Raw genomic sequence first — 57,057 nt, 5'->3', positions numbered from 1 at the left:
ACTACATAGAAAAGTTTACTAAAATAAATTAAAAATACAAATTTTCGCAAACCATTCTAAATGTTTAGTAGCTACGTAATTGTTAATTACCATGGAGCTAGTATTTGAGAATTGGAAGATTTTACGAAGTACTCACTCCAATTAAGCATTGCCTCTTTGGGACGTTTTGTAAGCGTAGCCTGTGCTCAGTTTCAAGGCCACTCCTCAGCAACAACAAACGTTGTCTTTAGTTATACTATACACGATCACAATTGCATTGAATCATCAAGTGCATCACGTTGTGTTGATCTCTTTTTTCTGTGCCTAAATTGAAATTGTACTGTTGATATGCCTCCAGCACCAACTAAATTCCAATAATTGATTCGTAATGTGATAGCTCCTCAACCTCAAGGGCTTCAGGAAACCTAATGTTTTGCTCATTAGATCCCAAGTTGGATTGAGATCAAAGATATTTCACCAAACTTTTAATGTGAGATGTTTTTGGCAGATGCAATTTCAAAAATCACATTAGTAAATATGAAATCAATAATATCTGATTATTTAAATGAGAGTAAAGGTACAACAGAGTTATGAATGGTAATTGCATGAGTTTTTAAATTCTCTTACAAAGACATCATTTGAAACTCCTTTCATTTGATATAAAATTTGTTAGTTAAAATTTTTGAGTATTCTAAAAACCATTTTTTTATTATCTAAATATATATAATATAGTAATATAGAATTATTTTATCCAAACATAAAATCAAAGTTCAGACTTGCTTATGCATCCCCTCCTTCATCTACAAATTTGCTTCAACACTGTACGGGTATGATTAAATTAAATTAAAATATTAAATAAATAATTTTAATGTATTATATAATATTTTTAATTTTAATAAATTTAAAATAAATTAAATATTATAATCCTTAATAATAAATAATAAAATGTATTAAATAAAATTATAAAATATATATATATATATATAACTTAAAAGAATATAAAGTTTAAAATAAATATAAAATACAGAAAAGTACTTAACTAATAAAATAATTAAATAATCTATAAATTATCCAACTCATATGCACACTAAATCTTTAGTCTTTAGGTATATAAAAAGCTAACACTAAATCTTAAAAAAAACTATTCAATAAATAGGTGAATTGAAATTTTCATATTTTGATGTTTGAAAACACACCCATTTAAAATGAAATCATTTTTCAATGGAAAATTATTTTGTATTTTTTAAATAAACTAATAATTTATTAAAAAGAAAAAAAATATGTTTATGAACAATTATATTAAGTGTGTTTAGATATCAGTTAATATTACATGTACTAGCATTTTGTATTCATTAACTTCTTAGCTGCTTAAAAAAAATATGCATGCCCACAACAAATAGAGAAAGAAAGAAAAGGAAAGAAGATTTAAATCTCTTCCTTATTTAAATTTAAATGTTTAATCTGAAAGGTGAAAGTGCTGAGATTTAATTATATAAATAATATTATTTATTATATTTTATATTTTAAAAAAATATCTCTAAAAATTAATTATTTTAAAATTAATATTTTTTTATAATTTTTTAAAAATTTCTTATTTTAAAATTAACATATTTAAGAAAATAAAATAAAATTCTAATGGTAAAAGAATACGAAAGAGTACAATTTTTTTTTTCAAAACAAAAAAACTCAAAAAATTAACATAAAATTTTGAAAAGTTTTGAAAAATTCTTTAACCTTTTCTCTTTTAATTAAGTAATTTTTAAATAAAGATTAAATTACATTAATCTCTTCCTTTTTCTCTTAAATATGACATCAAAACATAACCTAAAAGAATTCACCAAAAAAAAGTAAATAAAAATAATATAATTTTAGTATCTTAGAAAGATGATCTTTTGTTACTTTTTTTTTACTAGGGCATCAACACTCTCCATGATTGTTATAATGAATCAATTTGTAAATTAAGTTGATGAATTTCAGCATAACAAGTTGAATGTATAATCCCCTGATTCTAAGCTAGTTGAAAGCCAAAGTACAAACCAACTAGTTTTAAACTATGCCAAAAATGTAAGTCAATGAAGATGCCTCCCATTATCAAAAATAAAATTGGTTTTGTTAATGCAAGAATTCTTAATTTGGTTTCTAAAGAAATCATTGGAAGTATCATATATTATGATTCAGCTCAATTCATTTGGAACGACCTCAAGAATCAATATCAACAACAAAACAGTTCAAGAATCAATCACCAATATTTTTCAAAAAATAAAAATAACATATGCCCTTATTTTTTGAGAAAATCTTCTATTTAAATTTTTTAAAATTTTGATAAATTATATTTATTTATTTATTATAAAAATTTATTTGCAAGCTTATCCAAACACTGAAAAGGTTAATCAATTAATTTTTAACTTTCAAGTAATTTTTGTATTAAATTTATGAGACACCCTTAAATTGGATATTTAGGAAGAAAAATGTTGTCTAAAAGGTGGAGAGATTGAAAGTGGGATGATAGTTGACTGGTGTCTAACAAATTAATAATTGGCGTTAGATTGTGACTCCCATTATTCGCGTATCTATCTATCCTTAGCTGCACCCTCCCCTCTTCACGCAATGCCACCTTTTTGTTTTATTCAATACAGACACCACACTTTTAACTTTTTTCTTACAATTTCTATGAATTTTTGTTATTATATGTCTAGTACATGTTTGGCTCAATTTATTTTACAAATAAATTATATTTTTATTATTTTTTAAAAGAAAACAATTTTTTCAAACTTATTTTGATTTGTGTAATCTTGATACAATTTATTTATTTTTAACAATATATTAACATGCGAAATGCGGTGGACACTGAAATGCATTATTATTCTCTTATGCTATAAATCTAAATGTTTAATAATTATTCCCTAATCATTATTTGTTTAAAAATTTAATGTTTGATAATTACTCAACAATTTTTGCTTAAAAATAAAATAAATAAATTTTAAAAACTTAATTGCACTATTAATCTCTCTTATTTTAATTCTTCATGTTTAGTTTCTATAATCTTCTCAGTCATTAATATTAGATTTCTCATATCAAATTTAGTCTAATAATTTCACACATTCTTAAAAGAATAAATATATAAAATACTTAAATAAAAAATAATTTTCAAAGTACTGATCTTTTGTTTTAATTTTTTTACTTATGTATTTATATATTTTTATTTATTAAATTAAACAAATATATTATGTTTGACAAAATTTGAAGGATATTTGTAAAATTCCTGTAAATTATAATTAATATAAAATTAACTAAAAATGAAAAAAAAACTTATCATTTTAAAGATGATGCATCATAAATATTTGCTAGTATTTTTTCGTTTTATTTATTAAAGAATTTTAAAAGAACTTTAAAGAAAAAAAAATATCCATGAGTATATGCATATAAATATTTAAATTATTTAATTAATAATTATAATTTTTTTTATAAAGAGCCTGTAACCTAACACATCAGACTTACATAATCTAAGTATTTTTTAAAAATATTCAATTAAAAAGTCAAATTTTAAGTCATTCTGAAAAAATCTAAACATACCTATCAATCTGGAAATATATTTATAACATTAATTAATAGATTTTATTATAAAAAAATTTTAAATTTACTATCAAACACTATTTCATACTTTGAAAAAGTTAAATAAACTGATATTAAATAAATAAAAATAAAAGATTTAATTTAAAAAGTACGTCACACTGAACCTCATTACATCTAATCTAATGTAACCGATTTGTGAACCCTAATTGCAATCACTAATTGAGAAATGCTTTTCCCGAAAAGAACAACTCTCCCAACCTGGGTGGAGGAAATAATATTAAAAAATAAAAAATAAAAAGGAATGGAATAAGAACGAGCAGAAAGACATAGCAACAACATAAAAACCTAGGTGAAGCCGTGAAGGAAAGCTTTGTACCGCAACTGAGGTTGTTCCTCTGACATATCTGTATCAGTGTCATCGCCTTAAGAAACAGGACAATGGCAACAAAAGCTTTGGCCTTCACCGTCACTCTCAACGACCTTACCAACAATCGCTTCGCCTCTAAGTCGCCCCACACTGCCCCAAAACTCTCCGTTTTTACTGTCAGATGCTCTGCGGGTAATTTTTCTATGCGCTTTGCCAATACCTTTCAAAATGCTTTCTTTTCTTATGGACCAATCTTCTACTGCATTTTCTGAAATGAAACCTATAATTGTTTTATCTCTTTTCTGTAAATGGGCTTTAGTATTGGGTATTATTATCCCTAGTTCAAACAAATTGACGCAGTTTTATTGCATGTAACATAGGTAATGGACAAAGGCCTTGGAAAAATTCAGATGCCAGACTTGTGCTAGAAGATGGTTCTATTTGGAAAGCAAAATCGTTTGGTGCTACGGGAACACAAGTTGGTGAAGTTGTGTTTAATACATCATTAACTGGGTAAGCCAAATTATGAAACTTGGGATGTGTTTATTTTTTATGGCTTGCTTTGAAACCTAATTTAGTGGCTGTTTACTTTGTTTTGTGTGTGGTCTCAGGTATCAAGAAATTTTGACAGATCCTAGCTATGCTGGCCAGTTTGTGCTGATGACAAATCCGCATATTGGGAACACTGGCATAAATTTTGGTTAGTCTTTGTATATTAATTCCTGCGAGTGTTGAATTCTTGTTAAAAACTACGTTTTTGTTCACTGCCTGCCAGATGATGAGGAATCAAGAGAATGTTTCCTTGCTGGTTTAGTAATTAGAAGTTTGAGTATCAGGTTCTGTTCTTATGCTCTGAAAATTTTCCATTAATTGAGCTTTTCTTTGTCTACTTGCTCTTTATGACTCTTTGCAATGAATATTTTTCAGTACCTCTAATTGGAGATGTGCAAAAGCTCTGGGTGATTACTTAGCTGAGAGGAATATTATGGGAATTTGTGAGTAATTTATGTAGAAAGTTTCTTTCTTTTGGACAAGAATGTTATTCACTGCATCTGCATAACTTCAGTTGGTGCTTTTGGTTTTGATGGTACTTTGTGATGCAACAGATGATGTTGACACCCGTGCCATCACACGCAGATTGCGGCAGGATGGCAGCCTTATTGGTGTCTTGAGCTCTGACAATTCCAAAACAGATGAGGAACTAGTTCAGATGTCTAAGTCGTGGGACATTGTTGGTAAGGATATGAGCCTTTGAGGTTATGTATATGTGAATGCTTTATAAATGGAATTACATGGTTGCTGTTTCATTTTGCAGGTGTTGATCTAATAAGTGGGGTATCATGCAAATCCCCACATGAATGGGTTGATAAATCAAAGCAAGAATGGGAGTTTAGTTCCTATAAAGTTCCTGGAGAGACTTTCCATGTAAGTTATGCAGTATGCTGTTTGTAGCAACTCTTCGTTTTTTTTTACTACTGTACTGCTTCTTAAGTTATGCTACATGCTGATGAATGAAATTGCAGGTAGTCGCCTATGATTTTGGAATCAAGCATAATATACTGAAGCGCCTAGCATCATACGGCTGCAAAATCACTGTTGTGCCATCTACGTGGCCAGCATTAGAAACTTTAAAGATGAAACCAGATGGAGTCCTTTTCAGCAATGGCCCTGGAGATCCATCTGCTGTTCCTTATGCTGTTGAAACAGTAAAGAATATTATTGGAAAGGTGCCTGTTTTTGGAATTTGTATGGGCCATCAATTGCTAGGCCAGGCTTTAGGAGGTAAAACCTTCAAGATGAAATTTGGTCACCATGGAGGAAATCATCCTGTTCGTAACCTTCGTACTGGACATGTTGAAATTAGTGCTCAGGTTTGTGAACAAAAGGATTATTTTCTGTAACTTTTTATTTATTAGTGTTCCACCATAATTTCACTTAAATCCACTTGAATGTAATGAGTGTGCCGGGAGAGACAAACAGAATATTTGTTTTAGACCTATAATTTTTTGCCTTCTGGGAAGGTTTGAAACTTGGCCCCATGACTTAAGAAAATTAAGCCACAACTGCTTATAATAGTGGCTGATGTTGGGGGTTAAAAAAAACTATGCAAATGGTAGAAGTTTGGTTTGATGTCTCTGTAATATCAACCCATGGGCATTATTAGTCTTGTAAGGCTGTACAAATCAGCATGACAAACTCCACATATAGCAGCAAACATGTTGAACTGAAAAATATTATATGCAAGTCCTATTCCTGTTTTGTTGAGTCAATCATGTCTTTGAAACAAATTAAAGAAATCACTTGAGATGGCTTCCATGTTCTGTATTTTTTTAAAAAGTTTTCATGTATTTTATCTTATCAAGAAAAATGTTTGTGTTATGTAAGTCTTTAGTTGTTTTATTCTTGGCCTTGTGTCATCATAAATTAATATATAAATTGGCAGAATCACAACTATGCTGTTGACCCTGCCACACTGCCGAAAGGAGTGGAGGTTACTCATATCAATCTTAATGATCGAAGTTGTGCTGGTCTTTCTTTCCCTGCTCAAAATCTTATGTCTCTTCAATACCACCCTGAAGCATCCCCTGGGCCTCATGATTCTGACTATGGTGAGAGACTTGAAACTTGCACAGTTTAGCATGAGAAGTGGTTAGATTGAGGTGCAGAACTGAGTTATCCAGGATGTGTTTATTGCAATTAACTTGCCTATTTTCATTTATTGACATGGCTTAAATTTGGATATGATCAACAAATATCTAAAATGATTGTTGATAATGCAGCTTTTAGGGAGTTTATAGAGCTAATGAAGCAAGGAAAAAGCAGAGCAGCGAGGGAGAGTCTACACCAACTATCAGCGGCACATGCTTTGGAAGCGTAGTGGTTGGAGCAAGCTGCTTCCCCCGGGCAAAAAGAATAAAGCATTTGCTAAAATATTAAGTTGTTATTAGTCTCTTTCTATGATTTTGTAGGTGAATTTACTAAGTTTTCCTGGGGATCATTAAGATGATCTCATTTCCATTTTCTTTACAAGGCCAAGCATGGCCATGAGATTGTCATAAAACCTCAGTGAGGATTAGTGTACTCATCGAAGTCAGCACCAAATTTTGCTTACTGGCTCACTAATTTTATGGGTAATAATAAAATAGCTAACAATTGCCTTTACAATACCAAGTCAAGAAATTGAAAAAAAGTATTAACAACATAATTTTATCATAATTTCTGTTATAACTCATGATAGTCAACAGAAATTTTATTTATCCATTGTTTGATAGCAAGACTGAAAAAGACTAGTCTAAACACGTCTATAAAAAAAAAGTATTGCGCCCAATTCGTTAATGATTTTGTAAAAAAAAAATTGGCTTCCAAGAAATTAACGGCAGCAAAGGAAATAATTCTCATATAATCTTAAATACGGTAAAAAATTCCACCTACTGCTTTATGTATCGATTCGTCGGGAGAGTTAAGTGTGCGAACGGAAAACTGAATCTGGATCAATGTGATTCTACAAACTCAATTATCTGTAAAAGTGTTTGAATTAATGCAAATTATTTAAATGACAACTCCTAAAAAGTAATTTTGTTTTTTGGATTTACATCTCAGGCAGCTATTTTATTTCTCTTCAAAATTATTCTCGACTTTCCTCCGTGGTTCACTCTGCTGCTAAGCAGTTTATTATACAATTAATTAGTCAATTTCAGTTTTATAAGGGATTAAGTAAAACATGAACAAAATATAAGAGGAATGATATATCATCTAAGCATTGAAAACTAGCATTGATTGAATGGATAGATAGATAGTTACAGATAATGGAAAGAGGAGCAATTAGCAATTGGAACAAAAAGAACTAAGCCCTTTCCCCTCTAATACGCCTAGCGAGCTGAATGTCTTTTGGCATAATGGTGACCCTCTTCGCATGAATGGCGCACAAGTTTGTATCCTCAAACAACCCTACCAAGTACGCTTCCGCAGCCTCCTGAAGAGCCGAAACGGCGCTGCTCTGGAACCTCAGATCGGTCTTGAAGTCTTGAGCGATCTCACGAACCAGACGCTGAAATGGAAGCTTCCGAATCAGAAGCTCCGTGCTCTTCTGGTACTTCCTAATCTCTCTCAGAGCCACCGTCCCTGGCCTGAACCTATGAGGCTTCTTCACCCCGCCGGTGGCCGGAGCCGACTTACGCGCCGCCTTGGTAGCCAGCTGCTTCCTTGGGGCTTTGCCGCCGGTTGACTTGCGAGCTGTTTGCTTTGTACGAGCCATTGATAAGATCTTTCAACTCTGTGTATCGGTAATGATAATTGCGAATGAGAGTGTAGTAAAGATGCAGTGAAATGGGGGATTTATAGTATCGAGGGATTTGGGTTTGGGTGGAAATTGAAATTTGGAAGAGATTAGTTTCGTTGCTGTGGCGCGGGAGGGATTTGCGCTTTGAGTTTTTGATTCAAGCGATCCGTGTGCGCTCAATCTGACGGTCACGATTGCGTTCTAAATACACCACACGGATTGGTCCCTTCTTTCACTTTTTCCACAGTACACGCCACCCCACATCTAATCTTGTTTGAAAATAATTTATTGCTACAGTCTTGTATTAAGGTATTAAATCATTAATGTTGATATATTTTTTATATTTTTAGTATTAATTAAATAATAATATCAATATGTTTAAACTTAAAAGTGTTTAGTAAATAAATTACAGCTTTTTAAAGGTATTTTCGTTGTATATTTCAATTTTAAACTGAACCTAAAGAATGAGACTTATTATCATGAATCGGGAACTAAGATTACAAGTAAATCAATCTAAGTATACGTAATTTGCATCGTGGAAACAATAAGTGTGCATGTAGTTTATTTTTTTAAAATAATTAATTTTCAATATACTTCTAAATTTATAAAACAATAAGTAATTATTTCTATAAACTAATTAATTACAAAATAGGTAGATAAATTAGGATACAAGAATTAAATGAAGATAAAATACGATATATTATTGTTTTATTTTATATTTGATGTATAAAATAATAAATAAATAAAATTTAACTAAAAAAAAGATGGAATAAATTTTTTATATTTTGGTAATTAAACAAATATTTAAAAATATGATAAAATAAAATGTTATTATCCTCTAAGGGATAAATAAATTTTTAGTCCTTATACAATACTATTTTTTTAATTTAATTTCTATATAAAAAATATTTTTAATTTTACCTATATCATTATAGTATGTTATAATAATATTAACTCTTTTAAACACAACTTAGGGAACATAATCAGAATTTTATATATTTAGAATAATAATGATATGATAAGAAATATTACTTCCGATCATTTTTATAAGAAACAAAACAATAAATTTTCAAGATCAAAGAAAGTAATTAAGTCATATATGTTTTTCATAAATATAAATTTTATTCTAAAAATATCCATGATATTAAATATTATAGTTAGTAATTTGTATAATTAATGATACTAATAAAAGAAGAGTATAAAAATTTTTAACAATTAATGTTTATTAAATTTATTATTTGTTTCTTATAATAAATACTAAAATATATTTTATTTTGTTTCTTATAAAAAGAATTTCTTTAGTGAGTAGTGATTTTGCTGTTTTGATAAAACTCCATCCTCCCTTTTGTCTTTCTTAAGAATTAATATTTTAGGCTCTTTGGCATCATAGGTTTGTAATATAGTAGTTGGTTGCTTTTTGAGCTCTTAAACCTTGTTTACTAAAAAAATTTAAAAATTTTTGTATAGAAATTATGATACAAAATTATTTTATATATAAGGACTAATAATTTAAAAAAAAATTATATAAGGATTAAATAACAATTTAAACTAGATATCTTATATAATTGCTTGTTAAGTAGAGGAAAAAATTAATATTATTACTATGTATTGTAATATTAAGTATAAAAATTAAAAATAAAATTTATATAAATATTGATATATATATATATATATATCATTTTTTTATTCATATAGACTAAACTAGAAAAGAGTATTGTATTTCATTTATTCTCGTTTTTTATAAAATCGATTAATATGCCCTAAGATTTGAATATCCCAAAGAAGGACACAGCAACCCTACAGCCCGAGAAAAGCGACATACGGATCACTTTGAATGTGGTGCCATACCATCTACATCTATCAATTTATACTGATTTAAGAATGAATCAGAACAAAATAAAAGTAGTGAGAAGTTAACATTTTCATTTTGCAGTACGAACAGAAAGTATGAGGATTATTTGAGTTTTTACTAATTCAAGTGTTAAAAAGACCATTGTCCTCAACACTGATTCAATTGAAATAAAAATAAACCGCAATCTAGTTTTTTTGTTTTTTTTTACACATTTTTACATATTAAATAAAAGATTTTAAATGCAATAAAGTGTCAATTTATATGATAATTTTATAAAATAAACGTAAATTTTGTTCATATAAATAAGTATTTATAAAATTATTCTAATATTTTGTTTATTTTATTTATTTAATTATCATTTATCTTATTTGTACATAAATAAAATTTTGTAAAATTGTTTTATTAATTTCATATAAATTTACTTTCTATTTACATTTCTAAATTATATTTTATTTTTATTTACTATATACTGTTAAAATTAATAAATTTATAATCATTAGACACAAATCAACTGATAAAATGTTATTTTAACTTAATTTATAGTTTTAAATTTTAATTTTAATAAATACAATTATGTTAAATACTAAAAAAAATAGCTATTACCTAAAACAAAAAATATATATTCATATTTATTATTTAATCTCTAAACTTACATAATTGATTTTTGTTACAATATTATTATAACTATTAACTATTATAAAACATATGAATTTTTAATTTGACACACTTCCAAAATTTATTCCTTCCAATTTCAGTCTCCATCCAGTTTGTCATCAATAATAATCAATACATTCTATTTCATTTTCCAATTCGCACACACGCACCTACCAACGTAAGAAATTATTCTTTTGTATTATGAAATAAATTTTGTTAACTTTAACCCTTAAAATTAAGTTTAAACATTCATAAATAAAATTATTTTATAAAAAATATATATAATTATTATATTAAAATTATAAAAGTATAATAAAAATTTATCTTTTTAATAAAATTTTATTATTATTAATTATTTATTCTCAACCTTAACGGCCGAGGTTAATAAAACTTTTATGAAATTACCAAACCAAAAAACATAACCCGTAACTCTGCAAAATCATACACATTAACAAATCATGATTAAACTTAAGCGTTGTAGAATGAAGATTAGTCCTTACAACTTGTGAGCGTCACCATGCCAATAGCACACAGTTTATCGGGCTGGTGAATCGTTGATAAACTCAATTTGATAATTTATGAGCGCTACTGACAATATTATAAAAATTATCGATACATATAGCTATAGACATTCTCATCAATGTTCCAAAGGCAAAAACAAAAAAAAAATGTAAACTCTGAAAAGGGGGTAAAAAGGAAATAAAATAAGCATCACAATCACTCCTTTGCTACAAACAGCCTACTTACTAAGACATGGATGAATTACAAGGCAAAAAAGGCCTCTTAACAACTCTGTGCCCGCCACATCCAGAGGGCCGCATGATTCAAGAAGCTCGGAACATACCCTCCCACGTCTTATCCATGGCAACATAGTTCCCATGACATGACACAGACACCAAAAAGCAACCACAGAAAAAAATATAACTCACCATTAAAGTTTTTATTTTTTAGGACTTAGAAGCACTTCCTGTGGACAATGGATGGACCAGACTCATCATATTCACCCTTGGATATCCACATCTGCAAAACCAAAACATGTTTTAGAGTTCAATTTAATTGGCATAATTGGGGAACGGCCTATTTGAAATAAAACAATCACCTGTTGGAAGGTGCTGAGGGATGCAAGGATTGATCCTCCAATCCAGACACTGTACTTTCTCTCCGGTGGAGCCACAACCTTAATCTTCATACTACTAGGAGCAAGTGCAGTAATCTCCTTGCTCATACGGTCAGCAATACCAGGGAACATAGTTGAGCCACCACTAAGAACAATGTTACCGTACAGATCCTTTCTAATATCCACATCACACTTCATGATAGAGTTGTAGGTGGTCTCATGAATTCCAGCAGCTTCCATTCCAATCATAGAAGGCTGGAAAAGAACTTCAGGGCAACGGAATCTCTCAGCTCCAATTGTGATAACTTGTCCATCTGGAAGCTCATAGTTTTTCTCAACTGAAGAACTGCTTTTTGCAGTCTCAAGTTCTTGCTCATAATCCAAGGCAACATATGCAAGCTTTTCCTTCATGTCACGAACGATTTCCCGCTCAGCTGAGGTGGTGAACATGTACCCTCTCTCTGTGAGGATCTTCATCAAAGAGTCAGTTAGATCACGGCCAGCAAGATCCAAACGAAGGATAGCATGAGGAAGTGCATAGCCCTCATAGATTGGCACAGTGTGACTCACACCATCACCAGAGTCCAAAACAATACCTGTTTCAGAAAGAATTTGACTCACGGATAGAACATTGTGAATATAAAAGTATGAATTAAGACAGACAGACAGAAATACAAACCAGTTGTACGACCACTTGCATACAGGGAAAGGACAGCCTGGATGGCCACATACATAGCAGGCACATTGAAGGTCTCAAACATGATTTGGGTCATTTTTTCTCTGTTGGCCTTTGGGTTGAGTGGAGCCTCAGTTAGAAGCACTGGGTGCTCCTCAGGAGCAACACGCAATTCATTGTAAAATGTGTGATGCCAGATCTTTTCCATGTCATCCCAGTTACTGACTATACCATGCTCAATTGGGTACTTCAGAGTAAGAATACCTCTTTTTGATTGAGCTTCATCGCCTACATAGGCATCCTTTTGACCCATCCCAACCATAACGCCAGTATGACGAGGTCGGCCAACAATGCTGGGAAACACAGCCCTGGGAGCATCGTCACCAGCAAATCCTGCCTGTACACAGATTACATAAATAAATCTTGAAGTAATGAAACCAATGCTAATAGATGCACATAGACATGACAATACAAAGAAAGTGGAAAGTACTAACCTTCACCATTCCAGTTCCATTGTCACAAACAAGAGGCTGAATATCCTCAGCATCGGCCATCTTTTACCGAACTACAGTATGTACAAAACGGATTGTCAGAACCAACAATTTTGATTTGGCAACTTACAGAACCCAACCACTCATAGCTATACACTTTGAAGATTAGATTTACTTCAAACTCGATCATTTTCTATAAGAGATAGAGAAAGTTCATTGTACACAACACGCATGAAATTGATGGGAAGAAAGCAGCGAAATGCTCAATTGAGTACTTCAGAGCAACAAATATACAAAGCATTTGAGTAACTTGTAATATCAAGCTTCTCAATTAGTCTCAGAGTAAAACCTTAAATTTTATCGGACTCAGTATATCCTATGCTGCCAAATACCAAATGATGTTCTATACAGAAAGATCGATGATTAAAAAAACAAAAAAAGAAGGAAAAGCTAAAGATTCCCACATAAAAACCAGATCAGACCATAAAGGCGGCCAACAAATCAACAAAACCACGATCATCTTTAATGCAAACACCAGAATATGGAACCGATCGCCATCCGCATTAAAATAAATAAATAAAAATATTGTTAAAAAAGATGCAAGATCTCGGGTCAAAAAGATCAAAACCAACCAGATAGAGTGTTATGCTATACGCATCACGAAAACCACAGATCGCCATAATCTACTTCATTTCACTAATATAGATCGAGTAAGATTAATATAAATTATGAATATAAAACATTTAGATATGATTTTGGCGAGGTAGGTAGCAGTCCCACACATATTTAAATAATAAAAAAAGGATTATTGCTGTACAAATCTAAGGATAAAAATTGGAGTGTGTAAAAAGCAGTGAAACAAACGGCAAAAGGAAACATACTTTGCGGCAAAGGTATAATGCGAGGGAAATGAACTTAATGAAGAAAGGGAAATGAATACCTTGAATTAGAGATGGAGGACAAAAAAAGCCAAGGTCCGAGAAGAAGACGATGGCTTTGCAATCTCACACACACACACTCTCTCTCTCCACTGATGGAGGTTATGCAAACACGTTGTGACGATAAAGAAAGAGGAGAAGGGAAGGAGAGGGGTATATATATGCGGAGAGAGAGTGAGTGTAATGCATTTGAAATTGGAATGGGGTTGGGACCAAAATTGAAATTGAAATTGAATTGAAGGAGGGGAGAGAGAGCGAGAGAGGGAGAGAGAGAGAGTGAGGGAATCATTTCGTCCACGAGAAAAGATGGATAGGGTGACCTGTCTGACAGCCTTGCTTTCTTTTCTTTTTCAATTCCCACTTCTCCCATTATTCAAGGCCACTCGCTTTCTTATAAATTCTATCAATATTATTCATTTTTTATTTTAAAATAATTAAATTATTAAAATAAAATATTTTATCATATAAAAATTATATTAAATATTATAATTATTAAAATGAAATTCAAAAATTAAATATTTAATATAAAAATTACATAATATAATAAAAATAAATAATTTTATGACTATTTATATTTAAGATAGTTCGTAAAAGTAATGTTACTTTAGAATTATAACTATTTCTTTTTTATCTATAAAGATTGATTTTTATTTTTTTATTGAGTTTTTATCCTTTAATTACATTTAAATTTTACCGTTTCATTTTATTTTTTTATTTAATAGTATTTTAAGTTTTTTTAAGTCAACTTTTTAATATATTTGTTCTATCTTTTTTTTAATAGACCAACAAAAATACAAGAAAAAATTACATCCGAAGGATTGCAATACCAACTACATCAACTAACAAACAAATGAGACTTCACTTTTATTTTCTAACTTAATGAAACAGTTTTTCAGATAAAATTTTATATTTGTATGTATTTTATTATTAAAATATTTTTTATAAATTATCAATACCTAATAAATATTGTTAAGCCATTACTATTGATTGGAGCTCATTCATGTATCATTTTTCTTGTAAATTATTTTTATTATAAATTTATATTTACATTAAATATTAAAATATTTTTAAATTAGTCAAAATTTAAATATGGGATAAAATAAAAAATATATTTAAATGAATAAAATTAATGCATATATATATTTATACACACACAGACACTTGTTTTTATTAAATTTATAATAAAAATAAAATCACATTTTTATTTATGAAACAAAAATATTCTACAATAGTATTTTTATTGAATAAGTATATAATTAATAGCATATATAGAAATAATTGAATATTAAAAATAAGATAATTTTTTCTTAAATTGTCTCACAAAATCAATAAAGAAAGGTAATTATTTATTTAAAATAAGCTGAATCAAATATGTAATTTACTTAAATATGTAGCTTTGGAATTTTTTTATACTATTAAATGATAGAACATAAGTTTAATTTGTGTAGATTTCTAAAGAAAAACTTCTTTCATAAAGTTAAAAATAATTTATTCTTTTTTTAAATTTTTTATTTAACATCTCTAACATTTAAGAAAATAAACTATTTTTAACTTATAAATTAAATTATTTAATTTTTTTATTAATTTTTCTCTTACAAATACTTTTTGAATTTTGTTTTACCAAAAGTAAATTATAGTGTAAAAAAACACAATTAAGGAGTAATGTATATTTTCTTTTCTTCAATAAAATCATAACCTATACAATAAAGTTTTAGCTAAAAATAATTGAAGATGAAGCGAAGAAGTTAGCAGTAAAAGAGATAAAATTTAATTTTGTAATTGAGCTTCATTCAAAATTTTTTAATTGTGCTTAACCTAATTATGTCCATTGTGTAAAATATTAATAAGGTTTAAAATTTAAACTTTAAATCGTATATATTATAAAATTGGTTAAGAAGACCTAATTAATTTAAACAGAACTAAATAACTTATTTTATCACTACTAATCAAGCATTGTCATTCAAGGCAAAAAAAAAAAAAAAAAAAAAAAAAACTCACCCAAATCTATTCGTAAGAGTCATAGAGTCGAGGCGAATTGTTCCAGACGTCTCTTTACTTAATTTAGCGCCTAAACCATTCAAAATATTTGAGCAATTCATATTTATTTTATTTGCTTTTTCAATATAATTCTGTTTTCACTCACGAATAAGATCATGTTTGTTTTAGTTTAAATGCTAGGAGTAAATGCATGCCTTTCCAAGGTCTCTCATAAAGTTTATAAAAATAATAATAATTTTTCAAACAAAAATTACACTCGTTTGTGTTAGCTGTGGGAAACTATTATTTGACTAATTAATTATTGTTACAATTATATAAATAATTTTTTTTGTTATTTTAAGATATTAAGTGGAAAATATTTAAGATGATACATTTTGTTTGAATTATATGAATTTTTATTCTAAAATTACAAGAAAAGTTATAATGTTGTTCGTAATAATTAGTTTTATATTTATAATACTTAATTGCTCGGGTTAAGATATAGAATAAAATTAACTAAAAATAATCAAATAACTTTTACTTATGAGTTTTAAAATTTTATTTATAATAAAACAAATTTTGTTTGACATTGATAATTTTGTAAGACATACTTTTTGTTAGATAAAAATAATTTACTTAAAAATCTTTTTATCACAAAATTCAATTTCATCTAAACTTACACCATGTTTTTCAAGAAAAATCCTTTTCTAAAAAATATAAAAAAACCTTTTTTGTTCACTACTTTTATATATTGTTTCTGAGTAAGCTATTTGTTTTACTTGAGAAACGGTAAAGCTCTCAGGGTAGATTTAATAAATACTTACGCGAATGTTAACTAGTTAAGTATTACAAATAACAAAAATTAATAAAAAATATATGAAGAGAATAAAAACATGTGCAAATTATTGTTGCACAGAAGATTTTTTAAAAAAATTGAAATAATTTTCTATCCTTTTTTTCATATGCTTTTATTGTTCACAACTCAATGAGTAAACATAAACATGCAAGCACTGATGAGATAAATTAAATTTAAAGGGCCTTCTTAGTGAACTCGTCAATGACAAAACAAGGTTACAAAAGTAAAGTTTAGATATTATTTGATGTCGCATGCAATATCTGTTTTATCCAACTAGTCCACATCTAAAGTTGATTTGGGTATATCACAGTGAAAATTCTTAAGTTGGAAAAAAAAAACTTCAAAACCTACATTTCTCCTCAATTTTTTTTATATCAAATATCTCATTGCTAACACAGAGCTTTCTAAGAACTACAAAGAGAGTGATTTCCTAAATCAAAAACATGTTTTTCATGAAGCCTATTCTTTCTCTCTCTATTTATTATTATTATTATTATTGTTGGAAAAATTATTATGAAAGGGTAAGGAGTACTTTAATAATTGAGATCATCACTTGTCAAAAACAAGTTGAATCTAGCAGATTTTTACACATTGAGCTGGAACATAATAATCAATCGGAGTAAGAGACAAACTTTACCACAATGGAATTGATCTAAGACTAAGAAGGAAATTTGATGAGATCCAATACCCAAAGAAAACAAGCCTTTCTTTGTTTGAAATGATTTCCTTATTTGGAGTGAAGAAGATATAGACCATATTATGGCCAACAATGGTTCCCTCCACATTTTTTTAAACCTTGTTTCTTATAAATAAATCATAGTGCTTAAGAAAAGATCTTTACAATCCCACTTGCAAATGTACAATATTTTATTTCGATCAAGTATATTAAGGAAACTAAACTAAAGAAGCATATATTTTGTACCGAGACAATAATTCAGTAAACATTTTATGAAATTTGAAGGATTTTGTATTATGTCCAATTTAGAGATTAGAAAAAAGGAAAATTTATATATATTTTTATTTTAGGTGAAAATAATGATATTTTGACCTATAAGTTTTAGATAAAAGAAATAAAAAATCTTATAATTAATTTAAGTGTGAAAGTTGAGTATAAAATGAAACTTCAAAAATCTGAGTAAAGAAGAAATGACGAAGGACTTAATCATTATAATTAAAAAAAAATAAGTTCACTCAAAAATATGATCGAGAAATTCAAATCCATCATTAATTATAGTAAATGGCTTTAAATGTAATTAAACCTCGTGAAATATAAGTAATATTGATGTATCTGCAATTTGAGATACTTTCCAATTTTATAAGATTTAAACTAGTAAATACAATACTGATATGTGATGCTATATTTTATTAATTCATACATTTTGAAAATGTATTAATTTTAAATTATTTAATATCTAACAAGAGGATGTGATGGAAACAACTCAGCTCTGCCTTACAAATTTGAATTCTCTGCGGTTTTGATACGAATTGCAACTTGAATTTAAATTTGTTTGAACATAAAACATTTGTTTAAATAAATTAAGTGAAAAAGTAATTTTTGTTCAAATAAAAAAATTGTTTAAATTAAAATTGTAAAAAAATTTAAAACTTTATATTTTTTCCCTTTAAACTACAAAAAATTGAATAACATTTAATATTTATCAATGACTACATAGTTGTCAAAGACTCTTGTATATATTATCTCATCAAGGGGTAAGATATTTCCAACTTAGTATAATTTTAAAAACTCTTACACTTGATCTGAGCATTTCATTTAATTTATATCTAACATGTTATAATTTATTTCTTCACTGATTATTAGATATAAGTTAAATAAAAGATTAAGATCGAGTATAAGAATTTTTAGACTTATAGTAGTGTGAGAAGATTCTTCCTCTCCCACCAAATATTCTAAATATATTATTTAGTGACCCACTCATGTTGAACATTAATGATGTATAACCATTTAAAATTAAATTACATTATTGAAAATAATAATAAAGATTATAAGGATGACAACTTTGAAAAATTGATTGAAAATTAACTCCAATATTACATTATTTAGGATTCTTAAGTCTTTGTGTTATGATAATTTTTACTTGATAAATCTTTCTTTTATAAAATATAATGGAACTATAATTGAAAAATTTCTGATTTGCATACTAAACATTGTAGCTTATATTACTCTTTATTTTTTTAAAGATATTATTTAAAAAAAAAAAGTCATCTGTATATGCATGACTAACAAAAAAAAAATGATTGAAATATTATGCACAAAGATTTTTCAAAATTTTCATAATTTAAAGAAATTTTTTATAATTTTTGTAATTTTTACTTGAGTAAAGATTTTTGTTTTTAAGTTTGCTTAAATGAATTTTTTTCCTTAAACAAATTTAAATTATAAACTCTACTTCGCACTAAAATTGCAAAAAATCTATATCCCACGCCTTACCCTTCAATATTCCTACTCGAAGGTACTAGTTCTAACGTGTTTTTTTTTTTTAATCTTCATTTCGTTCAATTTTTAAAGGAAAAGGAAAAAGAAAAAGAAAAGCCATAAATAGAAGAGAGACATTTTGATACCAATTTGATCCCAAATCAAATGAAATTCAACACAACTGGAAACACAATATATTTTAAGATACAATACCGTTACGCTTGCTGTCTCCATCATTAACATTTTCTTTTATTTTTCCCTGTCTTTTTTAAATAAAATTTAACAATAATGTGAATGCAGAATGGGTCACAAACCAGGCATTCCGGAATAAGCTTATGCAAATGATTAATCCGAATAAAGCTATTTTGTAATCTTCATAAAAGCTAGACCAATTTAACCCGCAATATTCAAGTTTTAGAAATGTAGCTTTTTGTGTGCAAATTGAGTCTTATATCGCTAAGTTACAAAAAGGTCACGTTAAAGAAAATGATCTTTTCTTATTTTTAATTAAAAGTTTACACGTGCTTACACATGTTAGCACCAGGCACGTTCTCCTCTTATAGCTCTGAGTAAGAGCCTCTAACTTTAATATAAATTTAATTAAATTATTTTTATATTAAAATTAATTTATAGACATTAATATTGTTAAAAGTTTATATATACAAATGTATTTTAATTTTTAAAAAAATATTTTTTTTATTTTTTTCTTGTAAATGCTTTTATCTAAACTGATTACTGAACTATATATACCATTGGAAGATAATTGCTTGGATTCGCGTCAAAAGTATGGAGTAGTATTTGGAATAGGGATGTGACATATTATTTGCCATAATCGATAGTCAAATGGATTTTATATTTAAATCTTTTATGGCATTCGGGTGTCTCTGTTTAAGAGAAGTTAGATTAGTTTCCTCAAATAATTAGTATTTATAAAAAAAATCAGCTTCTTAAAACATTATCAAAAATAATGTTAAAATTTTATTAAAAAATATTATAAGAGTATATCAATAATGATTTTTTTTTTTATAAAAAATTGTATTTAGTGTAACTAAAATTTATCTCTTAACCAGTATTATCCTTTTTTTTTTCAAAGTTTAATCGTAACTTTTTAATTAAAGAAGAAAGAAAGTGATTTTTTGCTGACCCCCCTATTTTCTTTTCTTACTAGAAGTAATATAGAAGAGATGAGCTGGGTGCTATTTATACGTTGAAGAGGCCAACAAAAATCTATTCCAAAATCTTATTGTATACGGCAAGATTATGGTTCCAAAACCTATATTTGATTGCCCCATTTGTCATATATATATATAACTGCTAATAGATAACTAATGTCAATACCCTAGTAAATGAAACACAAGTTATTCATAATGTTTTTAAGTTGTGAACAGATATTTGAAGGTACTGCATCGTGGATCTGATAATTAAAAAAAGAATAGAATCATAGTTATCAGTGTTAATAATGGGCATAATCATGCACTCAATATAATGTGAACATAAATCAATATATTAGTCGTTCCTCTGTAGGAGATGAAACAAGCAGTGAATTCCACGCTAAGATTTAATTATTACTGCAGGCTTGAGTATAACTCATCGCTTACATGGTAGCGTACATGTTAGGTGAAATTTATTGGCATATGACATTGGGCCATTGGGTGGGTATAAGTATATAGTCATTTTCTCCTTGATTTAACATTTATCTAGCTACTTCATTGAAGAAAGAGAAAACACACATACTTATTGGCCTTTTTTCTTGGAGCCGATACATTGGGAGATAATTGGGATATGATGGACCAAACTTCCCCATTCTTACGTTTATCTAAATCCATAGTCAAACACATTCGCAGTTGTCTTACGTTAGGAAGGGAATATGATAAAATATCCCTAACCCCAATTGAAAAATCCATATCTTACACTCGCTATCGTCTTCTTTACCCTTTCTCGCTACTTGAAGGGATATATATGGTTGCATCCCTTCGACAACTAACTTAGCGGCCAAGCTCCAATTGCTACATTCTAGTTGAAGTTTTAAAGGGATCAATCATATGGAGACCATCCTCAATGCAATCATGAAGATGGCTCACTTTTGACTACTACATATAATGTACAAAAAGGATATAAACGAGGCTTTCCTTTTAATATCTACAGCAGAATTCTAGGTGAAACCAATAATGTTTCCTTTTTCATCAAATTTATATGCCGAAGCAAGGTTGTTGAATTCAATGGCATCAACATGGCCTAGATTTTCATATATTTTGAACTAAATTAAGTAGAACCAATAGCTGTACTTCAGCAGATGGGTATTATTATGTGTGTGAATAGTGAACACAATATGAACACCTAAGAATTGGTTGGAATATGTGTATTCTTATCCATTAATATGTTTTTGGTTCATACGTTCCTTGTCAAAAACCACAAGTATTTTCTAGAACATGCTTAGACTAGCTCTTTCTGACAGATTTATTTTCATATATCAGGATTGAATCTAAAGACTTAAAGGAATATCATCTGTTGGTATGTATAAGCTAGTCTGAGTCTTCATGTATGTAAATGGGTTAGAGGATTCCTTACACTGCCCATAATATATTTTGCTTACAAAAAAAAGAGTTATTAATAAACACCTTGGAATTTCTCAACAGGCAAATGTCATACAAGAGAAATACATGACACTTCGAAAGTCAACATGTTACGTATGAATTCTTTCACACTGTATTATGTTACGTATGATTACAATATTTTTATATACAATTTATAATTAATTGTAATTAATACAGTAGATTTAAAACTAAAAATAATACAATTAACAAAGACTTGATATTTTGATTATTGCTACTGGATTTTTGGTATATTATTGCTTCTGGATATCCGTCTTATTTATGCACGCAAGGGAACCTTTGTCGGGTCCGTTGCTTGTCTTGCGAAAACATCATTCGTCATACTACAAGTGTTAACAATTATTATATTTAAACATTTTTTTACGTTAATTTTTTATTTTAAATTTTTTTTATCACATTATTCATGAAATATTTTTAAAAATTCTCTCTCAGTTGTTCTTTCTTCTCGCACCCATTTGACAGAAAATAGGGTGTGACTCATTTTCGAAATTTGAAACTGTCTCCCTCTTCTATTTTGGTCAACAGTATGAAAGTCGGAGATCATAACTGTAATTTGGGCCTTGGAAGATTTGTAACATTTGTTTAATGTTTATGGCCCAAAAATGGGCCTATGCAAAATAGCAGACCCACTACTCTGAACCAAAATGCCAATACTGATACGTTTTTTAGTAGACGAAAAAAAAAATATTTTTTTAAACCTAAGCATAATTATATATGATAAAAATTTATTAATAATTATAGTATTTAATAGTATCAATGTGTTAAATTATGTAATTTTTTTAAAAAAATACTAAATACATAAGTTGTTATTATTATAATTTTATACAGATTAAAAAAAAATCCATACCAAACAGTTTGAAGTACCTAAAATGGACATTTGATACCTAATATAACTAAGTTAGATATTCATTTTTTTTCAATTTATTAAAGCATTTGTTTAATAAAAAATATTTTTATATAAAATAATCCAATTGAATTATATTATTTATTATATGTAGCCTTTTATAATACTTTGTAATAGCAACAAATTAATCCAATTCTTGTGTAAAGAAAAAACGGTTGAAAGATTAGAATGAAAAGGGTTTCACTTTAGGTTCAAATTGTAAATATCCTCTATAAAATGAAAAACAATAGTGTTTTGACTTTTGAGTTTATTTTTTTAACCAGTTCACTCTATTGATCATCTCAACCCAACCCAAGTAAGGATAAGCTTAGTCTGAAAAACCAAATTCAACTTTGATCCTCTTAGGAATAATGATACAATTTCTTTTGGAACTGTCCTAACCACGAATTTGTTGCAGTTGTCAAAGGTTTGGTCATTCTGTCAAGAATACAGAGGTATATTGATGATTTTGCAATGACTTAATAACTTACATGAATTAGGGAAGCATGATTTCAACTTTTTGTAATGTTCAAACTCCTTAATTTTTTTTTTCTTTTTTAAAAGATCCCGTCAAACAAAGCGTAGATTTAATTTCAACGAATCTAGAGGAAATAAGACCAATTTACACATTTTGTGACCAAGCAAAACCAACATAATCAAAATATAATAATAAAAGCAATCCAGAAAAATATGGTATATTTTCAAGGAGCAGCTAGATACATTTCATAGAGAAAATGCGCATGAAAATGTTGCCCCCCTTCACCATTTCCAGAAAACATTAGAACCGCACTTGTATTTGTCCTTTCCTTCGCATTCAAGCTCTAAATCTTCAGTAAGGAATGGCACTTTCTGCTTAAACAAAAACCCAAAAGAGGGGAAGGGCAGGGAAAAAAAAAACACAACACAAAGAGAATTAGAAAAGGTAAAATGCAAGACTTGGGATAAAATAACACAGGCTAGAACTGTGACCTTTTGTTTGGCAAGATCTTGGCAACCAGTGAAGTTCTCAGGGAACTTGCAGCTGCCAAATTGCACGGTGTATGCTCTTGCAAAGTTTGCTCCACTAGTAGCTAACCTCTTCTTGTCATTCAATTCCTATAGCACACAATCAAATTATTCTACATTATTGTGATGACAAAATAAAATACAAAACGAAAAGGGATGAAATGTCGTGTATGGCATAATTAAATATATTCAGCTAACAAGTGTCTTAAAATTACTGGTAAAAAATAAACAATTTTTATAAAAATTATACTATTTTCAACTTTTTAACTACTAGCCTAAAAGTATTTATTAGTATTTATCAAATTAAATTGAGAAAAGAGATTGATTAGACCTTGTTGGCCTTGCTCCTTTCAAGGTATTCATCAATGACCCCAGCATTGGCAGAAAAATTGGAGGCTGCAGCTGCAGAGGTGAAAAGGGTGGCTGCCAAGAAAACAAGGGCAGTTCTTCTTCCTTCACTTGCTTGAGATTCCATGGCTTTGGGAGCTCTGGCTTCTTGGGCCTTGATCACTGGCAACTTGTAACAAGAGGGTGCAACAGAGGGCACGGAACTGAGCTTTGCATTGAGCTCAGAACATGCTGCACCCGATATGGCATAGCTACAGGCCAATACGCTAGAGTTCATGGCAGCCATATGTGGGGTGGATGCAAGGTGTGTGTGAGTCAAAAGGAAAATCAGCTTAATTTGCAAGGGCCAAGATTCGTGGGTTGTTATTATTATTATTATTATTTTCTTTGAGGCTATGGATGATACCAGTGATGTGATGATGGATGTGATTAAAGATTGTGGTAGACGTGTGGATAAGGTGAGATTGCCTCGCTCCTATTGGCAAATCTTGTTTTCCATGCTACCCATTTTTCGGGCACTTCAGTTTCTGTGGTGAGTATAGTTAGAGGACCCACTTCAACCCCACTGTATATATGCTTCATATATATATTTCCCTCAAGAAATTTTTTAAATAACGGTACGATGGGCACTTTATTGAACAATACTCAATCTTGGAAGTTATAAGAAACTTGTAGGTTATTTTTATAATTTGTGTGTGTTTGTAAATATATCTTTAAGTAATTTTGTTAAAATTAAAAAAAAATTAATTCTAACCTCTCCCTCTATTTTTTAATTTTGAAAGTTTATATAAAATTTCTCCATATTTTATAAATATATAGTACTTAAATCTAATCTTTATAATAATATAGTTTGCAAAACTGTTAGTAAATTATCAAGCTTTTTTTCCGGTCAAAATTTGAATCGATTGATGAAAGTCCTCTCACTTATTGCAAGTTTTGACTCATTCAACAACACTTCTGCATTTTTTAAACCTTGTATAAATTTAGTTATATTTCATAAAAGCACTATAATTACATCTCTTTTACTACAATATATATATATACACACACATATAAAATACCATTAGTTGTTAATATAAGAGATTAATAAATGACTAAACAAGCTATAGTTTCATACATTCAAAATAGAGAAAAAAACTTTAAAATTATTGTAAAGTAAATTCAATAGACAAGTACTTAATCATCACGTGAACTGACATCATATACTAATAAGGATCAAAATATATTTATAAATATTTTTTTAATATTAAATGACAAAAAAATTATTTAAACAAAAGAAATTTAATGTTTATACTTTCTCAATAAATTTTATACTTATTTTAAGAATATATAAAAAAAATATTTTTTAGGGTTTATAAAATAAAAATTATTCTTATATAATCGAAATTATAATAATTTAATTTTAAAAGATAGTTATAGTTACAGTTTCTTTCACAAGATTCACAGAACAGTTAGAGAAAATAAAACATTTGATTTTTTACGTTCTATTAAAAAAAAAAACACACAAGCAAAGAGTACAACACACTAAAAAGTTTCAAACTTATTTTCAAAATAAAATTATTTTTTATGAAAAAAACTGAAATAAATAAACTTAATGTCTATTCCAATACACATGGAGCTGAAGCTGTTTATTTTATGACACCAGGTGAAGTTAAAGTATAACCAGTGTCGTTCAACGTAATGCTTTATTCAAATATCCAAATATCATTTGAAACTTGTAAGCTCCCCACAAGAAATAAGTTATAAACAATATCATCTTTTTGTTTCTAGTTTCTTGTTAAAATATGATCCGTAATTTTTATTTTATTGATTTACAATTTTATAAACATGACGTATGTAATATAAATGCAGATTTGAAAAAAAAATTGTTTAATATAAAATTATAAAATCATATAAGAGTGAGTTCCACTTATATTAGTCACTGGATGGAGATTCACTTTGCAAGTGGTTAGCATTTCAGACATGGGTAACTTCCCATTCACTACTACCCATTAATTTTTCATTTGGGTGCATCACTGTGATTCTCTGTTATTTTAGTCATGAAGGTGATTCTGATAGGTGGAGCTTTTTTGTCCTAATGGCTTTTTCCCTCTTGAGAGCTCATATGGATAGTACTGTGATCCAAATTATGGTTTCATTGACCCAGATTCCTGAAGCATACATTTTGTTTGGGCTTGTAAGAATAGATTGAAACGATTATTATTCTGTACTTGTAAGTGATGTAATTAAGCTTCAAACCTTATCACTTTCTCTCTCCCACGTTGGTTGGTTCACATCATGTTTTATATAAAATTTTAGCTAAAATATATATTTTATCATTTTGGTCTTTTGAATGATTTTTTTAATTCTTATATTTAAAAAATATTTTTAATCTTTATTATATATTAACGTAGTCAATTATCAAATTGTTACATATCAACTTTTGGTTAATCGGTGAAAGAGATTAAAATAAAAATTCATAAAAATATAAAGATCAAAATTAAAAGCATTAGTTCAGAATGACTAAAACTAAAATTTTTATAAAATGTAACAACAGAAAGCATATTTAAGCTTCAAAATTTTTACACCAAATAAAAAGGTTTATTTATGTTACCTTGTTAGATAAATATTCTTGAAAATCAATGAGATTTATTTATAAAAGCATATTTAAACTTAGTAAACCTGAAAAAAAAAAAAGTTCCATACTCATATAACAGCAAGGTGCATATGGATGGAGTGACATCTGGATCCTGCAGCAAAGTGTCAATGTAAATTTGAAAACAGAAATCAGAGATATATCACAGGGCATAAGAAACACGTCTACCAGATATTTATCAACTCCTGAAACCAAATATTTCATTAAAAAAACAAAAAAACCAAATTGCTTCCTATCTTTCGAGAAAAGGTCAATGACCATATTTAAAGTTTAAGGATACATGCACCAAGTTACAAACAGTATATATTGCTCACATATTATTATACTAGTAACTAAATTAATTTTTTATTTTATTTTTTAAACTATGCAAACATCTTGCATAATTCATGGAACATCCACAAGCACTGTGTTACCGGCTGGATCCTCTTTTATTGAATAATCGATTTTCCCTTTTACTTCTTTGTTATAAGATGCTTTTTTTCGTGCTACTGCGTAGACTGTCAATCTGCATGCATCATACATGATAATCCATATCCGCAATACATAGCATATATATAGCCACTGCCTAGGTCTTGTCTTTTTAATAGTTGTAATTTATTACATCTACCTATGTTACATATGATGTTTTAACCCAGACTTGATGATTTTCACACGTAAAAGTGAAAAAAAAAATGCAAAAGGGAATGTATTACGTAATGTGAAATTTTTATTCCACTACGCATCTATTCAGCTATTAAAGGCTCAACAATAAGCTACCTAGTACCTGCCGTCATTACTTCACCCTATCTAACCTAGGATAAACAGAATGATGAGAAAGCACATTTCAATTTACCCTCAAAAGTTGAAGCCATTATTACAGGGGTGCGTTACTTTTTTCTTATTCTTCCATGGTGTATAAATTAAGCTAGCCTTGAACCCACAACAGGATTACGGAAAGGTTGGCATGTGGTAAAAAAGAAATCAATCAAACCATGAATTATTGGTGAATTTAATTTGGACTTACTTTTAACATATCTTTCTTTTATTATGCATGTATTTATATTGCTACGATTATCTAGCTTTCCTCTTGTATCCTTTACCTCTGATTTGCTCTAACGGTTGGTACAATAATATCCTCACAATTTGCTTTAAAGATAATGCTCTGCTTCCCCTATCAGTGTCCTACGCACACACATTTACCATATTATGTTGCAGACATAGTATATTTAATGCGTTGGGCTTTAGCAAATCAAATATCAACCGTCCGGGATAGTGTGGTTAGTCAGTGTTAGCAATGAAATGAAACACTTTGTCAGCTACTATGCTACAACGTTTCTCTTTTAGTACACTTATTTGATTTGTTAGTGATTAGTGGTTTCAGCCTCAGATTCCATTCATTATATGCTCCATTGACTGGATAAAGTACACCACTTTGTGTTTCTTTTTCTTGGAATTTTAATTTATTGAAATAGGGATACATTATTCACATGACACTTGATAAGGGTAGTGATTCCACCAACCATATTTTTCTTGTGATATTTTATTACTGCGTTTGTGATGTAGTATGGTATTTAAATTCTGAAATATTTATCCTACAACTTTGTGGTCATGCACGACCATGATTCCAAGAAATTAATGTCCTTCAACTTATTTTACTCGTTCATGTTTCTGATGTTGGAACACAATTCCGTATTTGATTTAAGCTTAATTAAATAATGACACTGAAAGTTTTGGTCAAACCAAAATAAAATTTTCGTATCTCTTGGCATAAGTAAAACACTAGTTAATTATCATGAATGACTCAATTGGTGAAGTGGATTTTTATATAGATTTATATCCTGACATGGTCTTGTTCGAAAAGGCAATATTTTCATTAAACTATAATTTATCACGATTGATTTTAAAATTTAGTAGTTAAAATTGTCTTTTTCAATACAATCGTATCATATTTAAGAGCAAATCTAAATTCATTTTAAATTAGGTCAAATTTGGATATATAAATTTCTCAACAGATGCTTATGGAGAAGAAAATAACAAAATCAAATCAAGTTAATTTTTTTTATAAATGAAAATTAACTTATGTGTATTAACTTTGAAAAATTTGAAAAAAAATAATATATATAAATTAATTTAATTTATGACAATAGTTTGATTTATTTCATGTTTTTACTTACAAATACTTAATGATATCCAAATTGAACTTCATTAAAATTTTGCATTTAATTAACTTAAGGAAAGAATTTGAGTCTTACTAATATATGTGGTTCGCATTTCACGTTGTACAACGTAAAAGACACTTGGTATAGTGACACTGACACATCCAAGGAGGAAAAAAAACTAATTTACTCTATCTTTTTGCATCAACTTATTTAGATAATTATTTTTTAATAAAATTATTTTTTGTTTGATCATAAGTTCAAGCAAGCACGCACCGAATTCCCCTTAAAGACTTGGAATTGCTTAAGTGCTTGCCTGCTCAGCATCTTAACTTAATTGCTTAAATCATCTAGCCTGATCTGTTGAGTTCATTCAGTATAGACATATTGAAGAAACAAGAAACGATGTAGGCCCCTAAATTCTCAGTTAAAGTAAGTACTTGAGATAATGATTGAAAAGAATGTAATTACAATTTAAACTAGAAGTTTTGTACATTTAAGTAGAGAAAGGGGTTTAAAAACTAGAACAACTAAAAAAGGATTCCACACTATACACATCTACCATTAATATTTAACCACTACATTAATTATGGTTGAGAGGTAGGTGGCTGACTAGTCTGAACCAATTATGGGTGACTAGGGTCCATTCCACCAGAAACCATTATGTCACAATTAATTGATAAGAAGAAAAGACCAGTGAATTAGCTAACTTCCCTATAGTTACGCACCAAACCTTCTGGCTCCAGGGGCACTAAGGTTACAATGGTTTCTGGCAACACAGCTTGTTGGGAGGAACTAGCTTGTTGCCTGCACCCAACAATCTTTTGGCAAGTCTCAATAAGGCACTGTCTACATTTGGGGCAAGAAGAGTGTGAACTTAGCCATTGGTCAATGCAGCGTACATGGAACCCATGGTTGCACTTAGGCAAAATGCGCACCTTTTCTCCACTAGTGAACTCTGATAAGCATATAATACACTCTGAGTCCAAACTTGGGAGTTTTAGCTCAGTTGAGTAGCTTACTGTGGGAAAAGTCTTGAGGGCTTTCTTCTTGAGTCCTGTGTTGGCAACTCTAGCTGGAGGGTTATTGCTGTCCGAGTCACTCACCACTAAATTTGAACACCTTAATGCACACCTTATGATGGAGTTCAAACCCAGTGAACAAATAAGAGCACAAAGTAGGACTGAGAGTACCATAACAACATTTGCATCAAAATTACCATCTCCAAGATATGTTTCTGTTGAGTCATGGGTTGTTGTAGAAGCTGTTGGAGGTTTGGCTGATTGGTTAAGTGGAGAGTGAAGGAGGAGTAACCTTCTTGAATGGAAGTTCTCAAGAAGGTCATGAAGGAGTGGAGAAGAATACATGTTATTTTGGAGGAATTAATGAGTTGTTGGACTTGGAGCTTCTTGTTGTTGGCTACCTCGGGGAATTATATATAGGGAATTCACGTGGTTAGATTTGGTGTCCCTCTTTGATTGGGATATGAAAATGTGTATTATAACTTGGTCACTGGTTGCTAGGTAATTAGAATATTCTTGAGGGTTGTACTGTAGTCAGATTGAAGGTTTTTTATCTGTCTTTAATTTGTTTTTGCCTGTTGTAGATAGATTTCTTAGCATATGGATACTCCACTTAGATGGGTCCACTCAATCCCACCTTACACGCCGCAAGGTGTGCCGCGTGGCAGTTTTTATTCATACCAGGAACAAGATTTTTCCAAAATTTAACCCATTAATTAAGGGGTGCTTTCCTTGATTTAGTTTAAACTCTTATATTTTAAATTTATTATTGTTTTATCTAGTATATAAACATATTTTAGAAAAGATAATTTTATTTAAATAAAAAATAGTCACAGCATGATAAGGTTAATTTTTCAAACAAAATATCAAGATTTTATTAAAAAGTTAACGAAAGTTTTGTTAAAAAATACTATTAATTTACCGTTTAATTGAATATATATTTTATAAAAAAAAAAATCCGACGAACCTTTTTAAAAATATTTTTCATATGCTATATAATGGTGTTCCCCGGGGACCCACGAGCACGAGAAGGAATTGGGAAGCTTCCTAGCAGAGAAGAGTTAAAAATTGAAAAATATGGTTTCGATTCCAAGGTTGATTAGAGTCCAATCTTTTGGGTCCCAACTAAAAGGATGAGCTTCAAGGTTCATTTATGTCCCATCTTTTGGGCCCCAAATAAAAAGGAGTAGCTAAGTGGCCTCATCCGTACTTGCCCATTGGAAATTGTTCAGGTGAAGGATCTTCTTTTCCTTTCCACTTTCCTTTTGATTTAGCCGCCTCATAGCCAACAAATGCACATTCTAAACTTGAACATCATCCTTCGTATACTCGTCGGATTATTCCCTCCCTCCACATAACAAAATAGAAGCATGTAGAAAAGCAAATTCTTTCTTCTGTATTTTTATTCTGTCAACTCTAATCAAAATCACAAATACTTTTTCTCATACTTCTTCCATCGTGTGTTTGGGACAGTATTTTAACATAATTTTAAGTCACGTTAATACTAAAGTTACAATTATATAGTATCCGTTGCAAGTGGGTTCTTCATTACGTTGTAGAGTAACTGAGAATAGCAGGGAACAACTAAGAAAAAATGAACAAAGAATATAGTAAAAACTCGACAAGGCTAGTTGTGTGTAAAAATTCAGATACCAACCAGTCTACATCGACCTGCATGCCTATGTCACTATGAATCATCGATCCCTTGTATTTGCACATAATGATATGTTAGTGATGTATCTTTTTCAAGTAAGATGTTTATATCCAAAATGGTCCCGTATGTTTTTCCGTTGGCATAAGGAGTTCTTTTACAATCTTTACATCGTGTGCAAGTGGTTAGATCACAATCTCTTGGACTTGCGAGCAGTGGTTCGTAGAAAAAGCAACATCGTTAAAGATATAAATCGATCAAATGTGTAAGCCAAATTTGATCTCAATTTGATTTTGTTTGTCTCTAACTGCTTTTTGGCTTAAAAACCACGCATCCATGGCGGAAAGTAATTGCGTTAAGGTATTGGATGGTATAAAACTAATGAAGAAAGGTACGCGGAGACAAGTCCAGGGCGCTGCTTTTTCCAACTTTTTATTATTTTATTTTTTCATCCCCTGTTTTGGATTAAAGCATGGTCCCTCTTCACTCTCCAGTCATTATTTGTACGGAACTTAGTCACATGATAATCTTCATATAAATCCTTAATTTCATTAGTAGTCTCATATTAAAAGTCATTATTTGTTTTAAGAGTAGTCTCAAATCCAATCATTTTTACTCCTATCCAAAATTATCATTTGCTGAAAAAATTTAAAAAACTCGTTCCAGTCGTAAAATTTAAGAACCGAAAAAAATATGAAGGTTCTAACTAGATGAACACAAAAGCTGAATCGCGAGCTTTTGGATAAGTATGGCTTTTGCATTTTGGCTCTTGCTGCACTGGAAGTACCACATAAGAACCTGGATTCATATCTTGGTGGGTTGGATCTCACTACCATCGTTGTTGCTGTGGGCCCACGTCAAGGCCAGGGTGTGAGATAAGGGCAAGAAAGGAATAGAGACCACTTTAGTGGGAAAAACAATAACTATTTCACTTAGCATGGAATTGGAAATTAAGGAGTGATTACATTATCTTCTTCTTCTTTTTGTTGATTTTCTTGTGTACAAATAATAAACAAATGTGATGCACGTGCTTTGCCTTCAATATGGTTTAAGATTATGATGCCTTGAAACAGTAAGCCCAATATATATTAAGAATAGGAATAATACTGTATGATCCTAAACTATTTTTATATATTTGTTAATGGGTACTTTAACACTATAGATTACGAGGTGTTTAATTTATTTTATTCAATATTCTAATTGAAAAATAGTAAGTATTAGATATTTATGTTTTGATATAATAAATAATTTTATCAAACATTTTTACTTTAGTTTCCTTGATCATATTTTAAAACTATTCATTCTAAAATTAATTTGATATTTACTTTTGTGAGTGAGTAAAATATTTTATTGGAACATATTAAATATTTTTAATCAATATTTTAAAATGATTTGCAAGAGTATTAAATAAAAATTAAATTTTTATTAAACTATCGATGCATACCAATTAAATTCAATAATATATAATTTGAGTAAATTTTTACCTTTCATAAATATTAACTCAATTTAGGTGAATGGCATCTTGCACAAATTTTGGCTAATTGTTTAAACTGTAGGGGCTAAGCTAAATGTTTATTATTTTATTGGATTCATTAACTGTACTATCATACTAGTTGCAAGAGACTTCCAATAATAAAGATAACATCATTAACAAATCAAACAGTGTCAGATCCCAGTTTGCGAAGACTTGGCGTGATAGAGGAATGATAAATACTCAAGAAAATTGGAAAGTTGGAAGAAATTTGGGAATGCAAAGTAATATTTTTTGTTAATTCACAAAAATCATTTACACTAGCATTAAACCTATGATCACACTCATAATCTTGTCATTCTTTGTTTTCATCAAAGTGCATATCCTTAACAGTTTCATCATCGTTAGATTCACTTTCCTTACTAAAACTAATGTCATCTTTCTCCTCATTGTTTTATTCACGGTTCAAGTTTACTTTATTGCTAGTGTTGATGTTTTTGTTTTTTAACCCAGCATGAATTATATTTTCTAGCAGTTTAAAGTGGGGGCAGTCACCTTTATGTGTTGGAAACATATCAACATCACATATATTATTTATTACATAAATTAACCATTTTCATGGTATTAGAATCCAATGAAATATATTTAAATGTACTTTCCAAACTTAGCTCACAATTAAGGATTTTTCACCAAAGTTGAAAAGCACTCTCATAGTCCAACTCCTTAACTAACCCAGCAACTTTAATATATGACAATTTGTCTATGTAGTCGTTGTGAATTGTGTACATATATCCACCTTCATATTTTTGTTCACTTTCTCTTAAAAATTCTCCCTTGTGATGAATCACCACCATAAAACTCGTCTTCCAAGTATAATGAAATGTAACTCGTCTTCCAAGTTTATGATCTTAAGACATTAACACTTTAGATCCAAACATGTCACCACAACCTTAAATAAAATAATAAAAAGAATAAAATATTAAATAATTATAAAAATCTAAAATAAATCATTAAATACTTGTATTTGTCAACAAAAAAAAAACTCATTTAACCCTCATTTGGTCCTCACATAGTACTATATATTGTTTTAAGTAAAGAATCAAGAATGTAATGCTTTGCCCACGCTTTTGCACCTCATTGAAAAATACATACCCTTGTCCAATGTTACTGCACAATGAATCCCTGTTATCTTCGGAGACAAGTGTGAGATTAGGTTTAGGATTGACTTCTTGAATTTCATTAACCATACAAAGAGATTCAAATTAAAAAAAATATTAAAAATTTTAAATTATTAAATAATTAAATTAATTACACCATGTTAGCATTGAACCACAATGACTCAATAGTAAGAACTAAATATATGTTATTTTTGAAAATGAAGTATGAATAGGTTAAAAAAAAGGGAACCAAAATAAAAAAACAATTATATAGAGATAAAAACATATTTAAACCAGTATTTTGTATCATATAAAATTATTAAAAAGTTTATTAAAAATCATCCACATCTATTGTTATCATTTTAAACTTTATTTAACATTATTTTTTCTTTGGCGTCACTCATACTCATAAAGGGCTTAAAAAATAAAGGTTAAAAAAATATATCATACGAATTGTTAGTACTGTTTACCATTACAAAACAGCTTTTTATCTTGATGATTATTACTTGCATCTGGATAAGGATAAGTGGAATTAGCAGTGATAATTAATTGCAATAAAATGTCGACTCTGATAAAAGAAAAACACTAACAATATTAGTAGTATTTTGAAAATTTTAATTACGATGGAATAGATGATGGGTGAATCTCATCCAATAAATCTGCAGTGAGATGCGTGTAATTTAGTTGTTTTCTTGCACAATTCTACCTCTCCATTACAATTCACCACTCACAAGTGGGTGATTTAACAAGTGAAAACTTGCTTTACAAATGTCCTGGTCAGTGGTCTATAATTAATTTTGCAAAATCTCATACTGCTTAGTAGTTTCATCAATAATGCATGCCCAACCTTTTCTCATTAATCATTATTATTTTTCTCTGGCTCTTGTTTAATTACATTATGCAGTGCTTGACACATTGGTTGGGATATGATTAACCACTATATGCATTTCACTAACACAATAACATTTAATATACAAAGTGTGTTTGCCCATAAAAAGGACACTCAAGGGCTATTCAAGCTTTGCCTATAGTTTGTGCTGACAAGATTGATTGTCGTTTGAATTCACTGTTCCACTATTTTTTGCATACTCTTCATTCTTTTAAATTGCAGACTGTACTTTTTAGTATCAATTATAATAATTAATTAAAAATTTAATCATCAACATTATAATGATATATATTCACTTCATATTTTTAAATTATAATTATAATTTTACACTTTACTCTCTTAAATTTAACCTATAATTTAAAGAAGTCAACTCTCTCAATACCTAAATTAATAAAACCTTCTGGCCAGTGAAACTCTTAAATTCAGATCTCGGTCTATTGGACTTAAAAATTCAGTTTGGGTAAAATTTTAGAAAAGTTTACTGGAAAAAAAATAAAAAATAAATAAACGTCTCTCATAAGTTGGAAATAATTTGTTTCTTTTTATTTTTTATTTAATTTCTCTAAAAGTTAAATAAAAAAATTTTGTTTTTTATATTGATTTTTGTCTCCTATAAAAAAAATTTCTATCAATGTATTCAAACTAAATCTTAGTGAGTTTCAAAGGTCATTGAATAAAAAAGATATTCAATTCGAGATAATTGTCCATCCTATGGGTTTTCCAAGTGCAGTAACAAATATTAATTACTTTGTTACCTTTACAAAAATCTTCATTTTAATATATGAATTTATAAAATGTCATTATATATATAATTGAAATGAATGACTTTATATGTAAAGTCAAAGATTAAGATAATAATTTTCTAAAAATTAAAATGACTAATACTTATAATATTAAAACTAAAATAACAGTTCTTTTCTTGTTTATTTTTTTCTCCATAATTTAATAAGATCGAGTTAAATTGAGGTTATTTATTGGGTCTACAATTGAGTTCTCGTTTTTATTTTTTGGGTCAAACATTTGATTTTTCTTTATCCAGGCCTCATGATGGTAGGATCCTGGGCCTGAACTCAAATTAAGCCCAAACTAGTTTTCCTTTTGCAGGGTTTGGGATTTGCTTTTCCTTGTTTTGAACTTGATAACACACGGCCAAAAATATAAAATGCTTGATAACAGTAACATAAAAAATCAAACTTGGTTGACCAAAAACACAATACTAATCATAACATATCGAACTTGGAAGGTATGATTTAGAGAAAAGTTAATGTTAATAATAAATAACTATACTCTTTTTATTTTCATCCTTCTTCATAGTTAATTAAGATATTGAAATTCTCTGTATAAATATGTATTTTTAACAAATTTAAATGCTTGATATTTTAAAAATTAAGTAAATCTTTAAAACTGTATAGGAGTAGTATTTTCAATGCTTGAGATTTCAAAATATTCTATTATTTCTTAATGGTAAAAAATTATTTATTTTAATTTTATTTTTTACTATTATTTTTTGTTCAACAAATTAAAATAAATGTCATTTATAAACTTGTTATTTTGTTTTAAAATTTCAAAACTTAAAATGACTGACCCTTGCAGTTTAGAAGACCAATATAGAAATTTACTCTTCAAAAATCTCATAATACTTAAGAAAAACACACTAAAATTATATTTGTGTAAACGATATTCTAATAACTTCAAATTTTTTTTTATATCCTTGATACCGTATTTTATTTCAGTCTTTATATTAAAAATTATTTATATTTTATTTTTTACATAAAATAAATTTATAATAGATTCTTATTATTTTCTAAAATTACAATATTGTTAGATTTTTATGTTAAAATTAAAATAGTAAATAGTATATCAGATGTAAAGATCAAAACATAATTTTTTATATAATAATTAAAATAAAACAACTTTCATAAAAAAATATAATGAAAATTGTTTTTAATTGTAAAACAAAAAAGAATGTTAAGTATACGAATGAAATTTTAAATGTAATCATAACATTATTATTTTTAACTATGAAAAAATACTGAGATATAATAATAAAAAAATTAATAAATTTACACTATTTAATAAAATTATTTTTAAAATATTTTTTATTAATTCAAAAATAATTTTTAATATTTTTAATTTTAAAATATGATATCAGTAACTGCATATAATTTTTAAAATAGGAATAAAATTACTTAAAACAAGTTCTCATAATTGTTTTTTATTGATATTAATATTTAGTATACAAATATAAACTATTAAATAATATCATTTAATGTTAATACGAAAGTTATATTATTTTTAAATAATTTATTTTTTTCAATAAATATTTTTAAAATATGATAAATTTTAAATAAAATTAAAACATTAAATAAATTAATTACTTCTTTTAATATGTATAATTTAATTATTTTTTATTTATATTCGAAAGTTAAAGAGTATTAGCATAGACTGAGAGGGTCAATTGCGTAGAATCATGAGATGCCACGTGTGTCAAAGCACGACATACACTGATACAAGTTAAGTTATAGAACATTCGACATACACAAAACAGGGAAGAAAGAAGAAAGAACGATCACAGAATTAAGAATGACTATTATTATGTGCTGGATTGAATTCACATAAATGGAATATGAAGGGAAATTGGCAAGGGTGGTAGGATTGGGAAAAGACCGTTACGTTTTGAAATCGAAAATCGGAGAAGGTTCATTCTCCGTAGTGTGGAGCGCAGAGCATAGACCAAGTGGTGAAGAGGTTGCAGTGAAGCAAGTTTTCCTCTCTCAACTCAACTCTCACCTCAAATCTTGCTTGGACTGTGAGATCAATTTCTTGTCCTCTGTTAACCATCCCAATATTATTCACCTTCTTCACTTTTTCCAGGTTCTCTCTCTTTTTATTTCCCAATTTCATTGCTATGCTATGCTCGATGCTTTTCCACCTTTCTCTCCTTACTCTTTTTGTTATTTTTCATATTGCAATGGAATATTTGAAAAAGTATATATTTTTTTTCTGGGTTGTTTCGTGGTTGGTTAGGATGATGGGTGTGTCTACCTGGTCTTGGAGTTTTGTGCTGGAGGCAATTTGGCTTCTTACATTCGGAGCCATGGGAGAGTTCAGCAACAAACGGCCAGAAAATTCATGCAGCAGCTTGGTAAGTGCTAACTTTATTATGTTGAAATATTACTTCTGTTGGCAATTACCATGGACTGAATTATTTGATGCAGGTTCTGGTCTAGAAGTGTTACACTCTCAGGGCATCATTCACAGAGACTTGAAACCAGAGGTAAAAATATATATTATGTTTTGCGGGACATAAAATTGAGTACAGGGCTTTGAAAATGAAAAACTTTAAACAGTAGTTTATGTCACTCTGCTGTTAAGTGCAAAATGCCTCACATAGCATTTATATGATGATGGTTTTTACTAGAAATTAATGTCATCTCTTGGTAAATACTGAGTGGTATTAGTTCCTGTCTAGTACTTAACTAGAATAACAGAAGATGAGGGCCTGCACTATAGTTAAGTTAGAAATTTTTATCATGTGCTTTTGCTTAGAGTGTTGAACTTGTAAGTTTACCCAATTGACTACCGTGTGGCAGATAATATAGATTTAATTTTTTGTATTTATCTGTTGAGCAGGCCTTTTTTTGTTGTTGTTATTTTTGCAACTATGCAAACTCAGGTGCAATTTAAAACTTGAGACTTCTTTGCCTGTTAAATTTTTGAAAAGCGCTAAAAGGTAGGAATGTAATTTTATGAAACAACTTACAGATAGTGAATAACACAAAAAAAAAAGGTTATTGTATTTTGTTAGTTACCCATTTACTTTTCAAACCTTACTCTCTATCCAATCATGATTGGTTATGATATGAGGCATTCATAACAAATTTTGCATAAAAGCTTTTTACTAAATACCATTGCTGTAAATATTATAGTCTAAACTGATATCAAATGATTTCAGATAGTCCATTATGGGCCAAAACTTTTAGAAAACAAAGAAAAGGGAAAATTGCAGCCTTTTTTCCATAATGGCTTGTCCTAGTTGCATTAGTCTCTTATTGAAAATCTATTTGTAGTAGTGACTATCATTTTGAGACCAGAAGCAAATTTGTTTGCTTTGGTGTTATTGTTGGATCAGAACATTTTGCTATCGAGCCATGGGTATGATGCGGTGCTAAAGATAGCTGATTTTGGTCTCTCAAGGTAGTTTATTGGTTTAGGGGAAGAATATGGAGATGAACACAATATATTTATTTTATTTTTCATTTTGTTACTCTCACTGATTTGACAACTTCTTTCTCTTACCTACAATGTGGAGAATTGTACGCCCTGGCGAATATGCTGAGACAGTTTGTGGTTCTCCATTATACATGGCTCCAGAAGTTCTTCAGTTCCAGAGATATGATGACAAGGTATCAACTCTCCTTAATTTCAACATTAATTTACTGGGTTTACTGAAATTTATTTGATTAATATAGGCAGACATGTGGAGTGTTGGGGCCATTCTTTTTGAACTTCTAAATGGCTACCCACCTTTTAATGGCAGAAATAATGTTCAGGTAGCAACATAAATTTGAACTACTAATATTAAAAATGCGTCTGTCTGTGATCACTGCTAAAACAAAATTCTGATTTCAGCTGTTGAAAAACATAAGATCTTGCACCTGTCTTCCGTTTTCTCAATGGATTCTTTCAGGATTGGATCCTGACTGTCTTGATATTTGTTCAAGGCTACTATGCTTAAATCCAGGTTATGAACTTTTCCTTTTTTACAATTTTCCCATTCACTCAATTTCCTGTGGAAATCTAATTATTTCTGAAGTATTTGCTCCTTGTTGCAGTGGAGCGCCTATCTTTTGATGAATTTTATTGGCATAGCTTTCTACGAAGAAAATTGATGGGAACGTGACAGCTGCAGGTAGCAATACCAGGATTTTAAGTGTTCATGACCTTCCATTGCAGGTCATCAAAATCATCGATAAAAGTTAATACCGTTTCAGTCTCTTTTCCATCTTTGATATCTCCTCTCTGAACTGAACATTGGGTAAGTGTATTTCTAATGGGGACAATCTGAGTGTTTTCTTCGATTACTACCTGCAAGTTCAGCGGCATGGAAAAATTATTTTAGAGTTTCATAATAACGACCTATCAATAATATCATCTAACGGTGTGGATCCATCAGCTACATGGTGGTGAGACTGAGAAGCTTGTTCTGCAGCCTGTAATATGCATCCATCTGAGCTTATTGGTTCAGTCTATGAATGTTTCCTTTCTCTGTTGGCTTCAACTGAACTGCTGTTAGCTTGCCTTTGTTAGTGCAAGTTCTTCCATATGGTCAAGGAGTCTTGTTAATGCAAGATTAATGTACTTTTCCAAGAAATTATTGTTTCCACCTAATTTTCCTAGTGGTGTGTATAATTAAGAGAATCTGCTACATTGTATTAAATTTTTCTGTGATATTTCGTATCAGTATAATTTGTCTACTTTACTGAAATCTACCCGATCTTAATTTATACAAGAGAATTTTAAGTACTACTCTGATCTGACATCAGTCGAAAGACGGCCACCATGGTTGTAGGTAGTGGCTTAATTATCGGACCCATAATATAAGTTTGTTTTTACATGAGACCAGGAGTTAATGCGTGTGTAGCTGGGAGGACAGACTACGAAAGCATGCTAAGGGGTAAGAGAGAATAATAAATAAATTATAATGCATATACTATATCAATGAAATATGATTTCATTGTTCAGAAGATATGTTGATTTGATTGGTATGCGACAGGATTTTTTTTTATCTTACTATTGATGATTGTTTAATTTATTTATCTCAGTGGAAATTTTATCTTCTGAGAAAAGGAAACAAGTTAAAAATACACGGAACATGTTATTTTAGTGTACTTCAAATGAAATAAGACTTTATTATATTCTCATCATCTTTTACTTTTACACTAATACTCTCAAGCCTTAGATGTGTATCTCATTTAATAATTTTCAAATATATTTAAACAAAGTTAATCATTGAATTATAATTAGCCTTAGTGATAATGTATATTAGATTTTAAATACATTAAATATTCATAAGAATGTAATCGTACACTATTTATATTTAAAAAACAAATTATATGTTAAAATAAAATTAATGGATAAAAATATTATGAAAATTTTATTACTTTATTTACTGATTTTTTTTTATGCTCGCTACCGTAATTGTTATTCTAATATCTTATAAATTAAAAGATATTTATATCTTTTCAAGATAAATAACTAATCTTCACTGTTATAATCATTTCACTTAAAATAAATACATAAAATATCCTCTTATTCTTAAAAGCGCAATATAAATTACCAACTTTATTTTGTGTACAATGAAAACTTTCAATTCAACTTCAAATTAAATAAACTTAACAACACGGTTAAACGCAATCATCTATTGACGAAAAAACCAAAAAAAAAGTAGTGTCATCCCTGTCTGCTACTTCAGAGTAATATAGAATTAAGACGGAGTGAAATAGAAAACTGTTACATGCAAAGATATAAAAATGCCAACCACAACGTGTAGACGAATTCGTTGTTTGAAGTGATATGCTAGAAACTTTTAGATACAACCGCACAATCGGTGAATACCAATGACGGTTGCAATATAGAAAAACAGTATAACTAAGCTTTCCACTTGTTAATGTACACTGGACACGACAAGGCTGCTATCTCGCTCGGCGATTTCTTGTTGACACACTTTTTGAGTCCATGTTTCTCATTAGCCTTGTAATGCACATTATGGGATGAAACGACGAGAGAGAAGGGCGTACTCTCTCCGAATGCCATGTCTCATGCCCATATTATCATACATTTGACGGCAATACTGTAAACATATACAAGCCCATTGTGCACTGCACATTATTTTGGCTAACATCCAAACTTTCTGTATCTGTACAGACATGAGGATCACAGGATAAAGATGAAATAAAGATGATCCACCTCAGCGGTCTTCCCTTCGAACAGTATTTGGATCAGACATCATATCCATCATCATTTTCTCAGGTGAATCATCCCAACTTGCAAATGTCTTCAAGTCAACCTACAAAATAGAATGATAACAAAACGTTATTGCTGTTCTTTGGTTTATCAAAGTTAAATTAATATCAGTAACAACTAATTGGATATCAGGATAAGGTAGGATACTTTTCTTCTTTGTTCAGTGAAAAGTTCTTCTCTCTTCTTATATGAGTCCTGCACTTCCTTTGCCACTTCCCCACCAAGTCCCCAAACTTCAACTTCTGAAATCAGTCCTTCAATAGGTAGGAAACCCTGATACATAAGCCAACAAACCACAGCTTAGAAATTTGCAGTCACTGAGACAAGTGCAGTTCGTTATTGAACAACGTATGCCATGATACTTGTAATCAAAACTCTCAATGTTTCTAAAGTTTTTAATATCAGCCAAATACTGAACACATTATCATGATATAATGATGGGAAATTTCACAGCATGGGGCATAATTAGTCTTTTTTCTAATAATAAAGAAAAAAAAAAGTTTCCATCAGAGAATATAATGAATCAGCAACTTTTGATGCATGTAATCAATATAGGGCACAAGTTCTTCATTCACACGGCCAGTACTTTCAGCAATAGAATTATACCTGATCTGGAAGGAGGGAACCACTCTGGTATGTTTTGTCAATTGCATGATGGCGAACTGTTACTTTTGCAAAATCTTCATCTATAAATATTCTCTCATTCCCTGGAGTTCCTCCAAATGCAACTCCAACTGGCTTTGGATGTGATTGGTATACTTTACCAGTAGGATGCAAGTGGCTATAGACAAAATTCTTTTCTTTACCTGTCAATAGTAGTATACATAATTGGTGAAGGGTTTGCAAAAACTGACCCCAAATAAAAGAGCAAAACAGGAACAAAGCAAATACTGTCACCTATACCACCTACCAGTAGGGGGGAATACATGAAACACTGGGCTAATAGAATATAAACATCCAGAGTTTCCATAGAAGATATCTTTGTTTTCAAAACCTTGATCTGTTAAGGCACCCACAACCCATTTCCTATTGATGGAATTTCGCTCATGAGCATCTCCTGAACATGCAGTAACCAAAATTAGCAAAGGACCCTTGTACCCATCAACACGAGACCAAAATCTGTTGAGCCCTCTTCCATGAGTGGATGACCTATAACACAGTAGACATTTGATGTCAATAGGCATTACTTTTCTAGCTGGTAAGTCTCAGAAAAAATTACAAGTGTTGCAGTGCAAGCAGCATACCTACAAAAAATTTGGAAAACATTTTCTATCATAAAAAAGAAAATAAGACAAGTGTGCAAGCCTATTATAGCACAATAGTATGATGAAGCTATGATTGAGGGTGAGACGCAAACCGATAAATAAGGTTATCATCCAATCGACTTCCATTGCTAATAAATGCTCGAGAAATCTCATCATTCACTGTACTTTTCTGCGTGATGGAAATTGCCCACGCCCTTCCTTGGGTCAAAATATAATTAGATGCATCTGTTGATGAAATATCTCCAACAGAGGAGGAAGATGCCACTTCATCCTGCCATTCAGTCAAGAAATTATTTGATCTTACAACACCAAAGATCCATATGCAACATAATTTTCTTCCACAATAACTAACATAAAAAGAGATAGTTCTATACTGCCACAAGGTTTTAGTTGATAATATAAAGAAATACAGCATAATATTGAATAAAAACAGAATGGCTATGAAGCAAAAATATATGTAATAATAACTATAAAAATATGAACAATAACTTGAGAAGTACATTGTTTATCCCTGCAAATGATAAATGAATAATAATAAGAGAAATCGATAATATAACCTAAGAATCAGCCATAGGACACTAACACAATGTTATGATAATTCTTCATGCCAATGCATTAATAATTAATCAACTAATAACTGAAGTTACCAAATACAAATCACAAATCAATTAGAAATAAACATAATTACTTCAAGCGGTAAGTGGATTTTTTGCCATACTATAAGCGATACCACCAATGCAGTTATAAGGAAAAATGCTTAATTTTGTTAAACTGTTCAATGGCAATATGGTATAACAGTAGTACGTCTTATTTTAAACAAAATGAATGAAGAAAAACTTAAAAACCCAATACATGTAAAAAAATTGAAAATTTCCTTAAATTAGGGACTATAAGAAATTAGCCATACTGATTGTTAAGAAATGACGATTTTCTCATCAGTTTTCAATTATAGTAAAGCAAAACATTTGGGATTTTAGAAAATCCAAACATGAACAACACCAAAAGGCCAAATTTGAAAAATGATTTTGGATAATGGTAAGCATAACTAAGAATGCATAAGGTTTAAGGTTGAAAGAACTTTAAAACAATTATCATTTCCCACTAGCAACAATCAATAAGGAAATCTAGAAGAGACTTGAACAAGGTCACCAACATCCAAAGGAATGTTAAAGCAAAGATCATTGCTCAATTCTAGTATTCCAAGCAGATTGACTATAAAAGAAAGCAGGCAACTTCTTGGGATCTGTTTTTTCATCAAATGATGCAGTCTTCATATTTCAATCAAAAGGGTAAAAAGATCCAACCATAGATTGCAGTGTAAATACACGTATCTTTGAAAGTAGTTTCAGATCACATTAATTTCAGCATGGACGGCAAGGGAAATGAAACAAACAATAAAACTGGCAAAATTAAATCGTGTGCAACAGAGCATTGTTATAAATTACATTTCTACTAAGACTGCAATCAACTAATCACTTAACAAGTAGAGTAAAGAAATGAACAAAAAAATAAATAAATCACGATGATCACTGAAGCTATTGAATATATATACACAATTACCCCTGCAGTTACTGCCATTTGCAGTCTTGCATGAAAATACTGTCTTAAGCAATCCGGAAGACAAGGCACAGTACTCATAACCCACGTAACAAACTTCCCTGCGGGAAGTTGAACCTCCAAGCTCGAGATGTCACAATCCCACACATTAAAACCACCCTCAACTTTGGCACACGATGTACTAGCTGACAATACCAAATGAGTCAAATCTGGCAAACTCGTACTCCCTTCCCCTTTCAAAATCCTAGAACCCCATGACATAACCCAACACACCGAAAGAAGTAACAACACGTGACTGGGAAGAAGAAACCCATTAATCTTACAATCAGCATCCCCTGATTCAAACTCCAAATGCAGAGGCACACTCGCTCTTCCTGATATATCAACGAACACTCTAAGGAGCATGTTCAGCGAAATCGACGCAGACACCCTACCACAGCACTTGTTATAACCTCTCACAAATTCAACCCAATTTATTCCCCCTCTATCAGTCACGAAAAATTGATCTACTAACGACGAACCTAAGTGATTTAATAACACCGGCAACAAATCCGACACGTTGCCTCCGGAATAACTTCGACCTTCGCGAACGAAACCAAAGCATCGCTGAAAACAAGGAGTTTATACATTGTAAAGATCAATCATAAAAAAAGATAATCGAGAATGAAAAGCTGTTTAGGATTCTGAGTAGTACCTCCAGATTTTCTAAGGTAACGGCGTTAGTTTCGGGATTGGCAAACTTGGAGAATGCTTTCTGAAGTATTGGAAGAGCTCCGGTTGAGGCTGCGACGGCTTCCGCCTCTTTCTGTTCCGCCGAAACCCTCGGCTCCGCCGAAGTGGACGCTCCCATCGCCGGTGTTGCGTCCCGTCGCAAAAATCACATATAGTTTCTCTAATCTTCTGGTAGTTTCTTTGTTAAAATAATCTGAAATCTAAAGCTCGCATTTAACTACTTTTATGGTTTAACTTTAACTTGTTTTAGAGGAATAATTTAAACAATTAATCGTTTTCAAATATGTTCTAAATGGCCAGTTTCGAACCGTTGGATCAAACTAACGGCCACGATTGATGTTGATAATTTTTAATTTCAGAATTTCGACCGCAAGTCCCGGATCGTGAATGCCACTGAACTTAATAACAAAAGAACGACGGCGTTTGGAGTACGCAAAGAGGCAAGGGTTATGCCGCCGGCGAAGAGGGGGAAAGCGAAGGCGGAGCCTAGGGCAACAACCCCATCGGAAAAACCTAATGACTTTCCGTCGTGTATTCGGTGCGTGCCTCCATCTTGCGTCGCTATAACCATCCACGCTAAGCCTGGTTCCAAATCCGCATCCGTTACAGGTCTTTATCTTTCGCTATCTCTATATTTCGCGTTTCTTCGATTTTAGGTGATAAACGCAATTATCATTATTATTTAATAAGTAGATATCAGCGATGAAGCGGTTGGAGTGCAAATTGATGCGCCGGCCAGGGATGGCGAAGCAAACGCCGCTCTTCTTGATTACATTTGTTCTGTAAGCTCTGGTTTTCTATTAGTAACCATTTTTCAAATTTTTGTTATGTTGAAAATGGTGTTGTTGCAAAAAATTTGTTTGATGAGATTATTCTTCTGGTGATGTTAGGTTTTAGGTGTGAAACGAAGACAAGTGTCTATAGGTACTGGTTCTAAGTCGAGAGATAAGACGGTGATTGTGGAAGATGTAACTCAGCAATATGTTTTTGACGCTTTGGATAGAGTCTCAAAGCAGCAGTGATGAGAAAAATGGAAGCTAGTTTTTCTTTGATGAGGAGGCATCTTCCTCCAGCTTTTTGCGTATAGTGCTACCATTTAATATCACAATAAGTGAAACCAGAATATGTAATTATCTGTTTTCCTGTTAGTGCACTACAAATGCTCTGGTAGTATTGCATTGTAGACTTTGACAGTTTCATGTAGATTTATGCTGGCCACATTTGATGAATGTTAGCCTTCTGTTTGTTGAGTATATATATCATACATGAGTCATGACTTATAATATCTCTTAATTATGTTAGTTTTAATTGTGTACTGTAGAATATAAGAATTATTTGATGTTCATTTCTTGATTGATTTAGCTACTCTACAACTATCTGCTGCAAAGCAAAGCACTGCCTTTTTGTAAGTAACCCACTCTCGCCTGTGTCAGTGACAGTGAGGAGAGTCACCCACTTTGCGTATCATTTTCACAGTATATTCTCAAATTGCGCCATGTAGTACCCAGTTTTACTGTGTAGTCAATTAATATATCAGTAATTTGTGCACTGTTTGTAAAAAACAAAATGCATCAATGGCATTAGCCATATGGTATATAAGTTATTGCATATAGTTACATTTTGGATCCATAAGCTTAATAACACCGGACATCCACAGCATATAGACGCGGAATCAAACATACCATTAGTGATTAGAATCTAAGTTGTTTTTGCCTCTCACATTCTTCTCTTCAACATGACCTGTGCCTCTTTCTTTAGCTGCTTGGATCTGAAACTTGAAATAGAGACGAGTTTCACCTAAATTTTGTTATAAACCCATAAATCAAATGGTGAATTTGAATTAGCTCATTCTCGTGGATCTTACTTGGAATGAGCCAGCCATATTATCACTCAGATGAATAAGTGGAAAATAAATAAATAAATAGGCTTTTAAAACCTGTGAACTCACCTCTGTATCCCCCAGAAACTACACTTGGAAGCGCTGAAAAACGAACGTCTGTTTCGACGTCTATTTAGACGCGTGACTAAATGTGTGTTTGGATTTTCGAGGATCTATCATGCATCAAGTGTGTTAAAAAATTAGATGTAGATTTATTGCAGAAATTATAATCAATAGATTTAAAGTAAATATGGATTTGTGTATATTTTAACGCAAAAATAATCATGCGTTAAAAAATAAACAAACTCCAGTAGTGAACTTAACCGTGGATAATATTATTGAGCCACATATTTTTAGGTTAGAGGATCTCAATCCAACCTAAACTAGCTTACTTTTTTTTTTTCTATTATTTCTATTTTATATTTTTGAAAAAAATATACACCTAACTCAAGTTTGATTTGATTAGTTCGAGTCAAGTTAATTTTAAAAAATCTTAATAATTTCGATCAACTAAATTCTGATTATATTTAATTAATTTAAATGATTTTTTGTGAAACCTAATTAATAATCCAAAAATGATATCTAGACATTCAATTTTTAGGTGTTGAAGAGGTGAAAGAAAAGAGAAAAAAAAAAAAGAAAAAGAAAAAAATACAATAGCTAATACGCAAAAAATAAAAATATAATAATCATCCCTCCTCACGGGTTATGTTTTTCCTCAATGTCTTATACCCATTTTATTATATTCTATCCCATATTCTCTTCTGTTATTATTATTATTATTATTATTATTATTATTAAAGATAATACTCATTTTAAATATATTATATTAGCAGTTGAATGCTCATTATTCTTTTCCTTTAAACGACAAACTTGGAAAGAGCATGCGTCATTCGTTTTAAACAAAATGATGACTAATTGGCATCACTCTTGAGAGTACAGTTCCAGTGGTCGCTCCTCTAATCCAAATATCATACCTATTTATTGACGTGTATAATTCCCTAATAGTAAAATGTATGAGAGAAATTTAATTTTTTATTTAGTGTAAAAAACATAACATTCCCTTTTAACATTGTTATTTTTTTGTTATTATATGGTAAAATTCATGTAAATCTTAAAAAAATGTCAATTCTTTATTAATTTGACTAATATGCTTTTTTAAATACCAAGAAGCATTCAAATATAAAAAATAGTATTAACATTGTTTATTTATAATAAAAAAAAAGTATTTTAAGCATATGAATGAGAATCATAAGTTTTAATTTGTTGAAAAAATTAGTACATTAAAAATATAATAACTAATTTTTTATTAAAATTTTAAAATTATCCCTCTTCTCTCTCTCTTTTTTTTTTTTGAAACACGCAGAGAATAAAGAGTTACATAGACATTATTGGAAGCAAACCTCAGCTCCATTGCAGATATTATTCTTCGATTACCACTTTTTACTTGGGGTACAGATAATCCAAAAAAAAAAAAAACCCATTTTCAATTATTGAATGATGTAATAGAAGAGAGAAAGATACAATTCTTTTTTAGATTCCACATATATTGTTGAACCCTTCATTAACTGAAAACTCTCTTAATCCACATAATTGACCCCTAATTAAGAAAAGTGTCTACAACAATATCTTTTGTTTTTCTTCTTCTTGTGGCACTTGAACCATTTTATGCGTAAGCAAACCATTAAAATGTGATGGACAAAGGGACACCGTTTTTGGAAATGGAAATTAAATTGTGAATACAACCTAGCAAAGGCCTTCATCCAAATGAGAAAAGATTTCTACTTTTCAAGTAGAAAGGTATTTCAAATTGAAGGAAATTGCGTCATAGCTATATTAGCCAAAGGTATGGAATGGGTATGGAATAATCCATGGGCCCTGTTTTCTAGTTGTACAAACAAATTTATCAAGATAACCTTGAAGGATTCAATTACATGTATATTTAGGATTCACACTCTTCATTGTTTCAAAACAACTTTTTTTAAATGTATGTTTAATGATATATTATAAAATTTCATATATAAATAAAACTTGTAGATTATTATAGCATCTAATATATTTACAATATTAAATATTATAATTTTTAATAAAAATAATTTTATTATATATATATATATATATAAATATACATTAATATATTAATTTAATTTCTCTTACAAAGAAATAGGAAGAAGTGTTTGTGATGGTACCATAAACTTAAAAGGGTATAGAATATCCTTACTAGATCAATAGGTGTGATTTATTTAATATTTTAAAAATTAAAAGATATTAACTTTTTTTAACTATATTTTTAACTTTAATATCTATTTGTATAAAATTAACGGTAACTCCACGTGTAAGAGAAAATATCAAACTCTTTTAATTACAAAGAATTAAATAGATTTTATCATAGGAATTACTTATAATTAAGAATTATGTTTAAATATATATATATATGGTAAATTTTTATTATATTAAAAATAGAAACATATATAATAAGTATTTTTTAATAAAATATACTATTATTAAATACTCAAACTCAATTTTAATGATTAAGATAATATTTTCTTATAATTATTCGATTTCAACCAATGAGTCCTGCCGCTTTACAGTGGAGTTGTTTGTAATTGGAAAAAGAAAATTCTTAGAGAAAACCAAACAAATTAAAATGAGAAGCCTAACGATGAAATATTGCAATATAAAAGGGGCGAAGAAAAAATTACTACACTGTACATTTGAAGTCCTCATAATGTCTTTTTCTGGTGGAATCCAATGAAACCCCAATCACTAGTCATTATCTCAGCATGGTATTTCTAACGTTGACAAAACAATTTCCCTAATGTCTTCCACCAAAGAAGGATAAAGATACTCCAAAAATGAAAAAAAAAAATTGTATATGATTGATGACTGAAATACTATTATAACTTTTGGAATGTAAAGTTTTATTTGATCTATAAATGGAGAAAAAATTGCATTTGTTAATTTATACAACAAATTTTAAGTCAATAAATTCATATGTGACCTCATTTGGAAGGTTAAACCTTATAAGTAAAGAAATTAAATAAAATGATCCTTATAACTGTTATTTGTAAACATTAATATAATGGCTTGAGATTGAAATTTTATGTTCTTTCTTCCAAAATTGTAAGTTATTATGGGGATAATTTATTACCAATCTCATTTGGTTATTATTTTTATTTAACTAATTTTATATTGTTTGAAAAGAACATTCATTTGATAATTGAATCAAAATAACTGTTTAATGTCACTCGTATAGCTATCTAAATTTTCCCTTATTAATTATAATAGAAACTACTTTTAAATGTAAAATGATATTTTATTTTTATTTTTTTACCAAACTCTTCAATTAACGTTAGTTAACAGTTATAGTTGCAAGAGAAAATCTTCAAAAGGACAATCATTTTCTTAAAAGAATATGATTTTAATACAATACCATGTATACACAAATATTTTTATAAATCAATTAATTATCACCTTCAATGTAATTTATTTCATATAAACTGTCCCACTTGCTAATTGAATTTTCATTTATTTATTTATTTTTGGATAAATTTGAATAGGACAACCAAATTATCAACCAATGAATTTATATAATTTTTATTTTATTTAGCATAATCAAATAATCAGATACTTAAAAGTAGGACTAATCACTTGCACAATATTAATTTTATGTAATACTTGCTTTATTATTTCCAATAAGATTAACCTTTTGTAAATCAATAATTGGTCTAATATAATTTACATCATGCTGTAAAATAGCAGATTAGCATTTAATACATTATATATATACACACTAAATAAACTATAGTTTATTTGGATAACTATGTCATTTTATTTAACCTTCAAAAGAATAAAAGTTATATGATTTTACTATCTTTGTGTATGAATAAACTTTTTATTTTATATAACATTTTTTAAGACTTTTAATTATATTTTAATGGGTTAAATGAAAATTGGTCTTTTAAAAAACTCTAATTTTTTATTTGATTCATTTTTTCTTTTACTTTTCTCTAATTCAATCTCTCATATTTTATATTAATGATAAGTTAACTTATATATAATAACATAATCATAATTTTATATTTCGAATGAAGTTTAAAATTATAAGATTTAAGATTTTCAAATTAAAATTTAAAAATACAAAGGAATAAAACTATAGATATCCCCTAGTCATCTATGTTAATTAGTAAATCAATGTCAAAGTAATCATAAAACTATAGATATCCGCTAGTCATCTATATTAATTAACAAAATCATGATTGTTTAGCTAAATTAGGTTCCGAGCTTAGTTTGCCTTCTGCTATTTTTAGTGAAACTCACTCTTCATTCGAGCCTTTTCTCATACTGACTCTTTAAGATCTTCTGTGGCCTAAATTCATAGTCTAGTATTGTTTTATTGGATTTTCTATCCCATTTAATATAAAAACAAAAAAGTAACCATGGAAAAATAAAATAAATTTTTTGAAGAACTTGTTAGAAAAATACAAATAAAAGACTAAATAAAAAAATGAGAATTTTTTTAAGAATTAAATACTTGTTTAAGTCTATTTTAATTTAGTCATTCATGATTGATTATTTTAAAAATATAATATTTAATTATTTTTTCCTTTTTTAATTATTTCACAAATAACTATTTGTTCAGTTTTAAGAATCTCAATTAAATTTATGCTTATTTATTATTATTATTATTTTACAATATAACAAAGATATTCTTTAAGAAAAAAAATTTGTTATCGTAAATAAAAATTCATGCTCAATTTAAATTTTTTATTTAACTTAAATTTAACTGTTAATAAATAATAAATTATAACTTATTAAATTTAAATTAAATAAAATACTTAAACAGAGTATAAAACTTAGACTAATATAAAAAATTTCTTATATATATATATATATATAAAAGCCCCACTATACTTTTTGCAATGAAAAAACAGTCTCTAGTAGTGTGGATATACAGCACAGTAGGGGGTATAGACTGTATAGTAAAACACTGGGTAAGGGAGATTACAAAGCAATTAATACTGGTTGAAAGACTTAGACCAATTATTGAACTGAAATACAAAAACACAAGCAATATATATATAAAAGAATATGTACCCAAAAGAACAATCTAAAAGAATGTAATACACGCAACCGCGACCGGACCACATGATACTGAGATCACCTTACCCCAAATTCAGTGGCAGCAGATTCTTGCTTACTTAAAGCTAAATTCAACGGAGTAGGTATTTAGTGTCAGTCTACTTGTTCTACCCACTACTGTAATGGTTGTTGGTTAATCACTTATCATCTGATTAAGCTTAAAATTAATCATCCTTCGCAACAATAATGACAATTGATAAGCTCCAATTCGCTTAAGAGGAATTTGCATAATAGGGAGAGCAATAGATATAGAAGAAAAACACCAAATGCATGCATGTGTAGACTGCAGAAATACTACGGTATAAGTACTGCTGGAAAATCTGCAGCTGTTGATCATTCATCATTGTCTATATTAAGGGATTTACACTTCAAAAGTACCCCCAGAAAAAAAAGTGAAAATAAATAATATAGCCTAGTAGATCATATCCATTACAATCCCATAAACAAAATAGCATGTCATAAAGCTTAAAAAACAATGGATTAACCTTCAAAAACCAACCCATACCCCAAAATGTACATTGGCTAACTTGTTTGATTCCTTGAAGGAGAACTGAAACAAATACCCAAAAGTCACCTTTGCCAGAAACTGCTTTAATTCTGAGTCATTAGGGTGATCTCCAACTTTGTAAGCCAATGTCGTTGTGTTTCCTTGAAGGAGAGGAGTAGGGTATGGGCACCCTTCTTGGCAAGAATCCAAAAAAGTGACCCGTGTACTGAGATTTTGGCTTCACTTTGAAGAAATTTGTGGTTCTTGACCCATGACTATGCCCCAATATGCAGAGGAACAAGATCAGCCAGAGCGATAAAACTTGATGCCTAGTACAACGTAGAACCATTGTGTAAAACTCACGGGTCAATGTACAAGGTGGTGAAAACTAAGGACAGAAGAAGTTGGGATGACTATGTTTTGAGGAAAATGAGGTGGAAGTGGCATGAAACATGGGCAATTAAATGCAAAACTGTGGTTGTCAGAGTTGAGCCGGTTGGTTCCGTTTGAGAGTTCATGTGGGGTTGTAATTTGGCAGAGAGGAAAAGAGAGGGAAGAATAAAGAGATTGAGTCAAAAGAAATCGGATGCTTCTACAAGTAGTAGTAATGTTGGAAGCAGAAAGTCGAAAAGCCTGAGAGGAGCTTTTTGGAACGGGTCTTTATGGGGTAGAGTCATTATTATAATGAAAAAAATATGTAGAAAATTGAATATTTAAATTGAAAAGATGTAGTACAATAAGAATTAAGAAAAAAAAAATTAAAATTGGGTTTTGTTCCAGGTCGAATAGCAATAAAAGGAAGGAAAGAAAGAGGTGAAGCAATGGGGGGTTGTGTTATGCCATATTTTTTGTGGTTAGGTGAATGTTTTGGTCCCACACCGTATTAATGCCCCGACTCAGCAACTATGAACTGTTGTTTTAGACCGTTCAATACAGGAAAACTAGTCCATATGTCACTCACCGTACCTTTTGTAGGCTCTGATTACAACTTTGAAGCTATCTCTCTCTCTCTCTCTCTCTCATTCTGCATCTCAATTCTCAACCCATTCCCCTATTATGCCTTGCCTTGTCAATGACTACCCACAGTAAGTAAACTACTACCAACTTACTTACATTATTCTGACCTCAGCGTTTCAGCAATAGCTACTGTTACTATTTGATTCTAACAAAGAGAACATGAGATTGAAGGAGAGCTCCATTTCTCCATTTGGGTCTCCCAGTTCACTTTGTTTTAATTAACCACACTCCCTTGTCATGGTGTTTCATCTCTGCTAGGAATTATACCAGTCCAAATATGACATATCCAAAGTTTAGTATATATTGTTATATAATATTCTCATCTCAAACTAAAAGACAAACTGCAATACATTATTTTCTCTTCGTAAAATCAGGGAGAGGTTCTTTGCATACATTTTCTGAACGTGAGTTTTCAGTGAATTAATTAATAATGCATGTTTAGAAATAAATTGAGAATTATATAAATGATTAATATTAAAATAAACGTAATCCATTCAAAAATTAATTAAAAATCGTATTAAACAAAAAATGAGAGGCACAAGAAAATTATATTGTCTAACCCAAGTAAATAATAATTAAATACAGTGTCAGAGCTTTAAAGTGGACCCATATTTCTGCATATCCAAGAGCAGCGCTTGCGCTTCATTAAACAACTCCTGTGCCAGTGCTTCTTGATGCCTCACTTACTCTACGGTGGTGGGCATGCCTTGGGGCTCACTGCTTCAGTATTCTCTGCCTGTCCCCAGCAATACATGCAAATTGCAAAGCATTTCCAAATGCATTTTTCAATCTGTTTAATTACGTTTATGGCATACTTAAAATTTGTGTCATTATTCAAATATAGTTCAGAGAGCAAAGGAGTTACATTTGAGTAGTCACTGTCTGAGCAGTCACCGTTAAAGATGCATCACTCTAACTATATTTGACAATATTATTATTTTCCCACCACACTATCTTTCTTTCCATGACGTCAAAGGAGTTGAAATTGAATTGCCATAGATGAAATCCCACAAGTTCATATAACATTGGTTATATATAATATTGATTTTCGATGTTACAGAATTGACTATTAGATCCAATCCAGCAATCATAGTACCAAATAACAAACACAAGTTAATTTGGGGGTCCTACTTGAAAGTTGAAAAGAACATTCAAAATTAAACAAGGACGATGGAGATGAAGTATGCACGGACACAGTCCCAAGATTTATTTAACTAGCGATACATCAACGAAAAAGTGTCCTACTAAGATAGTCCCACTGATTTGACGCCATTCCAAGATTAGGCCCCACCAACTGCATCGCAACTTGCAACGCTACCTAAGAAAATTATAACCTGTTGCATCATGTTTTTCCTTTCCCTTTTAGCTTTCATAATTCATGAAAATTGTACATTTTCTGGGGAAAAAGTTTCGCACCCTTATCTACCCTTGACAAAGGAACTATGCCAACGGGTCAATATCATACAAAAAAGTGCGATAATATAACCATACCAACAAAAATCTGTGGTGCCTGATGTCTTAGTTTTCTCCCATATTTTTCTATATTAATTATCAACTTAGCTTTTATTTGTGTGGTACTCATGCAGCTTTTATAGGGTCAAATTTCCATCCTATATATGATCAAACATTGTTTATGTGAGAACCATCTTTAATCATATTTTGTGGAGAAAAGATTTGTTGGACCGAAATATAATATGACTTGATGAATATTTGAAGAAAACATATATAAGACATGCATGCTAGTTTGTTCTCATAGTCGTGGGTAGTTTTGTTGGATGAAATTAAGTGGAAGCATGCAACTTGTACCCTAAGATGATACGTAAATAGCAGATATAATGCTAGCAATATTTAATAGATAACTTGATTTTATTTTTTTCCTGAACTTTCAGTAATAAAATTTTTTTTAAAAAAAGGTTAGATGTTTTAAACCAAACTAATTTTAATCCATGATTACACAGATATTTCACTGTTTTGCCTGTTAATATATTCGGATTCTGATAGGATAACCGAGTTGGTAAAGGAAGACAACACCCATCAAACACGATAGACTCGTGGTATATATCAATATCATCAACGGTGAATTGTAAGATAGTTATGGAGCTATTGTCATTTCTTACTTTTTGTGTTCATTCATATTTCATTAATTATTCGCTTTATATGTGATCGATAAAACAGCCTACGATGGTGGATTTCAACTTTAACACGGTCAAATGGTAAAATCCCGTGACTCAGACGGAAAATTGTAAATGGGATTTCATGGAGCATTTTCCATGAAAATAATGCACTCTTACGCTATGCATTACGTATATATCCAAGTTAAAGGAGGTATAAAACGTTCGACACCACAGCAAATACCATTCAAAATTAGCTTCTTTACGCGTAGGTTTGAGTTGAATAAACAGTGAACACAATAAATAATCCTTTCTCAGATCTTGCAATTGTTGACAAAATGGAAAAAAATAAATTGAACAGAGGAAGAATTTTAATTTCGTAATCTACACATTCTTTGAAGGAAAAAAGCAACAATTCAGTTTATTCCCTTAACTGTGCCTCTCTAAACATTGATTTGATTTTACCTGCTTGATTTTATTCAATTTATCATTCAAGATCATTGATATACGTTAAAAATCCCTTTCCTGTCGAAATATTAACTACGTTAATAATAAACAATCGAAACGACATATAGTTTGCACTTTCTCAAAAATCCAATCTTAGTCGTGAATTTCTAATCACTGTTTTTTTCCCTGATTTGAACCTTTCTCCCCAATTGAATTTTAACGAGTAGAACAATATTCAGACAGCATTCTCGTGTCAAACTAACAGATCCTAATCATCCAAAATAATAATAATAATAAAAAACAACTGATTTTACTCACCAAATTTTTATTTGATATATTCTTTTCCAATCAGTTAAGTAATAAAAACATAAAAATACACACATTTTATGTATT

At 29.8% G+C, this 57,057-nt stretch overlaps 8 protein-coding genes across 13 annotated transcripts; 3 read left to right on the top strand and 5 right to left on the bottom strand.

The window, feature by feature from the left end:
* Positions 1 to 3,757: 3,757 nt before the first annotated feature.
* LOC113869693 (carbamoyl-phosphate synthase small chain, chloroplastic) lies at positions 3,758 to 7,085 on the top strand. Of its 2 annotated transcripts, XM_027506147.1 has the most exons (10): positions 3,758 to 4,111; positions 4,300 to 4,432; positions 4,531 to 4,619; positions 4,695 to 4,755; positions 4,847 to 4,914; positions 5,026 to 5,154; positions 5,235 to 5,344; positions 5,443 to 5,790; positions 6,363 to 6,528; positions 6,700 to 7,085. In XM_027506147.1, exons 1-10 carry the CDS (start codon positions 3,991 to 3,993, stop codon positions 6,795 to 6,797), a joined length of 1,323 nt encoding a protein of 440 aa, XP_027361948.1. In that variant the 5' UTR covers positions 3,758 to 3,990; the 3' UTR covers positions 6,798 to 7,085. The 2 variants fall into 2 exon arrangements, with proteins under 2 accessions (XP_027361948.1, XP_027361956.1); XM_027506155.1 differs by lacking the exon at positions 6,363 to 6,528 and having other exon boundaries at positions 3,821 to 4,111; positions 6,700 to 7,080.
* A 678-nt stretch (positions 7,086 to 7,763) lies between these two features.
* On the bottom strand, positions 7,764 to 8,298 carry LOC113864507 (histone H3.2). Its single transcript, XM_027498307.1, has one exon. The coding sequence runs from the start codon at positions 8,172 to 8,174 to the stop codon at positions 7,764 to 7,766; it is 411 nt and encodes a 136-aa protein (XP_027354108.1). The 5' UTR covers positions 8,175 to 8,298.
* A 2,993-nt stretch (positions 8,299 to 11,291) lies between these two features.
* LOC113853283 (actin-7) lies at positions 11,292 to 14,140 on the bottom strand. 2 transcript variants are annotated; one of them, XM_027483838.1, is made up of 5 exons: positions 13,929 to 14,140; positions 12,992 to 13,062; positions 12,501 to 12,894; positions 11,804 to 12,417; positions 11,655 to 11,724 (listed from the first exon to the last, which is right to left on the bottom strand). In XM_027483838.1, the coding sequence occupies exons 2-5, from the start codon at positions 13,049 to 13,051 to the stop codon at positions 11,659 to 11,661; spliced, it is 1,134 nt and encodes a 377-aa protein (XP_027339639.1). In that variant the 5' UTR covers positions 13,052 to 13,062; positions 13,929 to 14,140; the 3' UTR covers positions 11,655 to 11,658. The 2 variants fall into 2 exon arrangements, with proteins under 2 accessions (XP_027339638.1, XP_027339639.1); XM_027483837.1 differs by having other exon boundaries at positions 11,292 to 12,417; positions 13,929 to 14,109.
* Positions 14,141 to 23,266: 9,126 nt separating this feature from the next.
* Positions 23,267 to 24,484, bottom strand: LOC113846538 (photosystem I reaction center subunit N, chloroplastic). 3 transcript variants are annotated; one of them, XM_027474944.1, is made up of 3 exons: positions 24,025 to 24,484; positions 23,658 to 23,783; positions 23,268 to 23,537 (listed from the first exon to the last, which is right to left on the bottom strand). In XM_027474944.1, the coding sequence occupies exons 1-3, from the start codon at positions 24,325 to 24,327 to the stop codon at positions 23,448 to 23,450; spliced, it is 519 nt and encodes a 172-aa protein (XP_027330745.1). In that variant the 5' UTR covers positions 24,328 to 24,484; the 3' UTR covers positions 23,268 to 23,447. The 3 variants fall into 3 exon arrangements, with proteins under 3 accessions (XP_027330736.1, XP_027330745.1, XP_027330754.1); XM_027474953.1 differs by having other exon boundaries at positions 23,380 to 23,533; positions 24,025 to 24,454; XM_027474935.1 differs by having other exon boundaries at positions 23,267 to 23,783; positions 24,025 to 24,456.
* Positions 24,485 to 29,272: 4,788 nt separating this feature from the next.
* Positions 29,273 to 30,223, bottom strand: LOC113852625 (RING-H2 finger protein ATL78). Its single transcript, XM_027482942.1, has one exon. The coding sequence runs from the start codon at positions 30,176 to 30,178 to the stop codon at positions 29,513 to 29,515; it is 666 nt and encodes a 221-aa protein (XP_027338743.1). The 5' UTR covers positions 30,179 to 30,223; the 3' UTR covers positions 29,273 to 29,512.
* A 7,289-nt stretch (positions 30,224 to 37,512) lies between these two features.
* Positions 37,513 to 40,493, top strand: LOC113846287 (serine/threonine-protein kinase ATG1t). 2 transcript variants are annotated; one of them, XM_027474374.1, is made up of 8 exons: positions 37,513 to 37,875; positions 38,029 to 38,146; positions 38,220 to 38,278; positions 39,134 to 39,198; positions 39,314 to 39,407; positions 39,474 to 39,554; positions 39,634 to 39,745; positions 39,837 to 40,493. In XM_027474374.1, the coding sequence occupies exons 1-8, from the start codon at positions 37,621 to 37,623 to the stop codon at positions 39,902 to 39,904; spliced, it is 852 nt and encodes a 283-aa protein (XP_027330175.1). In that variant the 5' UTR covers positions 37,513 to 37,620; the 3' UTR covers positions 39,905 to 40,493. The 2 variants fall into 2 exon arrangements, with proteins under 2 accessions (XP_027330175.1, XP_027330183.1); XM_027474382.1 differs by having other exon boundaries at positions 38,029 to 38,152.
* Positions 40,494 to 41,355: 862 nt separating this feature from the next.
* LOC113848033 lies at positions 41,356 to 45,829 on the bottom strand. The gene is made up of 7 exons (XM_027477393.1): positions 45,544 to 45,829; positions 44,853 to 45,455; positions 43,385 to 43,563; positions 42,938 to 43,176; positions 42,634 to 42,833; positions 42,175 to 42,300; positions 41,356 to 42,070 (listed from the first exon to the last, which is right to left on the bottom strand). Exons 1-7 carry the CDS (start codon positions 45,697 to 45,699, stop codon positions 41,972 to 41,974), a joined length of 1,602 nt encoding a protein of 533 aa, XP_027333194.1. The 5' UTR covers positions 45,700 to 45,829; the 3' UTR covers positions 41,356 to 41,971.
* Positions 45,830 to 45,967: 138 nt separating this feature from the next.
* On the top strand, positions 45,968 to 46,810 carry LOC113852864 (UPF0235 protein C15orf40 homolog). Its single transcript, XM_027483251.1, has 3 exons — positions 45,968 to 46,190; positions 46,275 to 46,363; positions 46,472 to 46,810. Exons 1-3 carry the CDS (start codon positions 46,031 to 46,033, stop codon positions 46,601 to 46,603), a joined length of 381 nt encoding a protein of 126 aa, XP_027339052.1. The 5' UTR covers positions 45,968 to 46,030; the 3' UTR covers positions 46,604 to 46,810.
* Positions 46,811 to 57,057: the final 10,247 nt, after the last annotated feature.

This window comes from Abrus precatorius, unplaced genomic scaffold (assembly GCF_003935025.1).
Source record: "Abrus precatorius isolate BTA unplaced genomic scaffold, Abrus_2018 Scaffold10, whole genome shotgun sequence".
Lineage (NCBI taxonomy): Eukaryota > Viridiplantae > Streptophyta > Magnoliopsida > Fabales > Fabaceae > Abrus > Abrus precatorius.
Note: the sequence above shows the minus strand (reverse complement) of the source record. Positions and strands in the feature narration are given on the sequence as shown.

What these genes read in the sequence shown, in the direction of transcription:
- LOC113846538 (XM_027474935.1), bottom strand. Translation starts at nt 24,327, where the DNA reads ATGGCTGCCATGAACTCTAGCGTATTGGCCTGTAGCTATGCCATATCG. An exon ending in AAAGGAGCAAGGCCAACAAG is followed by an intron (nt 23,784 to 24,024) that starts GTCTAATCAATC and finishes TGTGTGCTATAG; the next exon opens with GAATTGAATGACAAGAAGAG.
- LOC113853283 (XM_027483837.1), bottom strand. Translation starts at nt 13,051, where the DNA reads ATGGCCGATGCTGAGGATATTCAGCCTCTTGTTTGTGACAATGGAACT. An exon ending in ATGGAACTGGAATGGTGAAG is followed by an intron (nt 12,895 to 12,991) that starts GTTAGTACTTTC and finishes ATCTGTGTACAG; the next exon opens with GCAGGATTTGCTGGTGACGA. An exon ending in TGCAAGTGGTCGTACAACTG is followed by an intron (nt 12,418 to 12,500) that starts GTTTGTATTTCT and finishes TTTCTGAAACAG; the next exon opens with GTATTGTTTTGGACTCTGGT.
- LOC113848033 (XM_027477393.1), bottom strand. Translation starts at nt 45,699, where the DNA reads ATGGGAGCGTCCACTTCGGCGGAGCCGAGGGTTTCGGCGGAACAGAAA. An exon ending in TTACCTTAGAAAATCTGGAG is followed by an intron (nt 45,456 to 45,543) that starts GTACTACTCAGA and finishes CCTTGTTTTCAG; the next exon opens with CGATGCTTTGGTTTCGTTCG. An exon ending in GATGATAACCTTATTTATCG is followed by an intron (nt 43,177 to 43,384) that starts GTTTGCGTCTCA and finishes ACTGTGTTATAG; the next exon opens with GTCATCCACTCATGGAAGAG.
- LOC113852625 (XM_027482942.1), bottom strand. Translation starts at nt 30,178, where the DNA reads ATGTATTCTTCTCCACTCCTTCATGACCTTCTTGAGAACTTCCATTCA.
- LOC113846287 (XM_027474382.1), top strand. Translation starts at nt 37,621, where the DNA reads ATGGAATATGAAGGGAAATTGGCAAGGGTGGTAGGATTGGGAAAAGAC. An exon ending in CATGCAGCAGCTTGGTAAGT is followed by an intron (nt 38,153 to 38,219) that starts GCTAACTTTATT and finishes TATTTGATGCAG; the next exon opens with GTTCTGGTCTAGAAGTGTTA. An exon ending in GCTGATTTTGGTCTCTCAAG is followed by an intron (nt 39,199 to 39,313) that starts GTAGTTTATTGG and finishes TACAATGTGGAG; the next exon opens with AATTGTACGCCCTGGCGAAT.
- LOC113864507 (XM_027498307.1), bottom strand. Translation starts at nt 8,174, where the DNA reads ATGGCTCGTACAAAGCAAACAGCTCGCAAGTCAACCGGCGGCAAAGCC.
- LOC113869693 (XM_027506147.1), top strand. Translation starts at nt 3,991, where the DNA reads ATGGCAACAAAAGCTTTGGCCTTCACCGTCACTCTCAACGACCTTACC. An exon ending in ATTAGAAGTTTGAGTATCAG is followed by an intron (nt 4,756 to 4,846) that starts GTTCTGTTCTTA and finishes AATATTTTTCAG; the next exon opens with TACCTCTAATTGGAGATGTG. An exon ending in GAGGAATATTATGGGAATTT is followed by an intron (nt 4,915 to 5,025) that starts GTGAGTAATTTA and finishes GTGATGCAACAG; the next exon opens with ATGATGTTGACACCCGTGCC.
- LOC113852864 (XM_027483251.1), top strand. Translation starts at nt 46,031, where the DNA reads ATGCCGCCGGCGAAGAGGGGGAAAGCGAAGGCGGAGCCTAGGGCAACA. An exon ending in CAAATCCGCATCCGTTACAG is followed by an intron (nt 46,191 to 46,274) that starts GTCTTTATCTTT and finishes TTTAATAAGTAG; the next exon opens with ATATCAGCGATGAAGCGGTT. An exon ending in TTCTTGATTACATTTGTTCT is followed by an intron (nt 46,364 to 46,471) that starts GTAAGCTCTGGT and finishes TGGTGATGTTAG; the next exon opens with GTTTTAGGTGTGAAACGAAG.